Genomic DNA, 72089 nt, shown 5'->3' on the forward strand with positions numbered 1-72089 from the left:
GGCCATGCCACACATTGTGGTTGTTGGAGTTTCCACTTTTGAGTCTCTCTCTCTCTTGGCTCTTGCTCTCCATCCACCATAGCTCTCACCGCCAAGCTTCTTCCTCCTGGGTTCCACTTCCCTTTCAACTGGTATTAGAGCAAAGGCATTAGAGCTTGCCCGGCATTCTCTTCAGGCCGGATTTGAAGAGCTTCAACCCAAGCTTCAATGGCAGCCATGGCACCTTCATTTGCAGGTATGTTTTGATCTCCTGCCTCCTCCTCGAGCTTCCGGACCTTCATCGGCTTCTTCCTGGGCTGCATTGGAGCCCCCTTGACATTGTCAAGTGCCCTCGAGGGTTGTTGAAGACCCCCTTCAGCCCCCAGGAATAGCCAGCGTAACTTTTGGTGCATTTTTAGGGGGCTAGGCTGATCTGCTCCTCAGCATTTTCCTGCTCCTCCTCGGCTTCTCGACACTCTTGGCAACCTTCCCAAGCATTGCTTGACTCCCTGGCATTAGTGCTTGACTCCCGGTGATCGATTCGAGTGCTTCGTCTTTAGATGTATTTGAGCATTTTGGATCTACTGGGCATTACATTTGGTTGTCAGTTACATGCTCTTTGAATGCTTTCAAGCTTATGCTTTACAGGTCTGAGATAGCTTGGGATTTATGCTCCGGATATACCCTACTGAGATTTTGTATGTATGATGCTATGTATTTGATGTATTAGAGAGTTTCTTGCTCTCTTTGCATCTGACTTCACTTCCAGTGGGAGCCTCTTGGTATATTTGGATGTACACAGAGTCTTATTTACACTTGAGCTTGAGCTTGTGGGACAGTTACATGCATTTGCTCTCTTGAGAGCTTTATGTCTGCAGTTAGTCTGTAGTGGGCTGATTTGATATACCTATTGGGACAAGCACCTATCTCTGTCACACGTTTTTCAGTTTTGTATGCATCTTGGATGGTTATGTATTGAGCTTCTTGCTCTATCAGTTGTGCTTGTGCTTGGTCTCTTGCCCCGAGACCCATTACATGCATGACTTCTAGATCTATGAGATGTCTCTTGCCTGATAGGTGATTGGTTTGACAATTCTTGGTACCTTCTTGCCTCTAGACACTCAATGTTGGATGTATCTTGCTACCTGGCAGTTGCAGTGATATATGTATCAGTGATTGCTTCATTTTGGGACAGTTTTACATACTGTTATCATTTATTATAGCAAGTTGAAATCTATAGATTTTGAGTACTTCTATGAGGGTAATGGTTAGTATTTGATGTTATCTTGGTCATATTTGGTGGATGGGTGCTTATCTTTGTGATATCCACTCTTTCAACCAATTTTAGCAGTGGTTTTAGTGCATTTTTTGCTAATTATAGTAACCTACAATTTTTCCTTTTTGCTTTGATTTGGGACAGTATGGCTGGTCATCTGAAAGACACAGTTCTCTTTAACATTGCCAAGTTGGATGGTACCAACTATGGGTATTGGAAGTCCCAAATATGGCAGGTTTTGATGCAAAAGTTGCATATCAAACCCTTGCATTTTAAGGGTGTTAAACCTGAGGATATGGATGATGATGTTTGGATGGAAGTTGATGAGCTATGCAAGTGTACCATTATTTTGTCACTCTAAGAAGAGGTCCATCATAATGTTGTTGAGGATAAAAATCAGAGTGCATGGGATTTACGGGAGAAGATTTAAGAGCTCTATGCACAGCAAAGTCCTGCGTCACAGATGTATTGGCTGAAGCAGTTAATGGGCCTTCACATGAAGGAGGGGACCTTCCTTTCATCTCATTTTAGTCAATTTCATGCTATCATGAAGAGTCTGTTGTCATAGGGTATTGAGTTCAAATACAATTTTGCACTCGTTGTTTCTGCTTGGCACCTTGCCTGAATCATGGGATGTCTTCCGTACTACCATATGCACGAACAAGCTTGATGGGCTGAAAATCAAAGGTGTTGAGAGTGCTTTATTGACTGAGGAAATCAATAGGAGAAACAATGATGCTTCCTACTCTTCACATGCATTGACCATTAGAGGTGGCAGACATGGCAAGCATGATAATGATCATAAGGGCAGGGACTCTCAGAAGTCTAGGTCCAAGTCACATGGTCACAATAAGTCCCGTGGACGGAAGTCTGATCTTACATGTCATTATTGTGGGAAAGCAGGACATATTAGGCCACAGTGCCATAAAATGCGCAATGATAAGCGCAAGGAAAAGGGAAAAGAAAAAGTGCAGGAAAAGTCTTTTGAGCCTAGTATTATACTTGCAAAGTCCAGTGTGAAGATAGAAGAGGTTAATGTCATGCAAGCCACTAATTCAGATGACGAGTATATACTTACAGCTTCTTCATGCGATGCCTTACAGGATTTTGAGATACATTCTATGTATGTGTAGTGCTGGCTCTTGGATTCGGGTGCATCCTTTCATGTGAAACCCTGTAGAGATTGGTTTCATACCTATCGTACCATGTCTAGTTCTGTGCGTCTTGGTGATGACATGTCTCTTGACATTGTGGGCATTGGAGATGTTAGGCTGCAATTTCCTTCTGGCAGTTCTTTTATTTTGCATGATATCCGCCATGTACCTACGTTGACTCGCAGCCTTATGTCAGCTGGATAGCTTGATGATGCGGGATATTTTGTGTCTTTTGGAGACTCTGTATGGAAGATTACTCATGGCAAGCTTGTACTTGCAAGAGGTGCCAAGCCTGGCAGCCTCTATCCCTTACTTGTCTTTAGAGCGACATTGGATCATGTTTTGTATGTGGGTTCTATTTCCCATGTATCCCTTTGGTATGCTCATTTGGGGTATATGTCTCTTAAAGGAATGAAAATGCTCCGTACTTTGCAGTATCTTCCACCTTTTGACTCTTCACATTTTGATTCTTGTGATCATTGTTTATATGGCAGGCAGACTAGAAATACGCATAAAAAGTCTGGTAAGAAATGCATGGGTGAGCCCTTGGCTCTTGTGCACTCAGATGTATGTGGGCCCATGTCATGTCAATCACTTGGTGGGGCAAAGTACTTTGTTACTTTCATAGATGATTACTCACATAAAATTTGGGTTTATCCCATAAATAAAAAATTCAATGTCTTAGACACATTCAGCATTGGCTTGCATTGGTAGAGAACCAGTCTGGGAAAATGCTAAAATGCCTAAGGTTTGATAATGGGGGTGAGTATGTATCACATGCTTTTGAGCAGTTTTGTGATGAGCGAGGTATTAAGTGTTAGTTGACCATCCCTTACACCCCTCCCTAGAATGGTATGGCTGAATGCGTGAATAGGACCATTCATAAAAGGGTCCGTAGTATGCTTAGCCAGGCTGGCTTACCACAGCACTTTTGGGCTGAGGCAGTTACTACTGCAATGCATCTCATTAACAGGTTGCCTAGTAGTGGCATTGACTTTCAAGTTGCAGAGGAGGTATGGGCAAGCAAGCCCCCCTCTTATGATCATTTGCGTGTCTTTGGATGTGAGGCATTCTCCCATGTGTCTAAGGACAAACGCAATAAGCTGGATCCTAAAAGTGTCAAATGCATTTTCATTGGCTATGGAAATGCAGGAGGAATGGGTTACCGTCTATGGGATCCGCAGGTGTGGAAAGTGATCCACAGCCATGACGTCATCTTTCATGAGGACAAAATGCATATGCAGCCTGAGAAAGTGGTTGAGGTACGCAGAGTTATCTTTCAAGAGGAGCCACCTGCTCCCATTCAACCCGCTCCACGGCTAGCTAAAAAATGCATAGCATCACCTGATGCTCATGGCCCAAATGCTAGGCATGTCGATGCTAGATAGGATGTTGGTCAGGCAACAGAGCCTAGGTTGAGGCACTCTACTAGAGATAGATGACCTCCTGACTATTTTGCGCCCTCTATGGATTATGTACTGGTTACAGATGCAGGATAGCATCTCACTTATGATGAGGCTATGCACAGGGGTGATTGTCACTCTTGGGAGAGGGCTATGCAATTTGAGCTTGACTCATTACATAACAATCAGACTTGGGATTTGGTTTCCTTGCCTCAGGGTAAGAAGGCTTTGCCATGCAAGTGGGTGTACAAGCTGAAAAGTACCCCTGGATACCCCAAGCCGACATACAAGGCTCGATTGGTTGCTAAGAGTTTTAAGCAGGAGCATGGTGTTGACTTTGATGAAGTCTTTTCTCCTGTGGTCAAGATGATCACCCTACGCTTAGTCTTGGCCTTGGTTGCACAGCTTGACCTGGACTTGTACCAGATGGATGTCAAGACAGCTTTTTTACATGGGGACTTGCATGATGAGATTTACATGGAGTAGCCTAAGCGCTTTGCAGACCCTAGCAAGGAACATCTAGTGTGTAAGCTAAAGAAGAGTCTATATGGCTTGAAACAAGTACCTAGGAAATGGTACCATGAGTTTGATGCATTCATGCAGTCACAGGCCTACAACCACAGTGCTATAGTTCCGTGCTTGTATAGAAGAAAGCCGGTGATGGTTCTTTACTGATTTTGGTACTTTATGTCGATGACATGCTTTTAGCAGGGACAGCTCATGAGGAGCTAGATGCTCTTAAGGCTCAGTTGCTGAAGAAGAGCTTTGAGATGAAAGATCCGGGATAGGTCTCTCATATACTTGGTATGCACATTACGTGCGATCAATCTCAAGGACTACTCTATCTGTCATAGAGGGAGTACATTCATAAAGTCCTTAAGCTCTTCCCCATGAAGGATGTTAAGCCTATTGGCCGTCCATTACCTTCTCATGTGAAGGTTTCATAGGCCAATTGTCTGCAGACAGATGAGCAAAGGGCCGAGATGGCCAAGATTCCCTATGCATCAATCGTGGGCAGTCTTATGTATGCCATGATAGCCACCCATCCAAATATTGCATTTGCAATTGGGGTTGTGGCACATTATATAGCTACTCCTGGAAAGAAACATTGGGATGCCGTGAAGGGTATCATGAGGTACCTGAAGAGCACAATAGATATGTCTTTGTTATGGCAGCCAGGATACATGAGTCGTGGGGTACACTGACTCTGATTATGCAGGACATGTAGATAGTAGGAAGTCCACTTCTATCTATGTGTTCAATTATGCTGGAGGGGCTATCTCTTGGATGTCCAGGGCATAGAAATGTACGGTCCTTTCTACTACAGAGGCCGTGTATATTGCAGCCAAAGAGGCTTGCAAGGAGTCTATCTAGTTAGGCCGCTTGATTGCAGACCTTGGTATGACAGATGCTATGCCTACACTACATTCGGATTCTATGAGTGCCATTCAGTTGGCCAAGAATCCAGTCTTCATGCGAAGACGAAACATATTGAGATGAGGTATCACTTCTTTCGCGAGGTTGTTGAGGATAGGTCTGTTGACCTTGTCAAGATTCTGTCTGAGCAGAATCCTGTAGACTTGCTCACGAAAAGCCTCACTACCGAGTGCTTTGGCTTCCTCAGGAGATTGATGGGCATTGGATGAGATGACGTCTTTTTCCTCATCCTATTGTACATGTGTACGTGTTCTACTGTCTTTTTTTTTCTCTCTCACTGGAGTAGATTCACCTTTAAGTGGGAGGTTGTTGGGGGTAAAGGCACCTTCGCCTAGTTGCCCGTGTATTACTACACTGACAGTACTTGCCATTGCACACTGCAGGTGGCGGGCGCCCATCACAGTCACTTATTCTTTATTCTTTTGGTGACAGTTGGATAAAGGAAGGCCAGGCCACACATTGTGGTTGTTGGAGTTCCCACTTTTGAGTCTCTCTCTCTCTTGGCTCTTGCTCTCCATCCGCCATAGCTCTCACCGCCAAGCTTCTTCCTCCTGGGTTCCACTTCCCTTTCATTTTACATATTTGTATTTTTCACTTCAATGCACACACGGACCATACAAGCATGACAGAGTAATGTATCTTCAATTCACAATAATGTCACATAGTTTGTTTAAGTAAGAAGATTTTGAGTTTTGAGTTTTGCATTTTGCATTTTTTCATTTTTGTGTTATTTTTTGAGCTTGAGTTTTGTGTTTTCTAGTCTAACAAATCCAATCTTTTTAATCTTAGTCCAACAAGTTAGTCCCTCCCCTTTTTGGCCTTCCTAGACAAGCCATATGTGTTTTAGAGCATGTAAGTTGCAAGTGTGTACGATTGATACCCCCACATCAATCCAATCTAAAGTGGAAAATTCATATTCTGCTACATACTAGGAGTGTGAAAACCTCAGTGCTTGCATTCTCCTTTGTTTTGTTTGCAAAGCCAAAATTTTGGGCTCAAAGCACAATAGTTGTGCATGGACTTCCATTTTTTAGAAGATGCAAGTCGCTTTGGTGACAATATCTCACCTTGTTCCTGAAACTCCACTCTACCTAACCATGCATCATTCTCTCCAATACAAAAAAGCACAGGTATGCAAGGCTAGCTTTGACGTACAATGAACACATATATTTTATCTTCCCACATTATATTTCGAAAGCATGAAGGCTTGAAGGTGGTTTCACAACCCAAGGAACACAATCAAATGCCACTGCTCCTTCTCATCCATCAACAAGTAGGGTGAAGAGTCGAGAAGTTAATAGAGAAGAAGAAAAAAGGCAACAAGACAACATAGAGCTTAACCTTCCCTCAGTCCCTTACTCCACACATCACACACACAAACACACACACACACACACACACACACACACACTCTCTCTCTCTCTCTCTCTCTCTCCAACTAAAGTTAGATGATAGAATAGAAAGCTTCAATAGTTACACTAATTGAGCTTTCGCAACAGAAGGATAAATACAAATGAGACCTTCCATCCTTATATAGAACAAGATTAGGGTTAAGGTTAGGTCACTTCTCTATGGTGCCATCCCATTTGCATTCTAGGATATGCACCCCACTTTGCATTTTAGGGTTCCCACAAGTATATATTAGGGTTTGCACTCTTTTTTGGGCATCCTATCCATTTTGTGGACTTTAGGATGGTCAATCCTTGAAGCATGCTTGCACCTTAACATAATTAGACCTAGTCTACACTATTTTGATTACATTTCCATGCACACAACCCACATAATAGTTTGTGGGTTTGACAAATACAACTCTGAGTGGTGAACCCAACAATAATACATCCATGAATATGATGTGTATATGAAGTAAATAGACAATACAAGTGCCTAAAAATAATACATTAAAGTGCTCCAAAAATAATAATCTACCATAAAATAAACCTGGCACTTGCGCTTTGATATTGCCTTCCCAAAATACTATTAACATTGGTAAGCAGCTTGCCTCAAAATCAAATAAGAACCCTAGTGAGGATGGCCAAATAATTCTAAAGGAACTCCTCAAGGCACAAGAGGAAACCACTCATTAGGAATTCTCCTGGAACCCAAGGGAAGACCAAAGCTACTAGGAATGCTACAACAACTTCTCAAGTAATTAGAAAGAGAAATTCATCCAGAAGAAAGAGGAGACCCAAGGCATACTATTGAAAGCATCAATGGAGAGCTAGCATAAAGTTGCGATGGGTTCCCAAAGCATTGCTCCATGTTTAAGGGTTTCATATGAAAAATTATTGGATTTGGTTTGTGAACTAGTTACATAACCACTTCCACAGACCATAGACCACAGCCCAAGTCCCATCAAAATCCAAGGGAAAGAGAAAGAGACCTAAATATAGATATAGTGCAAGGACAAAGACCATTGAGGAGATAAAACCTGACACAATCAAGATTGAGAAGCTAGTTTGAGAGAAGTTAATTCTTGCCTTTTAAGCAAAGGCACTCGAGCCTAAAATCATTGAAGTATGATAACTTGATGTAGTTGCCACTTTGTCATAAACACCTACAGTAATCAATTAAGTCATCGAGTTAGAAGGAAGAAACAAACAAATCACTTCCTACTAATGTTGCTTGTATGCTAAAATCAAAATTCCAAAGGAGAAGAGGGAGGCCTCAAGTGTTGACAAGCAACAACCCTAGAAAATTATGAGTCCATACCCCCTGACTAGAGTCTCCCAAGCCAAAAGGACCATTGTCACCTAAGCCCAAAGAGAAAATCTAGCAACAATAGCCTTGTGCAACTACTCAATCAAAGAAAAAGGATCCACAAGAAACAATCAAGAAAGCATCAAATGATCATCAACCTCCTTCTAAGAGTGTTATCAAAAATAAATCTGAAAATTCCAAGACTAAGACTATTTCCAATTAGTCTAAGGATCCAAGTGTGCATTCATCTTTGACTATCAAGATTGACCACTCAATTGATTTTGAAGTTACTACTTTCAATTCTGATGTGGAATCCTCATCGGCATCACAACCTTCAGCTATGAATAAGACTATCACTTCAGCTAAGGCACAAGCCTCTAGTGCTTCTACCTTATAACAAAATACACACTCTAGCCCAAAGAGCATAATGTATCCATTGATTTATGAGTCGTGTTCTTCTCGATTCGAGCCCCTACATACTTGGCAACCGTGGGTAAGTTGATGCAGCAAGAAGACCAAGTGGAGGCTAAGCATTAGAAGGAACTAAAGAACATAATGTCATCACTTGCTCGTGCATATGTTCATGCCAATATTGGAGTTCAAAATATCAAGCATGATAATCTCTTAAAAATGCCTCTGACATGTTTAGAGCAAGTAGAAATTTGTTGGTGTTATCCAACAAATTGTGGGAGATGTCGTAAAGTAAATGACTAAGGCTAAGTGGGTGTTATCCAACAATTGTGGGAGAAGTCATAAAGCAAATGACTAAGGCTAAGTGGGAGAAGCATCACTTGATTCTCATGTTCCACACTAGGCATTGCAAGACAAGTAGGGAGAAATGTGTGATGTTAGGTGAAGAAAGCAAAAGGACAAAGTGAGTTTGAACGAAAATGGTATTCTATTGGGGTCTAGCTACAAGATATGGTAGCTGCTCAATGGTTATTATTGAGTGAAAGATTGCTTGCCTCTTTAGTCAATCCTACCCTTGGAGCCCTTTCAAAAATGGGGTCTTGACTTTATTGGTCTAATATCCCCAATAGCCACATACACTAAAAGCAAGCATATCTTGATAGCGTCTAACTACTATACCAAATGGATGGTAGCATGGGCTCTTTTGAACAACACTACCAAATCTGGGCCGAATGCTTTTGCCTACCACTGGGGATGAAGGGGACATTAGGGAATAAATATGTGGGTCTAATTCCACTATGCATGCTAGTGTTAAGGGAGGCAGTAGTTAGTAGTCTTTGAAGCAAGGCAGCCAATGGCACATTGATGAGTAGATAGGTGCAGCAATAGTTATGGTCATTGGTACAATATGAGGGCAAAGAGAATATTGCAGCTAGCAACAAGCTATAAAAAAAGAAGGCTTATCCAAGCAAGGGTTTGTGCCATTTTGGTTCATTTTTTTTGGTTCGTTTATTGAGTCACTCGACCCATTCATTAAGACTAGCATCCTATGTCCTACAATAGTGGTAGAGTTGATCCCTCTTTATGTCGAGGTATTACAAATGTTCATGGAGACTCACAATGATAATGTCTCACTTTTTCTTCTCAATGCTCCACTCTAACAAAACATCATCCTCCTCTCTATCTCAAGAACACAAGACTAGCTTTGAGGTGTAGTAAACTCACCTATCTTCTCTTCCCGTGTTGCAGCTCAAAAGCTTGAAGGCTCAAAGATGGTTCCACATTCCAAGCAACACAATGATATAGTCGCTCCTTTTACATCCACCACAAATCACACCAACAAGTTGACAAGCTAATAGAAAAGAAGATGAAAAGCAAGAAGATGATATAGAGCTTCACCTTCCCTTGATCCCTTGCTCAACACAACTCTCACTCACTCTCAACATTGGAGGTAAGATGATAGAATAAAAGAAGAGAATAGAAAGCTTCGATAGTTGCACTAATAGAGCTTCTACAACTTGGATACTCAAAAAGAGTAAATATAAATGAGACCTCCTATCATTATATAGACCAAGATTAGGGTTAGATTTAGGTCACTTCTCTAGATTGGCACCCCATTTGCATTTTAATGTTTGTACCCCTATTGTGTTGTATGGTTTGCAGCCTTGTGAATCAGGGTTTGCACAACTATGAGTTAGGGCTTGCACTCTCTTTTGGGCATTCTACCCACTTTATGGGATCTAGGCCAATCCAATAAGTAAGAAGCTATTGACTAAGTTGTCAAGGGTACTAAACAAAATTTGAATCATTTCAAGACCCATTCAAGGAGTGCATTGTGGGAAATTATTGGATTTGGTCACAAAACTACTGCACAACCCCCTCCACTGACCACAGCCCAAGTCGTATCAAAATCCAAGGAAAGGACAAAGAGACTCAGATGTAGATCTAGATCAAGAACAAAGATAATTAAGGAGACAAAATGAGACACAATCGAGACTAAGAAGCTAGTTTGAGAAAAGTCACTTTTTTGCCTATCAAGTGAAGACACTTGAGCCTATAATCATTAGAGTACAATAGCTTGATGTAGTTGCCACTCCATCACAAACACCTATGGTGTTTGAGAAGTCATCAAGTCAGAAGGACAAAACAAAGCAACAAAAAGTCAGTTGAGCACATCGACATACAATTAGTACACTTCACTTTGATACAACTTACTATGAGACCACATGGAGTGTGCGAGGAAACCCAAGCTGAAAGCTACACAATCGAATCTTTGGGGGTGAGATTGGTAAGGGAACACAAAAATCTCTTGGAACGTTTGAAATATAGAAGAGCGGAGTGTGTTTGTATGTGCTTTATGTTAGAATAGTGCATCTTGGGGCCAATCCCCGAGGTGTAGGAGAGCTGCAATGGGGCCACGGCATTCAGCCGGAGGGGTGCCTCCTTTTGTTTGTGATTCAAGGTATTTTATACCGATCTATGGGTAGGGACTCCCTCTGAGGAGTGTGGGGCTTAATCGTTGGACTACAACTTAAAGCAAACGCAATATCTACATTAGCAATTAGGGCAATGTATCCCTTAGATGCTCCTAGCCGCGAGGCTGAGGGGGTGTGGTTTCTTGAGAATAGAGAGGCTTGGATAATGCCTATAGCTACTGTCGGGCCCATTTTGGGTCCTGACAGCATTTCTCTCTCAGTCCTATGCCGCCTCACCCAAAGTTCACAGTTTGGTCCAACAAAGTATCCTTGACCTCCACAATAGTGGCATCTCCCGACTGGGTAATTGGTTGCTGTGCCTAAAAAATTCCTCAAGGCTATCTTGCCTACATTCTTTAAGGTCCCCTGAAGGGCCTCTAAGGTATGGTATCAAAAATAACCTGATTAATTGCAGTTGGTTGAATAGTTCTTAACCTAGGCTACATCACCAGCATATGATGTGCCATCCTAACATTAGGATTGTACCAACAAGTCCTAGTCTTATGGCCCTTTCTCTAACATATCTCACAATACTTTTCCTTCTTCATAGTATCAAAAAGACCCAAATCCTTCAACTTTTGTTTAACTCTCTTATCCAACTTGCTATCCTCCCCATTTTTCTTATCTTTATCCCTTGCCTTCCTCTTTTTAGTCCTGGCTGATCCTGATTTCTTCTTTTTCCTCCTATGCTTCTTGTTGTTGGATCATCATCATCAAAGCCACTAGAATCATCCTTTGAATATGAACTATAATCATTGTCCTCATCATCACTATTTGTAGTAGCTAAATCTGAACCTAAATCTACATCAAAATCTGAATTCGAAGAATCCTCGTCCTTATGGGTCTTTGATTTGGAGGTACCAAGTCTCCTCTTCACTCTCAAAGCAACCTTGATAAGTGTATCCAAAGTATCATTTTGATCCATCTCAACATTGGCATTGGGGTTCCTAATCTTACCCCTCAAGCCCTTCATAAAATAAGTGATCTGCATTTCCACTGAAGATGCATCATCAGCATCCAATGCTTAACAAATTCTTAAACTTATGGGCATAGTCTTCCACCAGCATAGTCTTTTGATGAATCTTTTTTATCTTCCTTGAAATATCTCCCGGAGTTTTGTCCTTACAAAACGTGCCTAAAAATGCTATTTTTAAAGCATCATACGTATTGAAAGCTACCATACCATAACTAGTAAACCAGTCCATTGCCTTTTCCTGCAAGATGCCAGCAAACTATTACTTCTTAACCTAATCCCCATACATTTGGTTGAATCCACTAGCTGTCCACCTCATCTCAAATTGTGCCACATAGCAATTGGGGTCTTCCTTTTTCTTGCCTAAAAATTTAGATGCTTGGACCTTCGGATTAACAACTTGATTTGGATTCATTAGGTGCTGCTTTGTTGGCTTCCTTTGAGGTGGTAAAGGATTGAAGTTCAAAAACCTCTGAGATGGGATCTTAGCACTCCGTAACAAAACCGTGCTCCCCATTACTAAATGTTGTAACCTCTTTGCCCAGGCCTTCTACTCCACTTCTATAATTTAGCCCTGCAACCCCTTGTTGCTGTCTCGCAAGGGCTTCTGTGAATTCTGGGGATTGGCTCCTGGTAAGGATAGGATTGGATAAATAAGGGTACTTGTCTGACATAAATCTTGCCCATAAAAGGCACTAGATCCGATCTCAATGCCGTCAACATTCCGGCCACCCAATCCAATAACTACTGATTCCAAGCCTACACCTTAATCAAGGAATGATTTCCAAGACACTAGCAGGATAGCCAAAGTGTTCTGGCTTTCTAGAACCAAAGCATAGAATATACAAACACATGATTGCACTAGAATATAGAACACAAACACAAACATGATTCATGCACAAACTCCAATAGCCATAACCGAAAACATTTATAATTTCATAACTCATAGGCAAAGACTCAAACACTCAAAGAATATGGCACAAATATTTATATCAATCAGTAGATAGCGACTGTCAAGACATGGCGTTGTCAATTCTCTGTATTCCAAATTCTTATGACTCATAATCTAGAGTACAACCGCCTGCATACTAGAATCAACGCCTAACATATAGGTAACATGTCTCATGACATTTATGGACACACTTACATAGGCTGATCTCCAATGACTATATTCATATATTAAAGTAAGAAACTAAGACAACTATTGGAATTCAAGTCTGGGGATTTGTGCCCCTAACAAGCATATCGCATCATTGATTGTTGTTACAAGGAACTAAGATTGGATACAAGCATAAGCAAAAGCTTCATAAATATCCAATAAAACACTTATTGCACATATGAAACTAAGGTTTGTAGTTGTCTTTGTGTACACATAGTGTGGATTTAAGTGCCACACTAGTATATATATATTTTGCCATGCAACTATGTGTAGGTTTTTGAAAGGAAAGACTTGAGCTCTCTTTTAAAATGTTAATTTTGCTTTCAGGAGCACCTCAGAATCATGCCAAGTTTTCCTTGGCTTTTTCAGAGCTAAGCACAATTTTTTCAAGCATCGTTAAGTAGAGTAAGAAATGAAGTGACACCATTTCATGGTTGCAAAGCATGAAATAGAGTTAGTTAAGATTGAATTTACATTCATATGACAATGAGCTTCTACATCTCATTAGTAGTTGGTTCACATGTGTATCAATGCGTGGCTGATTGTGACTTCCTATACATGGAATTACAATAAAGATATCCAAGAATGCTTGCCACATATTTTGCTCTATGATATATTGAATGATTAAATAACCTACCTAAATTTTGGCATTTCAATGGAATAACTATGTGTTTCTACCATTCCCATTCTTGTTACATGCCACAATCATGTGTGAGTTGTTTGTATTTTGGCCTTGCAAGGCTAGCCATTGCTTTTTAATTTCGTATTTGATGAGGTTTACCTTATGGAAATTGAATTAGTCAATTTCAATTGGAAGTTCATATTTCATTATCAAGATCCTTGACCTTTAGTTTTAGGCTACACCATTTTTAGATTTTGCTTTTATGACCCTTTATACTATGAACTTTGACCTTCCATTGTCCTTGAAAATTTTGACCTAGTAATTGCATTCATTTCTCATTTATCTTGATAGGAATTGGTATTTCTATTCACTCTCTACCAATCAAGGATAGTGGTATCATATGATAAGGCCAAAAACTTAGTTCCAACAGACTTATATAAGAAAGTAAAGCTAAATTCATCTAGGTAGTAGCAATATGAAAAGAGTGATAGAAATTCCATGCTTTGCAAATAATCTTGGAGGTTATTCATTTTGATTTTGCCAATCAAGAGCATTGTGGAGATGCAAAGAAGTTGCAAACTTCTTTTGATCCTTGTTTGGCCATGGTTGTATCAGACATACTTCATTTTAAAAATGCATTAAAGTGGCTTGTTGAAAGAAGAAGAAAATGAAGACAATGGACAAGCAATGAAAAAGATTGCATTTCAAAAGTCCTAGCAATCATATTTTAGGATTACATTGAAAATTATAATTTGTGATTTAATTAATTAATTAATTTTTGGAGGGGGTTTGGGGGGGGGGGGGGGACTACTCTATTGGCTTGGCCCTTAGGTAGTTTCATATTAGGCTAGGCTGTGTATGGTCCTTGTGATTACCTCACCTTATTTATCATAACTTTTGTCATGGTAAGTTAATCACCTTGTTTAGTAGGACTTTAATTATGGTAACCTTAATCAGTATGTTTTATCATGACTTCTCCTAAGGTAATCTTAATGACCTTTTTTATAATGGCTTCTATTGGTCACCTTGTTTGCCACGACTCCTATTATGTTGCCTCGTTTATCATATCATGGTACAAGAATGGGAGCTGTATTAAGGCGTGTGCTACTGAGCATCTTTGTGTGCTCCTTGCTGCCATTTCCTTGCAGTTGCCGATTCACTGATAGTCTGTACGTAATTCTCGTATTCAATCGAATGTTTCTCATTTGGCGTCTTCAGACCCTTCTCATACAATTTCAGGGAACCCTTTTTAGGCTGATCGAGCAGCCGCTTCCCAAACCCTCGTGCCGGAACACAGTGCAGGGGAGATCGTTGCTTGCAGATGAGCATGGTAATCACCACAAAACCCTATGTTAATCAACTTTCATAATTTAACGTCTTACACAAATTATTGGTCTGAATTTTTCATAATTAAATATATTAAACAAATAATCGATCTCAATTGACCCAAGAAAAGAAAAGTTGGGATCTTATTATAAAACTATATGTTAATCACCATCAATTAAACATCTTCGTCAAGCAAGTGGAGTCAAAATGTTGGATGAGAGAGGATTTTGTTGGATGTTGTGAATTCTGAAGGATATCTATGATGTGTGGTCCATCTGGGTCTTGTTGAGAACACTCATAATACTACTTACTATTACAATTGCATGTTTTTGTTGAAGAGACACTTTCCATCTGTTTTAAGCTGAAAAGCTGGCTCTAGGATGAAGTGAACCCATCTTTAGTATGAAGTTTATGCTTTTGAAGAAACACTCTCCATTTGTTTGAAACTGAAAAACTGGCTCTAGGATGAAGTGAACCCATCTTTTCCCGGACCTTGGTAGCATCTACTATGTCAATTGACCTGGTTGGAAAGCTGCTCACATGCATTGCATTCCACAATGCAGTCATTTGAGCCTGCCCTTGGTGCAGCTCAATATGGGGAAGATTACGAGAATCATGATAGTGGTGTTGATGGAGCAACCATACCTTTGTTCTGCGGGAGAGTTGCTTGTAGCCCCTCCACCTAGCGCCTGTCCACTGCTGTTGGCTGTAGTTTCCAGCTGCTGGTGACTACATTTACTGGCCCAGATCTGCTATGTTTGCTGTCCTAGCTGGCCGCCCTGCTGATCAACATCATCCTCTGCTTCAGCCAACTTGCGTTTATGACAATGCAGGCCCATACATCATTCGACTGACCCTTTTCAGTTGGTGCCCTATTGTTTACAGCTTTGGTGATCACTTTCCAGGCTTATTCGGGTGATGCAGTGCTATGTTCACCAGATTTCAACCTCCAGACTGCTGTGTTTTGGCGAGCAGCTTGTTGCCCTTCCACATTCGGGTGATGCAGTGCTATGTTCACCAGATTTCAACCTCCAGACTGCTGTGTTTTGGCGAGCAGCTTGTTGCCCTTCCACATTCAGCTCTCTCTCAACTCTGACGGATGGTTACAACACTCTGCATTGATTTATTCACTCTAGAGTTCTCTTTCTTCCTCTATTCGTGTTTGTGTTTTTGCATCTTATGTTTTGCGTTTAGACTTTTTGTGTTATTGTGTTTTAGTCGTGTTCGTACATTCTGTGGTTTCTTAGTGCAAACCCTAGCTTATCTTCACATGATATTAGAGCCAATGCTCTTCTAAAGAGCATCCTGTGACTACTGTAGAGAGCTTGGTTTTGTGCGAGATACATGAGGGACATGGTCCACGTGCCACGTGTTGCATGTGCATTCTTGTCACGTAGCATTTCTCTTGCATCTCATTTTGCAAAGCACCCTTGAGTAGATCCTGAGTTGTTTCCACTGGCAGTTCTTTCACCACCTTACCACCACACCTACTTTTTTCTTTTCCCTCGGTCATTGATACCTTCAAGTATTCAGGATAGCTTGTTTGTTTTGTGATGTATTGGATCTACCCATCCCTTCTCATTCTCCCCTTGGGGCACAGTTAATTGATAGGCCATAAACGATATCTTCTCCAAAAAAAAAGGAGGAAGGGTTCAATGTGGTTTCATCCGCCTTTGCAAGTCTTGGTAGGCCATTGGGTAGCCAACAAGCACACTTTGTTCGATGCCTTGGCCTCTTTGGGGTGATTACTTGGGCTCCCTTGGTAAGATAACCATCGCCTCTGTGGTCTTGGTAGGCCATTGGGTAGCCGACATGCACCCTTTGTCTAATGCCTTGACTATTTTGGGGTGGGGTGCCTTGGGGTAAAAATGGGCTTGAGCTTTTCTTCCAGTCCCTTTTGAGTTCCAGTTTTGGGACTAAGAGGGGGTGTTGAGCTAAAAATGTATTACAAATAGATTAGCCCTTTAAAACAGCCCCAAAACATGTAAATTACCAAAAGTTTCATTAAATAGTTCATGGTCCTAGAGTGTTTCTGTGTCCCATAAGCAAAACCCTAATTTAAGAGGATCCTTCTACATTTATAAATAGACAGGCTGCCCATTAGTCGCTTATCTTTGTTTTGTTGGCTATTAGTCCTCACCCTGTTTGCTATTGTTGATGCCTTGTTTCCAATGTGTAGCCCATCATCATGTGTTGCCTAGCCATCATTGACTGCAGCCCCTCCACCTGGCACTTGTCCAGACCATTAGTGTTGGCGATAGTTTCCAGCTTTTGGCGACTGCATTTACTGCCCCAGATCCGCTATGTTTGTTGTCCCAACTAGTCACCTGGCAGATAAGCATCATTCTCTGCTTCAGCCAGCTTGTGTTTATGACAATGCATGCCCATACATCCTTTGATTGACCTTTTTAGCTAGTGCCCCTGCTGTTTACAACCTTGGTGATGAGTTTTCAGCCTTGTTTGGGTGGTACACTATTGCAATTACTCGATTTCAGCCTCTAGACTACTGTGTTTTGGTGATTAGCTTGCTGACCTTTCACATTCAGCTCTCTCTTTGCTCCAATTGGTGGTTATAGCACTCAAGATCTGTCTTTGGTGGATAGTCATTGCTCTGCCTTTCCGTACTCTGTACGTTGTTTCCTTCATTTACAACTTTGATTCATTCACTTTAGAGTTCTCTTTCTTCCTATAATTGTGTTTGGGTTTTTTTGTTCTTGAGTTTTGCATTTTGTGTTATTTTGTGAGTTATTGTGTTTTAGTCATGTTTGTACATTCTATGTGTTCTCAGTGCAAACCCTAGCTAATCTTCACACCTAGTACTTGAAATTCAACAGCTGAAATTTGGGGATTTTAGAGGATTTTGAGAGGCCAACCAGCTAATATTAAGTTTGGGGCAGAATTTGTCTACCAAGATGCAAATTGAAGGCCAATCCCCAACCAAGGGAAAAATTGGTTTAAAGGCTTGTTGGTTGCTATGGATAACAAGATTTGTTGAAGATTGAAGGAGATCAAGCTAGATCTCAATGTACTTCAATCTATAGCAATACAAGTTAAAGAAATGTTGTAAGGGACACGTGTTTTTGGGGTCAACAAGATGTCCGTTGTCCAAGATTGATTGGTAACATTTGTATTTCAGTTTTATGTGAATTTATTTCTTGCTATAATTTCAATCAGGTTATTTGCCACCCTATCCGAGAAGGAAGGCTGGTCTCAAGGTTCCATTGCTATGATACCATTTTAACTCCTTAGAGTAGGTGAGCTTGAGACACTTGTGTGTAAGCCAGTGTGATTGCATTTTGCTGAATTTGTGATCAGCTGAGTGCAATAGCAAGCATGTCTTTAGATATTGATGTTGGTTTTAGCAGCTGCCAAATGAGCTCTAAGACGGGTAACAACTAATTGTGGAGCATGACAAGGTAGGGGTAGCAGGCTTTCATCTTTGTCTTAGTGAGAGGTGGCAATAGAAGAGGAGGGCTTTTCACTTGCACTATAGTTTTATCCCCATTAGAGCTACCGTTGCCTTTCATCTGATTTTCTCTCTCATTATTTGACACTCCCTCAGTAATTTTCAGCATATTCCAGCTTTTGGTGAATAGCAATTGTAGGAATTGTTGCTAAAACCCTAATTTGCAATAGGCATCACAACCACCTTGAGATCAAGAAATTTGTAGTTGATCCGAGAGGTAGCCCATTCTCAATTCATTGTGGCTTGCATGTGAGAGATCGAAGACCCAAATTGTGCCCAGATTTTAGGACAATCAAGGGGAAAATTGATTGTATGAAGTGCTAGTCACTTTTGACAGCCATCATATTGAAGATTGAAGGAGATCAACATGTGTCTCAATGTACTTCAACCTTCTAGTAATACAAGATAAAGAAATACTGCAAGGGGTGCCAGTTCTTGGGGCCAATTTAGTGTCGACTCTCTATGATTAAGTGGTAAAATGTGCATTTTTAGATTTGTGTATTTATTGCATGCTGTAATTTGTGGAAAATTAGGTCATGTACCATTGGCAAGGAGGAGGCCTGGTTTCAACAAGAAGTGGCCTGCTATTGCCATTTCTTCGTATGAGGTAGAGTACCATGTACTGTGCTCCATTCCTCAGGAGACAGTCTAGCTTTAGTCGATGCTAGCAAACATTGGATTTCCACAAGTGGGACCTACTCTTGTTCAGGTCGATAATTAGAGTGTCATGCCATTGCGAAGAACTCGGTTTTTCATGCCCGCACAAAATACATTGAGATTGAATATCATTATTTTTGAGAGTGCATCTTGGATGGTGAGAGTTAATGCTTGTCCTACAAAGGACAATGTTGCAGAGCCCTTCCATTGCCTTCTATTCTCATCATATGCATCTCCTTGGTCTTCCACTTTTCCCAAGATCTGAGAGGGGGTGTTAGTAGTATGTGTGTTATTTTGTCATCACTTGCTTTTGAATTTTGTTAGTTTGATGGAGATGGAGAACTTCCAACAAGCTTTTTGCGTGTCTATGCATTAGATTCTATCATTTATTGCATTTCTCAGCTTATTTGCATTGTTTCTAGCTTGATTTGGGGGACACATTCCATTTGTTTTGCCATGTGGCAATTTGGGTGGTGTCATGAGGACATGTATTTTTTGGAATCTCACTTAATATATGGATTCATTTTTAATCACATGGTTAAGTAAATGTTGCACATGTGAGGTGTAATTGGGGCTAGAGTAATTTTACGAGCCCGAGACTCGAGGAAATCACGGGATGTTAAAGGCGAAAGTTGCTATAAGTTATGTCACACAGGTACTTGGTGGTATTTGGTGCCAGTTGTTGGCCTAGGTCATTCATTTGGCCATAAGTGTCAGTTCATGACACTAGAGAAGTGACGTTTAATGATACTTAACGCCAATCTGATGGTCAAAGATGGCGCAAAGACACTAAAAAATGGAAGTTGCCTAGCCAATTTAATTATTGGTCAGTCAGATTTTTTTTCAGGACACTGAAATAATTATTAGATTAATTTTCAGTATTTAAAGATTGAAAATTAATATTTAATTATGGATAATGTTGGAAAAACCATTTGGGAAGGTTGCTACTTATAAAAAATGCCCATGCAAGACTAAAAAATATCTTTAGAGGTTGGGCTTTAAGCAAGAGAAGGGAATAAACTTTGATGAGATCTTATAAAAAAAATTCAAGATGACTATTTTTCATACAATGCTTTCATTAGTTGCCAAGGAGGATATGGAATAAAAATGGATATTAAGATGACTTTTTTGCATAGAGATTTATATAAGGATATCTATATGCAACAATTAGAGGGATTTGTTGTGTAACGTAACAATCAACGTTTTCAAGTGCTTTTATAAAATTCTCCTTTTCTACTTGGGTTGCATAGAGTCCATGCAAAGCAGCTTGCAAGAGAGAGGGAGGAGATGTTGCTGGTATGATTTGCAGCCATTGAAGAAACTTTTGAGGCAAGCAGGGGTAGGAGAAGACCAATCAACAGCTGGTGACAACATCTATAAGCCGTTGAGACAGGGCAGCAACAGTAAATGACTGATTTTCTTGAGTTCTTTGCATCTACAAGTTGTTGAGACAGGGCAATAGAAGTAAATGACAGATTTTCTTCAGTTCGTGGCGAAGAAAGTCTGAATTTTCTCTTTCCTCAGCATTCTCTCTCATCTCCTAGCCTTTCTATAGTGTTGCTCCAAAGATTACAGCATTGAGATCACCAGAGGCTGAGAAATTTCAGATTTCTTTGCTGTAAACCCTAGTCTGCAACAGAAATTAGGGTTTAGCAATAGCCTTGGGAAGCCTGTCAGAAATTGGAAGCTCCATGACTTGGATTCAATAGGGCTGAAGCTGTTTTCAGACAAATTGAGGGGGAGGGACCAGCAAATCAATGAATTTGGGGCATTTTCCATCTTCATTGAAGTAGGTGAAGGCCAATTGACTGCCCAAATGAAGAGGCAAATTAGATTCAAGACTTCCTGGTCATTTTCGACAGCAAGGGGAGTTGGAATACCGAAAGGGATTGGGAGAATCCCATTGTACATCAACTTCTTCTTCAATTAAGTTAAATAAATACCAAAAGGGGCACCAATTTTGGGGCCAACAAGGTATCCAATGTCCAAGATTATATGGTAAAGTGTGCATTTCAGTTTTGTGAATTTGTTGCTTAATCAGGTTATTTACCACCCTATCTGAGGAGGAAGGCTGGTTTCAAGTGGCATCATCATTATGTGGTGGCCAATTTCGTGTGCACGCTAGCCCTTCTTGTTGAGAAACCCATTCATTAAGTTCATTTATTTTCATTAATTCATCTTGGTTTCACACTTACAACCCCAAATAGGGCTGGGTGTGCACCTTTTGGGGCACCACCCAAGAGTACGAGTGCCTCTAAACAGGGCATAAATTCTCTTCATTATCCACATTCATTCATTGACTCTCCAACGTATTACTCTCTTCCATCAGTCTCCACTCTATTGCGCAGCCTCTCCACTGCTGTCTAGACCCCTAATCAGAGGACATCTCAGTTCTTGGATGATCTTGTGTAGCTGTTTGCTGCTTGGTGCCCTATTTCACCATTATCAGGCTGTGTTTACAGTGCAGATGCTGCCATCCAACTGTTCCATGTCTTTAGTCTGATTGGCATCATCAGACCTTTCCCACCAGCCAGGATTTGCATTTTGCTGTCCATAACCTTTTTGGCATCCGTGTGACTGTCTCTCGACAAGTAACTCTAGTGTGCTGCATTTTGCAGCTGTTGGATCCTCTATAGCTGCGTTTCAGCCAAAGGCAGGCCGCTTGCTGTTCTTTTCGCTTTGGAGCGTGGTGGTTGCTGGTTATCTTCTTCCTTCTCTCCGATGGCACTTGAGGAGTGCGTTCTACTCCCTCTATAGCTATCTTTCACGACTCAACATTTATCTCGATATCCTACTGCCTGGAGGTGTGTGTTTCGCTTCTTTCACTATGCAGATTGCCTACAGGTTTTGCCATCTGATTAGTTAGGATGGTGCAATCATCTCAAAGCTTTGCTCCATTGTATCAGTATGAGTTATTTAGCATGATTAAGTGTTCATCTGATCCATGTGTGCAAGGACTTTTGGTAGTCTCAACGACTGGAGTCTGGGGAACTGCCACTCTTGGGTTATAGCAGGGAACTGAAGCCTAGTGTCCTGAATAAGCATAAAAAATTTTGATCGACATTAAATTTTGTTAATTTAATATTTAATATCAATGCTGTCATTAATTTTAATGTTAGTGCAACATTAAATGCTATATTGCTTAACATTTAATGTTTATGCTAATGTTATTATTGATTCTAGTGTTAACATTATTTTCATTAATTTGGCAAGCATTATGATTAATTTTATTGTTGAAAAGGGAGAATGTTTATGAACATAATCGGGGAGAGAGAAATGCTATAATTGTGGTGGTTAAGTAATCTTGGAGAGAGAAAGAAGTGTATGATTTGTGTTTGTGAAGGATAGAGAGAAATTGAATTTCTGCCTATTGAGGATAGAGAAATTTTATTGATGGATAGAGTGGGGAGAAAGAGAAAGATTTTGATTGATTGGATGTCTGACGGGTGTTCCATCTCCTATCTTGCTGGCTTGTGGGGGAGTGACGGACGGTAGAAGCATGTCGTCTCGTTAATGGGAGAGGGAAAGTGGAAGACGGTCTTCACAGGAAACAACATTTCGACTCTCTAGGTCATCACGACCTAGGTTGGACTTGTCACACGGATGGCAGGAAATGCCTGATTGAAATGTTTTAAGACGGTGCTAGAGGGGGGTTTGACTTCCAATCGCCACGTCAATTCATTTTGAAGTTGATTCCCTTTTTTTGGGGGGGGGGGGGGTTAAAATATGGAGGATTTAGCTCATGCTTGTGAAGCGTAGAAATATCCTTTTTTATCCACGTTTTATTTTTCTTTTTCTGGAAAGAATGAGCTTTAGTTTATTTTATCTTTGTTTCTTTTCAAAAAACGTAGCTATAACCTACTGCTTGACAAAAAGTCTTTCCTTGTTGGATTGCCCACCCAAGAAGAAAAAACGGATGATTCAATGCTACATTTAAAGTAGACTGTCCTTGCTTCTCTTACTCCTCTCTCTTGCATTTCTTAAGCTTCAAAAAATCATCTCTCTATTGCCTTCTCATAGACTCTCTCTCTTTGATGCACCCATTCTTGCAGAATCTTACCACATGGAGGATATCCGTCCCGGCTTCTCTCGACCTCAAACACATGCATGTGTAGCATCCTAAAGCTTCTTCTTCCTTCAAGTCCGAAGGAGATTCGTCCATTGTAGTGCCAATTAGTTGAGCTTAGCACTCTCCATTTTCCGTTTGTGCTCGCAATCATGAGGACATTGTCTCTTCAATTCCAACTTGATCCCTTTAAAGGGGAAAGGAATGTGATGAGATTAACATCGACTCATGACTGGCTAAATGGATGGCATATTTTGATTTATATTAGTTGGATGATGCTCAAGGCATTGGGCAAATACAAATCACATTACAAGGGAAGGCGTATGCTTGGTGGGTGGGCTTACCTCTTAAGCTGGCAACTTGGACTAATTTTTAATCCGTTTTTCGGAAACGTTTTGTGACTAATGATTATAAATGGTTAGGTTGTTACAGTTTAGTTTTATAATGGTTCTATTCATAATTTTATTTCTTCTTGATTGATATATATTTTGCGACTCCACATGGTATCTGCTGCTGACGGAGTTTATCGTGTCTGGTGTGTGGAGGCCCCTATGGTGGATTGCTAGGATCGAGTGGCTGGATCTTTCGATTCAACATTACCATTAGATCATGGATTTCTAACTTATGAGCCTTGACCATATGGATGTCATTCTTAGCATGCCATTGTTCTTTGAAAAATATATCTCCTTGTATATTGATTATAAAAATCATGTACTTTTTTTTCAATTTAATGGTCGTTTCTATATGATTGAGGGTTGTTTACCCTTTGGAATCATAGAAAATAATGTATGTATATATGATTTTAACAATAGAGTTTTTTCAATGTTTTTCCAATCCAAGTGTTACTAATTACATTTGTTTTCTTAAAAAAGTTCAATCATTTGATAATCGATGTAATTTGGTTTTTTAAAATAATAATCTTAATATAAGTTCAAATGTACATAAGTATTTGGATCTGATACTACAAGAGTATGCTGATGTTTTTTTTCTGAGTTACTTGATGGACTTCTACCGTCTTGTGGAACCTTAGACGATGGTATTGAAACTTTACTTGGTAGCCATTTTGTCTCTCGGGAACCTTATAGGTTTAGCCCGAAAGAGGAGGACGAGATAGCTAGGTAACTTCAAGACTATTTGACTAAGGATTATAATGAGGTGAGCAAATCCCGATGGGGCACACCTGTCCTTCTCGCCAAAAAGAAGAATGGCACGATGCACTTTTGTGTCGATTACAAGGGTCTTAATAAAGTAATCATCAAGAATAAATATCTGATACTACATGAGTATGCTGATGTTTTTCTGTTTGAGTTACTTGATGGACTTTTACGGTCATGTGGAACCTTAGACCATGATATTGAAACTTTACTTGGTAGCCATCTTGTCTCTCGAGAACCTTATAGGTTTAGCCCAAAAGAGGAGGACAAGATAGCTAGGCAACTTCAGGACTATTTGACTAAGGGTTATAATGAGGTGAGTAAATTCCCATGGGACACACCTGTCCTTCTCGCCAAAAAAAGGAATGACACGATGCGCTTTTGTGTCGATTACAAGGATCTTAATAAAGTAACCATCAAGAATAAATATCCATTGCCAAGGATGGATGATCTTATAGACCAAGTTTGTGGTATATACTATTTCATCGAAATCGATTTAAGGTCCAGATACCATCAGATACGGACAACTTCGGAGGATGTCTCAAAAATTGGGCTTTGGACGCGGTATGGACACTCAGTTTTTGGTTCAATCGTTTGGATTAACCAATGCTCTTATAACTTTTCAACAGATGATGAATGATTTATTTTGTCTGTATCTAGGAAAGTAGATAGTCGTTTTCCTCAGCGACATCCTTATTTATACCAAGTGATTGGAGGAGTATATCAAATGCTTGGATATTGTCTCACGTCTTTTAAGACAAGAACAATTGTTTGCTAAACTATCCAAGTGCAATTTTTTTCACACGGAGTTGTTACATCTTAGCCACATCATCTCAATTGATGGCATTCGAATTGATCCCGACAAAGTACGAGGCTTGATTGGCCTATTCCTATAACCATTAGGCAAGTAAAATCTTTTTTAGGTTTTATAGAGTTTTTTAAAAAATTCATTAAGGACTATGCTTGTATTGCTGAATCCTTGATATGTTTGCTTAAGGGTATCCGAAGCAATAAGCAGCACGTTAGTCCACCTGTTATTTGGACTTGTGAGCTCGATCAATGTTTTCAAACATTAAACCGGCTTGTTACCATTGCACTGATGTTGTAGATTATCAATCCGAATAAACCTTTTGAGATTCATACGGATGTGAGTGATTATGCTCTTGGTGCTATCCTTTATCAAGATGGCCAACCTATTGCCGTTGAGAGCTGTAAGCTTGTTGATGCCCAAACACGCTATACCTATTACTACTGTCATAGGGACGTGAAATTTTGAGATGCTTTAATCTTACTAGTAACATTTAATTAAGTTACTCATCAAATGTGCAAGGTTGTTTAACACATGTGATGCACATGGCAATTATTTCATGGGAACGGGCCAAGGACGCCAAGGATGCAGTGGGTGTTAAAGGCAAAAATTGTGTTAAGTTATGCCAACTGGGTTTTGGTGGTCAGTTGGTGCCAGGTTGGACCCTAGGACAATTGTTTGGTCATTAAGTGTTAGTGGTGACACTAAGGACTAGCATTAATTAATTAATTAATGCTAGTCTAAGGGTCAACAGAGGTTGGGAACCACTCCAAGTTGCAAATGGCGTAGCGAATTTCATTCCAGATGGGCATGTTTAATTTTGGGTAGGGTCAAAAGGGCTGAAATTAATTTTCAGGATTAATTAATTCTGAAAATTAATTTAATGACTGAAAATGCATTAGGAAGGTTGCCACTTGGCAAAACTTTCCTATGTAACTAGGGAGAAGGCTGTTGGAGGGTGGTGGAAGTTGAATGGCAGCCATTCGGAGCTTGGTGGAGGGAGAGGAGATGATAGACTTAACTCTGAGAGGCGATGACGACTAATCGCGCCCCACGACAGGACAGGGGGCAGCAGGTTTTCTCTTCCACCTCAAGAGAGGTGGCGGTAGGAAAGGAGGGCTCGCCAGCTGAGCCGTTGAGCTGGTGTTTTACTCCCCTTTTGAAGCTGTTGGTGCCATCAAATTTGTCATCAGAGCTACGAATCAGAAGATACATTTCAGCTGATTACATGCACAAAATGAGGCTAAAAACAAATTTGCCCGAATGCTTTGCTGATTATTGGAACAACAAGGGGCTTTTGCATCAGCCAAGGAGATTGTGAAATCTCGGCTTGTAATTTATCCATCAACAATTGAAATTAAAGAAATACCGAAAGGGGCGTTAGTTTTGGGGCCAATAGGGTGTCCGCTGTCCAAGTTTATGAAGGTAAAGTGAGCATTTCAGTTTATGTTCATTTGCTAATTGCTGTAATTAAGTGCTTAATTAGGTTAAACCACCCTATCCGAGAAGGAAGGCTGGTTTCAACCACCCAAGAGAAGGAATTGTTGACGGTCATCCACGTGCATAAAGTATGGTATCATTATTTGTATGTCGCCCGGTTTATTATTTGGATTGACCACCACTCATTGAAATACCTTTTTGATCGGCCTGATCTCCATGGCCATATGGGGAGACGGGCAGAGCTTTTGCAAGAAGATAAGTAGCATATCCTATGAGTTAGATCTACCATTAGAAATTTAGGTTCATCCTGTATTCCACGAGTTGTTTGAAAGAATGATTGGGACAAGGTGAGCAGGTTGTTCCGATTTAGGAAGTTTTGCAGCTTGAGAATACAGCTTGTTACATTCTACTCCAACTTGAATCAATTCTTGACCTTAGGACTAAACAATCTCATCAGACCGTTTATCATGAGTATTTGGCCAAGTGGAAAAACCGCCTGGAGGCGGAGGCTACTTGGGAGTTGGTAGATTCATTGAAGAGTCATTTTCCTCACTTTATTCTTGAGGATATTGCCGAGGATAGTAATCATTCATAAGGGGGGAAGTGTTACGTACCTGGACATCCGGATGGGCACTAGTAGTGCTGGTCACAATGGACTTGAGGTGACGTAGTGCAAATGTACTAAGGGCACCTTGGGGTTAGGGCAGTGGAGTTCTATAAATAGGACTCAAGGCTCTATTGAGCACATTCATTGTGTGATCAGCACTCTTGGACTCTTGGCCCATTGGCTGATACATCCGTTCACCTAGAGGGTGTGGGCTGGTGGTATGGGATGCCAACCCTTGGGATGTAGTCGTGGCTCGGAGTGCTGCTGGCTCCAAGCCTTGGGGGTGACCCCGTTTGGCTCTGTGGTTGGGAGGTGAGTCTGATATCAAGTACCTTTTATGGCGAGTTTGGCTTGTGTTGTGCCGCATGTGCAGGTTGGATCCTAGGGGGTTGTTTCAAATCCCATTCCTTCAACTTTAGAGGGGGTCCCTACTCATTGTGTGTTTCTTAACACATTGTGTTGACAACTCTTTACCTTTTCGGGGTGGTTGACATCTCCATGCCATGTGACCTATTGATACCTAGGATTTACATTTTCTTCCTAGTTTGGGGCCTTGGATGTTTCAACCATGACTTGGTGGTTAGGCCCTCCTATTCCTTCCAGCATGGAGTCACATGTGATGGCAGAAGTAGACCAAACTTTTTGAGATTTGGGTTCATACCCTCTCTCCTTCTAGGCTCTCCTTGCAGAGCAATTTCTATGGAGTTTGCGGATTGATCTCCTTGCTGTGACATAGGCATCCACTTGTATATACATTCACCATTCGCATCACATTTGCATCCCATCCATTGTACATCTTCCTCCCATCTCTGTCTTGATCCTCTCTTCCTCTTTTCTGCTGTGTACATGCCTTCTCCTATGAACCATTGCATCTGCATGACAGATTGTCTCTTTATTCATGGTCCATCATCATTATTGAATTGTTTGATGGTTTTGATAAACTTACATTTTCATAGAGATCCAATATGTGAATGGTCATTATGATCAACTTATTGGGCAGTTTTCCAATACTTAAGCCGATTCCTTGCCGTTCCAGAATAATGCTATTACTAATAGACGTGCTACCTTGCACGTATGCAGGTTACATTTGCAGTGTGAGGAATGTTGATTATTCAAGTGGATGCTGTCCCAGGATAGGAGAGCAGTTTCAGTGCTAGTATGTTTTCTCTTTAAAGTTTAGAGCCCTGCTGGACAGTTTTTTATGTAGTTGTATAGATGGAAAGAAATATACATTCTGGACTTCTGCTTTTACTGACACAGATGCACAGATATGTTGCAGAGACTGCTTAGAGCAAACCTCAATTCAGTGGTATTGTACTTATTACTAATTTTGGTATTCTGTTGCTACAATGTTTCTGAATTGCAGTGGATGTAACACAACTTCCAAATGTTGCAACTCTTATGAATATTGTGTTTCTTGCTGTTTAAGCCCAAAGCAGGTATATGGCTTTTCAAGCAGTTCTCTTTACTTTAGAAATCTGGTATCTTTTAAAATTTTAAGCCATTGATATCCAGACTTCCAATGATTTTGCGAGCAAGGTGAAGGTGGCACATCATCCTAGTGCAGGTAATTTTTCAGTTCACTGCTTGTAGTAGGATGATTGAGGATGCTGTGGTGGTTTTGTTGATATCTTTTGAAGGGCTTTTACCTTCAAATCAAATATGGCTGATATGGTGCAGGTTTTTACAAGGATTCATTTGATTTCTGTTTGGGAAGGTGCCGTCATGATTCAAGGAGTGTGGTATGAATCTCTAACAAATTTTTTGTGGTATAGGTTGAAAACAGATGAAGTATTGCATTCAAATATTAACAGATTCAGGAAAGCATGTTTGTTAGAGTTAACACAACATTAAAGGCAACTTTTCTTTGTTACCTTAGTCCCTGTCCGTTGATTGTTCTTGTGAGTCATTTCACAATACATTGATGAACTGAACAATCAAACTGGACCAAGTGCCCCCCGTACTTATCACATACAAAAGACATTTAACATTGTTGCATCTAGCTTATTGCCAATATTCAGACTATCTGGAGGATTGCTATTTGAGCAAGAGTTTCCCGTTGTTGCAAAACATGGGTTCAGTGTCTTTAGGGCTCCACCAACACCAGCGGTGACTCCACCAATGGTACCATCTCCAGCCAGCAGAGGACTATCTGGGGTGACCATGGACAGAGCTCCAAAGGTATCCTGAGCAAGGTGCCTTGCTTGTGGCAGCGATGTACATTAGACTGTGGGGGGATCCAGGTTCTTATCTCTCTGCATGATTTGACAATTCAAAGGACACTCACCTCAGGACAATTCAGGTTATTATCTCTCTGCATGATTGGACAATTCAAAGGACACTCACGTCAGGACATACTGTTACAGAGGTGTTGAGATCCTCCCAACCCTAGGCTGGAAATAATTATGGTGCATAGAGATGACATAATCTTACTGCACACTATCTATGTTGCTTTTCAGATCTTTGTCTGTCCAGAAACAAAAGCAAGATGCACCTGTATTGTACAGTGCTCATTACAGCCTTGGCAGGAGTGTGGGAAGTCTTTGTTCTCTTCTCATCATCCTGTTTGTTGGTGGGCCTATTGTTGATCATATGTCTGGTCTCATGGCACATACAAAGCTTTGGGGTCCCTGCCCAACTAGGGGACTTCCCCTCCTACTCTTTGAGACTCTGCTGCTGTCCCTTAAGAGTTTCCTTTGTGGGCATCCTTCTTTTGTGCCTCTGCCTCTCAAGGAAGTCTTGAGCTTGATAACCAGCTCCATAGTGAAACCTGGTAGAGATTTGTGTGACAGATCTTTATCGCTTTTAACAACACTTTTGTCAAAAACTGGTTAGACAGAACTGAATTACAAGTGTTGGACAGTAGATACACAAGAACAAGCTACTCACTGTTGGAAATATACATATACATATACATATACATATACATATACATATACATATACATATATATATATATATATATATATATAGAGAGAGAGAGAGAGAGAGAGAGAGAGAGAGAGAGAGAGAGAGATGTTAAACGATGTGGATCTAGGACATGACACAAGCTATGGTGGATCAAAGATGTAAACCAAGTTCATAATGACATGGACAAGTAGAGATAAACTATTACACAAGTGAATTAGGTTCCAAGATAGATTAGCTTGGACTCATAAACACAATCTCGTGTAGAATTGACAATGACAGACACTTAACTGAAAGTACAAAGCATCATGATATTGTGTTCATTTCATAGTCAAGTACAATGCTTTATAGGCTTTGAGTTGTTCCACTCATCTCACTGTGCATATGGGATTCAGGACAGCTCCTCTTGGAGCATACATCATTTGTCTATTTCTCAACACCCCCCCTCAAATGATGAGTCCCTACACTTGCTGGCTTTTGCCCCCCCTACATGATAACATGGCCTGGAAGACTAGCTCATAGGCAGCCTAGTCAAGTTAAAGCTTGAGACTTTACATCTTGGCAAGGGTTTTACAAATCAAATCCACTAAGGAAAAGAAAGATCCACTATGGGAAAAACATATGAAAGATACAATGAAAGTTCTTCAAAACAATCTGTCAGAGTTGTTGATGGTAGCGGAAGCATATTCTTCTTCTTCTTCTTCCATGAATTGGTTCTGGTGATGATTACTTGGTAATTGTTGGGCTTTTTCTTGTGGAAACATTCACTGGCTACATGGCCAGTCTTACCGCAATAGTGATACGTAATCCGATCCTTGTTGTTGTTGTTGATGAATCCTCAACCTCTTCCTTTAGGTCCAGCAGCTCCTTTGGTGTATAAAAGATTGTCCCTTGATGATGAGACATTGTCTTTTGCATTCTTGTTTTTTACTTTGCCTTCTTCATCGAGTAGCGAGTGCTCAATATCTTTAAGTGTGAGGCTTGGAACATTACTCAAAGTGGACACAAGATTTTCATATGAATCCTTGTTTACACTTGCAAGCAGTACGGCTATTGCTTCATCTTCCTCAATATTCTTTTTAAGAGATGCAAGCTGAGTTTTTAAACTCTTAAACTTATTAATGTGTATGGTCATAGAAGCACTGTCTTTGATATCCAGTTTATAAAACTGCATGAGAAGTTTTACCTTTGAATTCTTTGCTTGAGTACCAAACATTTTATCAAGTTCCTCCCAGGCGGTTCTAGCATTTCTAATGCCAGATATACGATGTAACACATCATCACTTAATCCCCAGGCAATGATGCCTAGTGCCTTATTATTCATCTTCTTGCATTCTTTGGATTTGAACTGGTCTTCTTTAACAAACCCGTCTTCATCATCTTTCTTGTTATCTGCATCATCTTTAAACAGGTCCCATAAGTCCTTTCGCATCAGGTGATACATGGTCTTTTCCTTCCAGGCATGAAATCCTTCACCGTTGAATTTAGCTGTTTGCTCAATCTCTCCCATGTTGCTAAACTTCAGTTAACCAGCAAAAGATTGTGTTTTAATGTGTCAAGAGACACAAGAGAATCAGTGTCAAATTGACACTAGTTGAGTGTTAATGGATACTAGTCGGTACTTGATCTGCTTTCTCTCAAGAACTTCGTGGATGGCTTCTGAGCTTCCTTGGACACATCCAGACTAGTAATGATCTTCAGAGAGTATTCCTCAGTGATTAAAATCACTGTTGATGATGGTAATGAGAAAAGGAACAAGGTTGCCAAGCTTTTCAAATTTCTGGATATGGCTTCCTCTAGGGTTTCAGACAGCCGACTGTTCTTTCAGTTCATGCAGCTCAATGAGTTGACCATTGCCCAAGATATTGTATGGGGAGTAGGCTTGCATAGTGAGCTTCAAAAGCCCTATGCTCACAGGGTCGATTGCGGACTGTACGATTGGCGTCAGCAGTATGACCGTGGACAGGCGCAGACAGGACAGCGCGTTTCGATTTGTGTAATGCTGGAGCTAGGAAGCAGTAATGTCGTCGATTGAAGTGCTAGGATGAAGCGTCTTGAGCAAGGGAAGATATCTCCAGAAGGAATCACTTGAAGATATGGCCCGTAGAGAGAGATCCAAGGGCTCCAAGGTGGGTAGGTGTAGTCTGGCTATGGCTGCCACAAGGTCCAACTGAGATTTGGAGTTGAAACTGAAGATATGAGCTGAATGTGGGCTGGTTAGAGATCACCAGAGGTGAAGGGAGACTAGAGATTTAGAGTATGAGCTGTGCCATGCCCAACTGGGCTCTGATACCATGTTAAACGATGTGGATCTAGGACATGACACAAGCTATTGTGGATCAAAGATGTAAACCAAGTTCATAATGACATGGACAAGTAGAGGTAAACTATTACATAAGTGAATTAGGTTCCAAGATAGATTAGCTTGGACTCATAAACACAATCTTGTGTAGAATTGACAATGATAGACACTTAAATGAAAGTACAAAGCATCATGATATTGTGTTCATTTCATAGTCAAGTACAATGCTTTATAGGCTTTGAGTTGTTCCACTCATCTCACTGTGCATATGGGATTTAGGACAGCTCCTCTTGGAGCATACATCATTTGTCTATTTCTCAACGAGAGAGAGAGAGAGAGAGAGAGAGAGAGAGAGAGAGAGAGAGAGAGAGTGTGTGTGTGTGTGAAGACCAGACAATGAGCAAGAGTGGGCAGTAGTTCCACACTCAAAAGATGCAAGTGCTAGAATGATAGAATGAAAGTATAGTAGGTCTTAAGTAAGTTAGACCTATCCCTAACTCAACTAGAGTTAATTTACCTCTAGAACTAACTCTAGAAGTGGTGACACAACTTATTAATGTAGTTGTGTTCACACTACAAACCAACTAACTAAAACATTGGGAGTTGCCCATAGAATTGGCAAATTCTAAGACCTCCCTGTAGTGCCAATGTGGTCAAAGTACAAGAAGATCAATTACCAAAGGGTAACAAGTTCAAGGACCTTCGAAAAGCCTCAAACTTCTCATGAGGAAGTACTTTGGTGAAAATGTCTGCAACATTCTCGTGTGCAAGGACATACATCAAAATGATCTCTCCTGTGTAGCATCTCTCTCTGACATAATGTTAATGTATGTCAATGTGTTTCATGCGAGTAGGAAACACAAGATTCTGTGCCACTGTAATAGCACTTTGATTGTCTCAGAAAGAATGGATATAGAACCCTCCAAAGAAATTTGTAGATCAGCCAACAATCTGCACAACCATACACATTCCACTATTGCCGTGAAGGTTGTAGTGTACTCAACCTCACAAGACGAGGTAGCCACTGTAGGCTATTTCTTGCTTAGCCATGAAATGCATGAACGGCCTAGAAAGAAACAATATCCACTAGTAGATTGCTTAGTGTTTGTATCACCAACCCAATCTGAATCACTCCAAGCCTGTAAGTGCAAGTCTTCCCCCTTGGGAATAATAATGTATTGGATTGAGTAGCTTACAAATATCTGAAGATCCACTTACCAGCTTGCTAATGTATGGTTTGTGGGTTGTGTATATATTTGCTCACCCGAGATACTACGTATTGAATGTCAAGATGTGTGTAAAGGTAAATATGTCAACCAATTGCTATAAATTGCAACATCATGCATCTCTTCACCATCATGCATAGACAACTTTAAGCCTAACTCCATAGGAGTGCACATAGGTTTTCAATCTTGCATATTAAACCTATGTAATAGCTTATCCATATACTATGACAGTGACATGATGATACCATGCTGATTTTGGGTGAATTGAGTCCCCAAAGAATAGTGTAGCTTGGCTATGACCCTTTGCTGACCAAATATGCATCAATTTTTGAGTACCATGCATGAGGAATCTGTCTAAGATCATAAAGAGCTTTATGCAACTTGCATACCATGTGCTCTTTCCATTTAATCACAAACCTTGTTTAAGACCATAAAAAGCTTTATGCTGCTTGCATACCATGTGCTTCAAGCTTTTCCACGAGATTTTTAAAATGCATGAACATATTAGATTTTGCCTTTAGCCCATACAACCATGTATACTGAGAGTAGTCATTAGTAAATGTAACAAAGTAAAGATGATCCCCAAGTGCACATGTTCTCATCATGGGACCACAAATATTAGAGTGGATAAGCTACATTTTTCGGATAGCACACACTACACCATCCTTTTTGAAGGCAAACCTTTGCATTTTGCCTAAAATACATCCCTTGCATGTATGAGGAAGTGGGTTTTCCACTCGAGGCAATGCATCTACCATATGACATCTCTGAAGGGTCATCAAAGTCCCAAAATTTATATGTCTATAGCAGTCATGCCAAAGCTTTGCATTGTGCATAGTGGCCAAAAGACTAGTGATTGCTAGAGCATCATGAGATTGTTTGTCATATGCATTTAACAAGAATAAACCCTTATACAGGGTGCCGGATAGCCTGAGTACATATTCCATCTCTCTATCTTTGACAATGCATTTGTTCTTTGTGTGAAGAAATGATCTAAACACAGAAAACACAAAACCAATCGTACAATAGAGCACAAATTGCTAAACACAGAATAAAGTTAGGGTTAGGATAACTCAAAGATAGTGAACATAATGAATAATGAATTGAATGATTAGTGAATATGCAATGCCATGCAGCAAACACACTATGCAGTGAATATTGAGCGTGAAACTCTCGTATCTTTGGGATCAAGGCAAAGATTATGAGTTGGAGAGAGTGTCGTACTTCGAAATGTCTCCTGAAATGCAGCAAGGCAGCCTCCATGTATCGAATACCAGTAAACCTAGCTAGAGAGACTGGATTTGATGGAGAGAGAGAGAGAGAGAGAACATAGGTACTTGAGAAGAGAGAAAAACTGAGCGATAGCTAGAAACAATAGATGAATGTGTAAGAAATGTAGGCGATAGTTGGAGAAGAGAGAAACTTAGCAAATGCAAGGTTCTTTTTTTTTTGCAAATAAAGTGTGGCTAATTATATTACTTTAGAAAAAAACCCTGAATACAAAGAAGTGCTCATGCTCAACAGACCAAGCTGGAGCTGGTGAAAGTCACAGATACATCATATATACAAGCCTCTCAAGGCGGTCTGTGGGGGATAGGGGCAAGAAGCCATGGAGGGGGGGTGTATCGCCATCTGGGACTGCCCGCCTGCATCACAAAGAACAGGTCTTGGCCACCCCAAGTGCGCATGAAATGACCTCGGAGCTCTTGACAAGCCCTGGACTCTCCTTGCACCTGATCCCATCGGCCTCGAAGGGAGTGGATGATGGAGATCCGGAGCTCTGCTAAGGTTGCCTGTTTTGAAAGTCTCTCTCCGCCGAAAGCCACCTGATACCGCGCCTTTCAGATATGCCAACCAGTAAGACTCCCTATGATTTTCCATACCTCAGATTGGTCTGCTGTGGGCTCCAGTACCTGGTGGATGGGTAGAGCCTCTAAACCCACCACTGTGCATGACCCTGCCTCGATAATGAATATCGTATCTATATCTTAGCCTCATATAGAAGGTGACGGCTTTGGTTGACCGCTTGCTAGCAAAAAGCACCCCAAGAGATACATCCGAGTCTGGGTGCTATGCGGCGCAGGATGTGGCATACTCCTCTTCACACGAGCTGTGCCGCCTCACAGGACCAAAGGCAGTGCTTTGGGGTTTCCATAGACTGCTGTGTGCAGCACTTACAAACTCCCTCCTTCTACATCTGGGCAAGCTAGCTTCCCATTGCCAAGCCTCCATGTGCCACCAGCCATAAAATATACGATACTCTCCTTGGCCTCTAACTGTCCCATAGGCGGTGCCAGAAGGTCCGTCGGAACGGCTCCGTGATGCTGTGCTCCGCCCAGTGCCTACTACGTGAAGGCGCCCAATCCATGTCCTCTTACATCAATACGTGTCTGCCAATCCTGGCGGTGCATTTCAAGAACCTCAGTGGCTACTTGGCGACCGCAGTGGGCTGGCCAAAGCCACTCTCTCAGATCCCACTCTAGCTCATCAAGTGGCCTTCCTTCCCAGATCCAGAGGCTCCACTCCCTGAGCTCCTGCCAAAAGACCAAAGGTCCAACTGCCATGTCTTCCCCTGAAGGCCAACCACCCGGATCCTCTTCCATGAAAGGACAGCTATCCCCTCGTCTTGCTGCCCTCTGTTAAGAGCTAGACGCTCCCCCTCCTGCACTGTGAAAAAGGTCCTAGGTGGAGCGCCACCCACTCTTCCCGCCACCTGTAGGGGGATGCTTGCTGGTGAAAACCTAGCGGCCCATACCTCCCCGAGCTCTATTGGCTCTCGAATCGGGGGAGCAAGCCACTCCTGAGGTATCGTTGCGTCTATCTCCCTTCTCCTCAGCTCCACTCCTCTCGCTGGCAGCCTGATACTTGCCTCAGCACCTCCTCGTCCGCCATCATGTACACCTCCTGCCATGTCCTGATGGTACAAGCCGGGCCAGCCTCCCAACCAGCCTACTGGATGTGGGGGTGCTCGCCAATCTGTGCCCCTTCCCGGTCCTTGACCTGGGGGTTCCAAATCACCGACTGACGGTCTATCTCCTCTTGGCAGCTTGGGGGGCTCTGGATTAGGGCCTTACGGAGGCCTTGCCACACGCAGAGCAAGCTACGTAGGAAGGGTGATCTGAGCTGATGTGAAGATCCATCTCAAGGACGGCCTTCACTCACCGCCAAGCCTTGGTCTACAGTCCTGAAGATCCTCTTGCAATACGACCTTCCAAGTTTGCCCTCCCGGTGTGAGGCTGTGGACAACTAGCTTGCCCAGGAGGGCCATACTCTGATACTTTGGGTCTATGATCCCAAGCCGTCCTCTGACCGATATCGTATAATGGTCGCCCACGCCACCTTGGCCCTGGAATCCCTGGAGCGTCTGACCCGGACCAAGGGAAATTCCACACTAGGTGTCGAAGCTGCATTATGCAGGAGAAGGAGAAGCACCAACATGAGGTGATGTACCAGGCTGTCGCTAGGAGGACTTGGTTAACTACCAGGGCTCGGCCGGCTAGTGAGAGGTGAGCCGTGCTCCAGTAGGTTAGCTTCCTCCGAATAGAATCAAGGACTGGAAGAAACTGTTGGGCGGGAGTGATGTCGAGTCCTACCTGGAACCCTAGGTACCGGACGGTTTGTCCTCTGCTCACCCATCTAAATCCTAGGTGGACGCTCCGCTCCGTGCTAGAGTCCGGGTCTATTAGGAAACCAACCGACTTTTGCTAGTTGATTTTTGCTTCCGCTGCAGAACAGAACACCTCAAGAGCCAACCTCACTCTCTCTAGCATCAACTCGTCATCCTCTGTAGAGCGTTGTATCATTTGCATACTCTGAGTCTAACAACTCGGTCTCCTCTCTTACTGGAATTCGGAGGCCACGTAAACCGCTCACACGTGACCTGAGGAAGTGAGACATCGCCTCTGCAAAGAGAAGGAACAGGTACGGGGCCAGGGGGCAGCCCTGTCGGATTGATCTCTCTAGCCGAAACTCCTCCCCTCGCCTCCCTCCTATAAGAACCCTGTTGGTGGCCGATCTGTAAAGTGCGAAGACCTTGAAAATCCAAGCCCTGGGGGAAACCCAACCTCACCATGGTGCCCTCTAGAAAATCCCAGTCCACCCTGTCATAGGCTTTCTCAAAATCCAAGAGTAGTACGACTAGTCTCTGCCCACTGTACTGGGCCCACTCTGTCGCCTCAAAGAAGGTGAATACATTGTCCAGGATGCTCCTATCCTGGACAAAGCCTGTCTGTGTGTCATGGATGATGTTTGGAAGCAAGGGGTGTAGTTGCCTACCAATCATCTTTGCCAGTGCCTTATAGGCCACTGACACAATAAGGTGATCGTCTTCCACCGGGAAAGCTCCAACCGGTCTCCCCCTTTGGGGAGAAGACTGATAAGGCCTGCCAATAGACTCCCTGGCATCTGTCCTGAAGTGAAAATCTCCTAAAAGGCCATCAGTAGGGGGTCCTTCACTACTTCCTAGAAGGTAGTGAAGAAAGCCTTAGAGAGGCCATTCTCTCCCGGGCATTTCTGCCCCGTCCTGTGTATGGAAAGCCTCCTCTAGTTCCTTCTCTGTGAAGGAGGCTAGGAGGGAGTGTCCCATCTCCTCTGTGATGAGGGACGGGATGTTATTCCAGACCTGCTGTTTACATCGCTGTCCTCTAGCTGAGACTGTCTCCTAAGAGGCGACTGCAAATGCAAGGTTCTAGATGATGCCGAAAGTGTTTGACAAATGGCAATAGCTCCAGATGATGACATTAGCAATAAACACAGGTTTTGACAGTAGGTGACAGATCCAGGGTACGAGGTGATAGCTCCTAGATGTAGGCGACAACTCCAAGATGCAAGCGACAGCTCAGGTGGAGATGAAGGCTGGAATCAGAAGCTAGATGATAGTATATAGCAAGGGGAAGGTTTGACCATGATGTTATTCACGAAAAAGGTGTGGGTAGTAGAGATACGGCTCCTAAACCTGTAAAAAGGAGATTAGGAGAGAGTGGTGGGTTGTATGTCTATTTATATAATGATTGGGACACTCAAATTAGGGTTTGGTACGTGGGACACAATAACTCTCTAGGATCGTGTTTATTTTTAAAATAATAAGGTTTCTTCATTAATTAAGTGTGTTTTGGGATTGTTTAAGTTAAGCTAATGCATTTTTTGCTCAACACCCTCTCTTAGGTCCAAAACAGAGCCATGAGAAATAAGCCCTTGTGTTTAGTTTCTTTTACCCTAAGACGTCCCATCCTGAAGTAGCGAGGGTATCTAGCAAAGGGTGCGTGTTGGTTGCTCAGTGACCTACCGAGAGTAGAGAGACGATAGTTATCTTACCAAGGGAGCCCAAGTGATTACCCCAATGAGGCCAGACATCGGATCAAGGGTGCTCATCGGTTGCCAAGGGGCCTACCAAGTCCTGCAAAGGCGGATGGAATCAACAATGGACTTTAAAAAAAAAAAAGTTTTTGGTTGGTTTATTATTATTATTATTTTTGAGAACTTTGTTTCAGTTTGTCACAAGATTTAGCATTAAGGGTTTCAAATTAGTGTTCATCCCATTGAGTCACTATGCCTTGAAGTATGGGAAATAAGGATGAATAGTTTCATAACCTTCATAAAACAAGTAGAATAATCCTACATGCAGTAGGATAAGTGTCTAGGGGTTACCTAAAGGTGTGTGTGTGCGCAAATCATATGGAGAATATGTGGAGAGACAAGCAATACAATATGTGAGCAAGCAAGACAAGCAAAGCGAACATGCAACCATAGAAAAAAACTACCTTTGGAGATTGCCATGTGTAATGCCATGAGTATGGTGGATCTGGGGTTGACCACTCCAAGGGTGACCGAAAAGGGATAAATGCATATAGATGCATGTTCACATGCATAGAATGCCAATGCATGGGGTAATGCAAGGGAAGATGCAAGTTTCCATGCTCATGTAGAATGCGATGCAATGGTGCCACTTGGACAGTGTCCTCGCAAGGGAATTTTTCACTTATCCAAGCGTTCTTTTACAATCATGTCATCCTGACAATGTGGATGAAGTTACAAATGTCCATAATGTACAATACAAAGCAAATAAATGTCTGAGAGTGAAAAATTGTAAATATTATCATTGTCATTGTCAAGAGATCCTCTCAAACTGGAAGAAGTAAGAGGGAAGCACCCTCTCCTGTCAATCTAAAGAAGCACAGGAGAGTGTATCCAAGCCGATCCGATGTAGAAGATACTTTAGAATTGGCCGATTGACTGCCTTGGTTAAAATATCTGCAAAATTGTCATTGGACAATACAAAATCTAGGCGAATATTGCCTAGCTCAACTTGCTCTTTGGTGAAGTAAAAATCAACTGCTATGTGCCATGAAGTGCGGCCAACAAGTTCATTAGATAGATGGCCTCAATGGTACCATCAAAAAGACCCTGATACTCTGCCTCGACCGTGAAAGCTGTTAGTATCACCTGCTTATTTCTAGCCCAAGAGATAGGTGTTGTGCCCAAGGTATAGAGGTAGCTACATGGGAACGCTAGAGGTTAAGATCTCCTGCCCAATTAGAATCAATATACTCTTGTAAGCATAAACCGTGACCATAAGTTAGTCCATAATTATAGGTACACCTTAAATATCTTAACACACAGGCAAGCAATCCAATGAAACATTCTAGGTGTATTAAAATATTGTCGAAGCAAACTAATTGAGTATGCAAGATCTGGCCTAGTATGAGTCAACCAAAGTAGTTTCCTTATGATAGAACAATAGGTATGAGTATCAAAAGGTTGACATGAGAAATCCTTATGCAAATGGACAGTGGAATCAAGAGGTACGGCCATTGGTTGTGTTTGATCAGTGTAATACTGTTCCACTAGTTGTAGGGCGTACTTTTGCTGTCACGGAAAGATACTTCCCTTGGATCAAACAATCTCCATCCCCAAGAAATAAGACAACAAACGGTCTTCTTGAATGTAGCACAAAGTTGTGTCTTGATTTTTGCTATGGCTGGAGAATTTGAGCTAGTGAGGAGTATATCATCAATGTACAGCAGGGTATAGCTGACCCTCGCGCTAGTGATACGCACATATAGATTTGGATCATAGGGGGTAGAATGGTATCCATTAGTCCATAAGAACTCGTCTATCCTGTGGTACTAAGACCTCAACGCTTGCTTCATTCCAGAAAGAGCTTTTTGCAAGCGAAATACGTTGTTATTTTGGTCAATAGAAGAAAAGTTGTGAGGCTACTCCACATAGACTTTTTTCTCCAAATAACCGTTTAGAAAGGCACTTTTGACATCCATTTGATACATTGAACCAATTATGGTAAGTGGTGAGCACAATCAATAGACGAAATGATGTCAATCAAGCGGTAGGTACGAAGGTTTCTTCATAGTGAATGCCATTCATTTGCTTAAAACCTTGCACTACAAGGTGAGCCTTGTATTCATCTTGGTCCTAAAAATGCACTTTGTTGTGATGACCGGCTTGTGATGAGAACGATCCACCATGGTCCAAGTCACATTTCGGTTGATATTATCTAGTTTCTTCTTCATGGCCTCATGCCATAGAGGGTCCTAGAGAGCCTCCTATGCCAACTATCCGGCGCAAAATGTGCAATGTAATCAGCTATAAACAATGATGCATAGGAAGTTTGAGAGTTGAGCCAAGCAAACCTTTTAGGGCCCTTTAGAGTGAAATACGATGGAAGGATCCCTGAATCCTACATGGTTTGCTGGTAACAGGTCTCCCGGAGGGTGCTTGGAAGCTGAAGTGTCTATAGGAAGGAAGGTCAAGAGCAGGCAGTAGACCCGGCTTAGAAGGCACAATCTCATATTATGTGAGTGGAGTTAAGGACTCAAAGTCCGGTACAAAAGACTGCAGGATGTCTTACTCATCAAAGACGACATCCCTTCTAACAATCACCTTGTTCGTTTGAGGATTGAACAAAGGGTAGGCTTTTGCTTTGGAAGAATAGCCCACAAACATCAAGAGATCAGCTTGAGGGGTGAGCTTTCCTATCTTTTCATCTAGAGTATGCATATAAGCACGACTACCGAAGACTCTGAAGGGAGAAATAACAAGCCGAGAGCCAAAAATTACCTTGGATGGAGTTTTTTTAAGGGACTGCCGCAATCGGACATCAGCTAAGGATGTACACCAAAGTGTTAACAGCCTCAACCCAAAGGCACTTAGGGAGCTCTATTGCGAATAGCATAGAGCTGTAATGTGTCCACTTGTTTTCTTTCAGGACATGTCTTAGCAGCCTATTGGAAAGAGGGTTTAGAAAGCTCCGCCCGGCACTTCCATGGAATGTTACGGGGTTTGTGATCTAGGTCTTTCCGAGTTTGCCACGTAGCGGAAGTATTCCGGCCGTTCCCACTTAGGACCGACCTGAATCAGGGTTTTCCTAGTGGTCAAACTCCTAGAACAGCAGCTAGCGTCGAACCCCAGGCGAACTACTTTACGCAGAAACGTCAGGTCGAAGCGGATTCATGTTGCACTTGGTTCAAGGAGAATGGGAAACGAGAGGGATGCAAAGCTCGACCTCTCTGCCCATAAGGCATAGTCCCATTCCGTTCCCCTAAAACAACATAAATCGGGATTTGAGGAAACTTGAACTCTAGGTCAGCGCCCTTGCTGTTCATTTCCTTCGAGAAGAGCTCATTGCTGTCCATTTCGTTTGAGAAAAGTTGCCGGCCAACCGGGACCACCCATCCGTAGGACGGACCCATGGCCACATCCACCGCACTTTTCTCTGGTTGATTTAGTTGTCTAATTACCTACCACATTTAGTTGGACATGCATCAAGCAGCTTTCTTAATTAGCCAGTTAAACACCGGTTCCTTCACGTAATCTTAGCACTTGACATAGAAAAACAATGTCAAACAAGTTCCTTTTCAACAGGTTATCTTATTTATCTTTGGAATACATTCATATAATCCACCCCGTAGGCTAATTCATAATCCGCCCGAAGGCAATCCATAATCTGTCCGAAGGCAATCCATAATTCGCTCGAAGGCTATCCAGCAGTCCACAGGGATTACTAATTCAAGATTCCGCCCGTAGACTAGTATGCGGGTCTCGAGATCCAATCTCGAGTCACGTTGGTCTCTTGTGCAGGGCCCGGAAGGCAAGGGATTTATGGCGAGAGCCCCCCCTGGCATCCAAGCGTCCTTCTGCTTCAAGTAGCACTCAACGGAGAGACCTCTCGCGGCGGGTTCGGTTCACGTTCCCGGTGCAGCTAACAACCTCCTTGGTTAGGGTCAGATAAACAATCGGGGGTAATTGATGCTGCCTCTCCCTTCAGGCCTTCAACCTGATGCATTAATTAACTTTCCATCTTTTAGTTCCTTGAGCAAACAATGCAAACAGTGCTCCTAAACTATTACAAGCACAATCAATCGAGTGGTCGTTTATTTGGCAAATTGCTAAGGAGTGAATCCTTCTCTCCAAATGCATTCAGCATTCGATCTGGGATTAATTGCGACTTGGCAAGATTCCCCAAGGGTTTGTTTGTTTACCCTTTTGTCCTTGGGTTAGGGTCATACCCTGTCAACCCAACTTAACCAATACCTTAGGTTTCATAAATTAACAGTAAATCCTGGCAACCATGTCACTCTGACTTGATTGATCCTTTGCTTCCAAGCAAATACATAACTTCCCTTAACTTGGCAAATCAGCCCAAGAAAGATGATGAAGCACGATGACTACTCATCCTCTTGCAAGTTAGACTTGCGCTAGAACCTGCCAACCTTAATCCAAGGAATGGCAAATCTATCTTGTGATTAAACCACAAGGCCGCGCGCTGTTGCAACTTATTGCACAGGTGTCGCTCTTAACTCATGGGATCATTTCACCCATTGAATGGCGTTTCTTGGTCAAGGAATTTATGTTTAGACAAGACGCAGGGTTTGGGGTGTCTTCTTAACAACCCAACCCTAATTGTAATAGGCCGACAACGTCCGGTCCTAGGGTTTCCAAACTCAATCCGAGTTTTAACATTAGGTCGAACGATCCTTAGGGTAGAAACCCTAGATCGTTGTTTGCATGAGCATCCAATTGACCCAACATTCCGTGAATGTGGGTAGGACCTTTGGGTTTGAGGGCTTCGACTTGGCGTCCAAGTACGATACTATGCCGCATTTCTGACGTGCCAAACCCTAGGTAGTACTTGAGGTTTTTATCGTATCGACTAGTTATGCCTATACGAATCCCTTGCGGGTTAGGTGTTTTAGCTAAATTGGACTACTTGTCTTGCGACAAGGACGATTCTTTCCTAGAGAAGCTAAACTAGTTTGCAAGACGTCACAATACATGTAAACATGCGAATCATTGCTTCTACGTATCGCAAGGTTCGTAATAACCCTATCTTTCCTTGGCAAGGTCAAAACGCATGATAATTTGAAGAAATACTTTCATAGGACCTACTAGGACTTACATCAAAGAATCATGCCTACAACCTTTTGTCTAGGCAATTGAATTTCATGCTTTGATAAGCCATGCAATCTTTTCTAAATGCAACTTGATGAAATGAAATTTACGAATATGTAACATGCAACCCTTTTCTAAATACAACATTGTTAATGAAGTTCATGTGACATGCAACCTTTGATCCGTTCGTCAAACATCTTTGCATGCAACGTGCAATGTCTATTGTTTCGTTTTCATGCCGTGCAACGGACGTTAACAATTCTTTCCATGCGAGTCATAACAAGAAGTTATTGACTAAATGCAAGATACTCTTTTCCTTCACGGCCAATACACTTAACCATTTCCTCTTTAACCCTAGGCAATATGCGTTTTAGACTTCCACTTTGAAAATGCACGACAAAGCAATTTGTGACTAAGTTCATAGGGCGAGTAAGATTTACATTCTTAACTTTGGAGATGCAAACGATTCAATTGCATGGTATGCACCAATCCTTATGTATCGTTCAAAGAGATAATTTATCAAATGTACTTTTATCACTACCACATGAAGTAATGATAAGCGTAAAATGCATTCTCCCTATGGAATTAAGCATGTTCAAAGTGTTTCTTATACATGGGATTAAATTCGAAAAACCTGGGCTTGTGGATCCGCGGTGATGTCCACGTGTATGTTTAGGGAGGAACCTCCCGTGGGTGCGCCTTGCATCTTCTTGGGAGCCATCGTTGATGACTTGAACTCCTCGGATTCCTTCTAGCCTCTACTCTCGCTCTCCGAGACTGCCTGTAGGTCAATACCTTCTCCTCGTGTAGGAATAGGAGCTTTACGAACCCGGTTTTAAAACCGCGGAAGTACAGTAGAAACAAGGCGTATGTCCCTTATCCTTAGAAGCTTCTAAGAAGCTTCTGACTGAACAGAATCAACGTGGAAGGGCCCTAATGATTGGGGAGAGAGAAAGATTGTTGACGGGGGGCTGATTAGGATGATGGCAGGGAGGGCGATTATGGCGGCATGTGCAAGAGCTGCAGGTGGCGGCGTCCCTCAGCCTGTTGGCGTTTGATTCCATGGCGGCGGCAACAACGTCTTCTTCCTCTCCCTTCGATCCTCCAGCACGGCGGCTTCCTTTCTTTTTTTACTCTCTCCCCCCAATGCCTAAGTGGGAGGTTATATAGGCCAAGGGTGGGGAGGTGGTAGCCACCGCGTGGCTGGTGCATGGCCATTCCCTCCTCATGCTCCCTACAGCACACCTACTTAGGCCATTTCTCCCCACACTCCCTCTCCTCCAGCCATGCATCAGCTGGGGGAAGGGATAATTATAAAAAAATTTGACTTAAATTTCATCATTTATCCCAATTGCCCCTTCAAAAAGGGTGTTTTTCTGCGGGTTTTTACGGTCTTCAACCCCAACCTCGATTTCACAATGCGGAGGCCTCATTTTTGCGCGTATGGGGTATGGATTAATCTACCGATAATTACGATGTGGGAGATAACCTTGCACAGGTTTTACGCGGCATGCGGGGAGTCAAGTTCAACAATATTTTTGAGCGGAAATATTACAAGAGCATGCCATATTCATGACTGTCCGATTCCTACGCTCTACGACTCCATTCTATGCAGGAGAGTTGGTGGAGGTAAGCTGGCATGCAATGCCCTAAAACTTAGAGAACTCCTGCGAGGTAAACTTGCCATCAAAGTCATTCCTCATAGTACCCACATGACGACGAGTCTAGTTATGAACCAACAATACCCAAGCACTGAAATAAGTGAAGGCATCGGACTTGTGCTTGAGAAAGTACACCCACATGTACCTAGAGAAATCATCCACTATTAAAAAGAAGTACAATGAGCTATTCAAGGCGGCCATGGATGTGGGACCACAAAGATCTACATGAGCCAGCTTAAGGGGCTCCTCAGCATGTGTGGTAGATTGCTGAGAGAGGTGTGTACGATGTTGCTTCACTAGTTAACGTGTTTTATAGACCTCTCAATATAGTTTTAGGTGTGGATGGCCCGCAACCATCTCCTGATGCAACAACTCATAAAGACAGTTGTAGGTAAGATGTCCTAAGTGAAAATGTCAAAGATGCTAAGAGTTCGTGGGCTCTCGTGTGGTGGCCAATGCTTGGAAGCGATGAAACTATGAATCATCAGTAGTCAACTCAGTAAGAAAATGGGTCATGTGGTAAGGGCCATTAGGTTGTGTCTGGCCATGAGTAATCACTAAACCAGTCTGAGAGTCTAGGACCTCAACTATGTTTATTGTGAAGAAAACTGCTCGCCGCAACTAGCAAAGTTGTTGAACGGACAACAAGTTCATCCCAAGTTGGGAGACATGATAGACATCATCTTGTGAAGCTAGATTCGGACCCTGGTCAATGGAAAAATAGACACAACCCTGGGCCTAAATCTTGGCCGAGGAGTTATCTCCTATGTGAACTCTCTCGGATGTAGGGGCTTAGGAAATGAAAATGTCCTCTATAGAAGTCATGTGATGGGTAGCTCCACTGTCCATAAGCCAAATAGGTGGTGATGTGCTCGGCTTTGACAAGTGGGTCTCTACAAAATCATCTCATCAAGAGGCAATTCGCAGATGTGAGTGAGACTCGCATTTGATGTCTCTAAGGAGATGATGTGGGCATATGCAACTAGTTAGACAAACCATCTGGAGTTGAGTAGTTCACCAAATGTGATGGCTGACCGGTGGCAGTGTGGGCTTGGCCTTGCTGCTTCCCCTGCTAAGGGTTACCAATACCTTGCTTTCCTTGCTGGGTTTTACTTGATTGGGGTGTTGGGGTCTGATTCTTGGACTTTGACTATGCGCCTCTTGCCTTAGATTGACATTTATCGTCATAATGGCCAGTCTTTTGACAATGTTGACAATACCAATTCTTCTTAGGTACATACTATCATCCAAGTTTAAGATGGATTGTGTGGTTCCTTGGGATTCAGTAGCCTTGTTTTGATTTTGATTTGCTCTGGCCTTGTCATCCCTTTTGAGAAGATGCAATGAGAGCCCCCTCTATCGAGGACATGTTATGAAATTGATTGAACAACCATGCGTAACGCAACGATTGACACTCAAACTCATAAAATGTGGGCATCTAAGGCTGTGAAATCACATGTTGCACAAAATGGAAATATTTTCTTAGCGGCTTGTTAAGGAACAGGGTAATTTGATCATTAGAGGACTTTGGAGCCCCGATGGTTGAGAATTGAGCGAGGAGATGCCAGTACTTAACCAACTTGACTATCAAGTCATCCTTGTCTATGATTTTAAAGTTTTGGAGCTCATGATCTAAATTGATACAATGGGTCCTATCTTGAGCTGCATGACAGTCAGTCAAGTGTGCCCAACGCTCGAATGCTAAGTCAAAATGCTAAAGTCGAGAGTGAAACTCAAGCAATAAGCCCTGTATAAGCTCGACAATAGTAGACATTATGAGCCTTCCATGAGCGGACGACCTTGTATGGACCAAGTACATGATTAGGTCAAGGTTTCAACCCATGTACTATATCCCATAGGCTCGGAGAGTCTAAGACATGCCTCATTAGATTTGACCAAGTGGTGCAGTTTGACCGGTTGAAACAAGTCTTGTCATTAAAAGTATGCTTGGTGGATAAGGAGCTAGAATCATGAGGTGTTTGGGAAGATGGATAGGAGGGGTAGGGTGGAGGATAAGATGGTGGTGGTGGATGAGGAGGAGGGGTAGGTAGATAGGCAGAATAGGTTGCCAATGTCCAATGAGGGCCGATTGATATGCAGGTATTGAAACTATTATAGTTCCATATTGTACCGTAGGTGGAGGTGAAGGCATTAGGACACGATAGCCTTGTCCAAATGTCAGTTGGGGCATAACATAACAATCGGATGGTCTACTAGGGAATGCCAGAGGGAAACCGTAGTACCAAATGATCCACACTTGAGTATGTTTGGAGTGCACTCCCAGAGAGAGAACCCAAACGTGTGTGTGTGGGAGAAGAGTCTCCGCCACAGGTCTACTATGTGGAAACGGGTATGTAGGGGTCCTAAAGGTTGTGCCTAAGCGTACAGAACCCCCCGATGTGGTGAGTGATGGTAAATGTGGTGCACTAGGTGCAATGGAAGACGAGGGAGGGATGGGTGGAAGCCCAAATGGATTGGTGATAGATGTTGTGGAAAACATGGTTGATTCCTTTTGTCCATTAAATGCATTAGATGAAGATGCACCTACTCCAAATTGACCATGAGAAATAAAATCATTTGAAGTGAAAGGAAGGGATAGAATACTTATAAGTTTTTCTTTCAGCTTCTTACCTAGTTTTGAGTTCATAAGAAATTCATGCTTTCCTCATTACTCAGAAACCAAAGGTTATTTTGAAGAGTCCCTTCTTGATGAGCATCCCCTGATCTAATAGAAAATATAGAATCAGTTGGCATAGAATATGCCATGATAGGGTTCATACTTGGCATTAGAGAAAAGAAGTACTGTGGAAGTGGAGTGTAATCCAAGCCATGTTGCACTTACGGATAGCTAGTCTGTAGTGGAGATTCCAAAGGTCTTGCAAGATCATTAGTTTTGTGCACCAAATCTAAAGGACATAACTCATGCCTATCGTCAATCTACTACTAAGCTCTATACATAAGGATGAGATCATACTCGGCGGTAAAAATCCGATATGGTCTGTGGACTCCATGGTAGTTCGATGGTTTTCCGCTTATGTTAGATTGGGCAATGCAAGCTAGGAGGCCCACTCTTGATCGTTTCTGTCCATGTTAGGTTGTAGAGACTGAAGTGGTGGTCTGAATGTGTTCAAAGTCATTTGACCCTTCTGTTATTCCTATTTCGGCGGATGAGCTTTTTGATAAAAGACCAAGGTTTCTTAGAGAGTATCTAGCTCTGATACCATGTGAAGAAATGCTCTAAATATAGAAAACACAAAACCAATTGTACGACAGAGCACAAACTAATAAATACAAAACACAATTAAGGTTAGGGTAACTGAGAGACAATGAACACAATGAATAATGAAGTGAATGACTATTGAATATACACTAATCATGCAACAAACACACTGTAGTGAATATTGAACCTCAAACTCTTGTATTTGTGGATCAAGGCAAAGGTTTTAAATTAGAGAGTGTGTCATACTTTGAAATGGATCTTGAAATGCAGCAAGGCAGCCTATGTGTGTCAAACACCGGCAAATGCAACCAGAGAAGCCGGATCTAATGTAGACAAGTAGTGAGGAGAGAGAAAGACCAAAAACGTAGGTACCTCACGGGAGAGAAAAATTGTGCGACAATTGGAAACAACAGGTGACTAAGCAGGAAGTATAGGCAACAACCTGAGAGAGAAACTTAGGAAATGCAAGGTTTTTTATGATGGCAACACTGTTTGACTGATGGCAACAGCTCCAGATGATGACATCAGCAACAAACACAAGATATTGACAATAAGTGACAGCTCTAGGGTATCACATGACAACTCCTAGATGTAGGCAACAACTCTAGGATGCAGGTGATAGCTCATGGGTGGAGAGAGGTTGGAATCAGGTGCCAGATCATAGTATACAGTAAGGGGAAGGTTTAACTGTGATGTCCTCCACGAACGGGGTGTGGGCAGCAAAGATACGGCTTTTGAAACTTGCATAAACAAGATCAAGGGAGCGTGGTGGGCTGCATGCCTATTTATAGAAAGTTTGGGACACCCAAATTAGGGTTTGGCTGTGGGACACATCTCTCTAGGATCGTGTTTCTTTTTAAAATAGTAAGGTTTTTTCATTAATTAAGCATGTTTTGGGGCTGTTTAAGTCAGGCTTATGCATTTTTAACTCAACACTTTGTAATGCTAGGCACAAATAAGACATTTAGAAGTATGAAATCAGAACCATTTGCAATAGTAATAGTGACAGTCCCAATGCCATGTACGCCATAATTGCTGTTGTTTGCACATATAACACAGTTCCTAGTAGGGGCTGAATGCAAAGAGGTAAACAAATACTTCTTGGAAGTGATATGCTTTGATGCTTCACTGTCAAAATACCATGTTTGTCGTGTTTCAGCAACATTAAATATTGAATCAGCCATCGGAGAGTCATAAATGCATGTGAGAAATGCATAGTCCTCCACAAAGTTAGCTGAAGTATCACCATCTGTAGATTTGCTGGCTGATATCTCTTAGACAGCCACAAACTAGAGTCCTCTTTGGTCAATCTCTTTTCGGATTCATCAATATAGTGATGGAGCTTCTTGCAATAATGGCATTGCCCCTTCTTTTTAGACTTTTCTGAGTCTTGGACAACTTTGTTTGATGGTTGTGCAATATTACTCTTTTGCTGATTTTTTGCATTTCTCTTAGCTATACCCTTGCCTTTAAACTTGGAAAGCATAGCCACGTCACTTGACCGCAATGCAACATTCTTCTAAGTCTATTCCTCTTGCAACAAGAGGCCTTCCAACTCCACAAATGCAAGGGGCTGCTGCACACACCCTCCCCGCTCCCCACCCCCCCTCCCCGTGCTCCTAATGATAGCATCAAGGAGGTGTGGAAATCAAGATATGACTTCGAAAGAGAGTTCAGTGTGTTGTTCACCAATTTAGTATCTTGACTTTGGAAGAGAGTTCAGTGTGTTGTTCACCAATTCAGTATCCTGAATAATCTCATCAATATTGAGCAGTTGCTCACACAAATCCTGTACATGTGAGTGAGGTGATCTGTCATGCTATCACCTTCATCCATGTTTACATAGGCGAACTCTCTATGGAGATAGGAGATCCTGGCCTCATTGTGGGCTGCAAACATATGCTCAAGTATATTCTATGTTGATTTTGAGGTCTTACAAGATGGAATGTGCGGAATAATGGCCCTTTTTACTAACAATGCAATCAAAGAAAGTGCTTGTGCATCCTTCAATCTCATTTCCTCTGATCTCCGTAGGAGGGGGGGAAGGGGCAGCAATACCACCACCACTAGCAACCTGTACTCGAGCGTGACAGTGAGGTATCTGAGATGCGGGACCTCCCGGTTGCTGCAAGTAACCTATAACAAAGTCCCACAAGTCCTCCGCAACAAGAAGATTTTGGACCATAGAACTCCACAACGAGTAGTTTGAACCATCAAGTTTGTCCTCCCAAGTGAGGACTCCAAGAATGTTGCTTTGATCATTATTTCCCTGATATGTCATGGTGTCAGTCATAAACAAAATTTGCAGCCAAATATTCGATGCAAGTATAGAGTGTGTACTTCTCAAAGTACCAAAAATCCCTACGGGATCATGAAACAAATACCAAAGTGTCACACAAATGCAAAAGTGTGCACAATGTTATCCGAATCAGCACTCAGCCAAGAAATAATAGCAATGCACTGCTCTATACTGTTGTACCACACCTGCCTCATAATGCATGCCCATAGAAGTAGAATTATAGCAACTTAATGTCGATTCTCACCAAAATTTTTGAATTTTCCTTAAGTTTTATGCTCAATTTGACTATAGCAACAATTAAATGCTGCTGTACCACATATTTCTTGCCTTGGAATGCATACAAGGCAAAGGCCCCAAATTTCTTCTTGAAATTTCAAAGAAATTTATACATTGCAACTCAAATTTCTGCAGAATGGTCACCTCGGGACACATGCCAATAGTAACCAGTAGCTAGAATCTGCCTTGTGATGCATGCCGAAGCCAAAAAACTAAAAAGCCCCAAATTTTTGGTGCTAATGTTGAAGAAATTGTGCAATGTTGGCAATTTTAGTGGAGATTTACGCAGAGGAACTCGAATCGGGCAAAAGGCCCAATTTTCCTCGAAGAAATTTTGAGAAATTTTAGAAATTTGAAAAGTTTGTCGAAAATCCCCAAATTTCTTGGTATGAAGTGTGAGAAATTGAAAATTCCGTCGAAATTAGGCATGAGACAAGCAAGATGGATGGGAAATAGCAAAAATTTTCGAAAATCCCTTAGTTATGAAAATTAGAGTTTTTGCAAATTTTCTTAGATATGTAGAAAATGGTTGGGCAGAACTGAGAAAATGGTGAGCAAAGCCAAGAAAATGGTAGAGAAGGCTAAGAATATTACAAACATGGTTGAGAGAGGCTATGTGGAGAGTTGCGTGCAGGACTGCGTATGGGACTGTGTGCAAGCTGAAAACAGCAGCAACACCTTGTCCAAAATAGCAAATTCTCTTCCAAAATAGTAGCTCCTCCCTCCAAAATGGTATCTTCCTTTGTCAATTGAGTGGACTCTGCGTGGGTAGCACTAGTTGAGCGGTGGAAAGATAGAACCCACGTGTCTAGCTTTGATACCAAATGTTGGAAATGGAGGAAAAGAGAGAGTGAACACAAGACAATGAGCAAGGGTGGGCAGCAGTTCCACACTCTAAAAGTTGCAAGTGCGAGAATGATAGAATGAAAGTACAATAGGTCTTAAGTAAGATAGACCTATCCCTAACTCAACTAGAGTTAATTTAACTCTAGAACTAACTCTAGAAGTGGTGACACAACTTATTAATGTAGTTGTGTTCACACTACAAACTAACTAACTAAAACATTGGGCACTGCCCATAGAATTGGCAAATTCTAACACCCAGGTGGGGACACCTACCCCCCTCATAGGTCCTATCTTACCTTGGTCTCTCAACCAATATGCTGGGCATTACCCTTCTAAAAGTTTCAGCAAACACAAACAGTGGAAAATTGCAAATTTGAGGAGTACGCTTCTTTGGTCAGCTCCCCTAAAGAAAGCCAATATCCCACTTAGAATACACCTCTGATTCCTGTATCCCTAAAGTGAATCAGTCTAATACAAATGTAGATGGCTACAAATGAGAATTTGGTCTAAGAGCCAAAGCAAAAAGCTGACTGAGAAGGCTCGAATCTGTTTTTGTTTTGGACTGAAGTCTGGAAATATGAATCTCAAGTTACTAATGAAGAAGGGTACTGAAAAGGATATTGGCTGAAACTGTTGACTGTGCTTCCAAATCTACTTGGTAATTCACTTGGATCGAGAGCTGACTATATCTTAAACATGTAAGAGTGCCAAAGTCTTACAGGTCTAGGCAGACCAGACGCAATTAGGGCACAAATGATGAGCTTTTGCTGAGCTACTTGTTGCTTTGGACTGTATACAGATGATCCATTGTAATGGCCACCCTGGCTGGCCATTTTTTCTTTCCCACTACTTGTGTATACAGATGTTCCAGGGCACAAATGATGAGCTTTTGCCAAGCTACTTGTTGCTTTGGACTGTATACAGACGATCCATTGTAATGGCCACCCTGGTTGGCCATTTTTTCTTTCCCACCACTTGTGTAGTATTACTTGTATAAGCTTTAGTCTCTTCTAGCCAGTTTCATTTTAACTTAGTGATAGAAGGATCTTTCTTTGGGATAAAAGGAAATTGCTAGAGCCTTTTAAGGCCAGAAAATGCAATTTTGCTGTGACCACAATAGTCAAAAACCTGTTGAAAAATTTTCAAGTCATCAGTCTGCTGCACATGCAGTTTTGTTGGAGTTTGTTTTATGGCATCTGATTGAAGAGGATTCACCTGATATTTGACTACATTGTATGGTGATATTTTGACTACACTTACGTTAATGCTTTGACTACATTATATTCTGGTAATCCTTGTTAAATAGGTCGAGGATAACATTCTTGACAAATTAACAAGTAGAGGAACATGATCAGACATCTTCTGACATAGTCGGACATCTTAATATTGTATAAATCTTTTATATTTTCAGGTTCATGAAAATGCTTATGCTACGGAAGAACATCATTGTTTTTCATTACCTACAACAAATTCTTCTTGTAGGTCAACTGTCAGATCTATTTACTCTGTATCTGTATCTGCTGTGTCAAGTTTTCTAGTGCTGAATGATGACTGCGAATTTGCAGCCCCTCCAGAAAAACCTATTGAAGAGAATAGTCTGGCAAGGCTCTCAATAGTAATCAGCAGGTACCAAGCTTTTTCATCGGCAGTCTCTTTTTTTGTTTTCTAGTTTGGCAAGAGATAAAGATTTTTATTTGCAGGCAAGGTCAATCATGCGAGTCAGCTTGTAAACTGAATAAACTGACCTGCCAGACAAGTCACTTGCGAAGTCTCAATAAGTGTTCAGTGTATGTACATGCTGCCCTCACATTCTTTTAAAATTAGTTATTGCTGCTTTAACTGTAATCTACGAAGGAAGTTCTGCTGAGGATACAAAAGCTGCACGTTGTATTATGCAAAGGGTGTTAAATGCATTTTCGAAAGTGTTTGTTTTAATACATCCACTCGTACTTGGAGGACATGAGAATTTGGATGGCATCTATGAGACAAGTCTAAATAAGACTATCAATTTCAAGTTTTTTTGAAGGAACTTGTTTGATGTAATATTGCTGAAAGAAAATATCATGGCACATTTGGACCAGTCACCATTATTAAGACATGCTTGTTACCCAGCATATAGAGTCTAATAAAGATGCCTCTTAGTTATAATGATGGTTTTAAACCTTCATCATTCAAAAATTCCCCTCCCTTCATTTTTGACAGGCTCCGAAAGTATTTCAATTGTAGGGGTTCTTGTGTGGCAAGTATTGATCAACCAGCAGAAGTTTTACTATCAGCACCAAAGCATCTGGTATGTGTGGTCATCCTAATGTGTAAGGTGGCTTGAAAGTTACTGCTTTGTACTGTTGTCAAAGTTGCACCAGAGCTTCATGAATTATTACTAACAATTCTATGTTGGTGTCAAGAACAGCATCCAGGAGCCTGTATTTTCAGTACGCAAGAAAGTAACCTTTCGTGCCAAGGTTTCAATTTACATGCACGCAGATTGTGTCCTTGTGGCTAGAAATGTGCCAGAAATAGTTCCATATAGCTACGAGTCCATACATGGGCATAAAATCAGGATCCATTTGAAGTATGTTCATAGGGGACCCTAGCTAAAAGGAGCACCCATAGTGCATGAGATTAGTTTGCTTGCTTACTCTCCAGGTTTTCATAGGGCATCGCTCTCTTCATACAGATTTGGGGGTGCTGTCATTCTTGTGCTACTTGTTGACTATGAAGCTGAGCTGTTAGAAATTCAAAGTCAGTTTCAGATTTTTATATGATTTTTCTATTAAAACAACATTTCATTTCTTTGTTCAAGGGTGTTTGTTGCTGTTCTATGCTCTCCTTAATTGGGGCTTCCAAAAGCTACCAGTGAATCTGAACATTAGCTTTGAAAGCACTGCAATTCTGATTATTAAAGGTGCTGCTGAAGAGTAAACATGGTATTGTGCCCATGCATTAACAACTTGGCATTAGCATCCAGTGGTGTACTCATTGGCATACATGCTCTCATACCTTCGCCAACATATCCAAGGCATACTAGCGCTGCAACATCTATGTATCTTCACTATTGGAGTGCCCGAACATCCTTCATCTCAAACTCATTATGTAACTGAGACTTGAGCTATGGGCTTCTTATCACTGCTTGTAACTATATGATCATGCATATACGCAAATGATAAGCACTTCATCACTCCCCTTGACTAGTGCAGATAGAACGAGTCTGATGGGCATGCACTGAATCCAAAACTGCTGCAAATAACTAATAATGCAACCATGTGAAGCATGCTTCAGCCCATAAATAGCCTTGTGCATGTGCACACCCAGTGTGGATCTCTAATTCTCATATCACGGTGGCTGCTACATATATTTTCTTGTCAATTCACCATTTAAGAACACATTCTTGACATGCATTTGATGCTCTTCCACTTATTTGCCATAGCTAAGCCAACCATTGTAAAGATAGTAGCCATCTTAGTGGTTGGGCTGAATGGCTCATCATAGTTGCTACCATATTGCTATGTGTGCCCTTTTGCTACGAGCTGATCTTAGTACCTGCTTATGCTTCCATTAGAATTATGTGTGATTTTATATTGAAACACATTCTCACCCCGCCACAAATTTACAAGTGACCAAGTAGCTTGTTGCTTCAAAGCATTGATATTCTTACATCCAATGCATTCACTATGGGCTTTCTGTTGCATCTTCAAACTTTTGACTCCTTATGTCTTAAAACACTTGGTATATATGCATTGTGCACTGTTGCAAGTATGTCATAAGTGAGTCTTTGGATTGGGTACCTTGTGTGGGTAGAACTATGAGGTAGGCCATGTTTGTGTGAACCTTTAGCATGAGATTGTGTGCCAAAATGTTACTCAGAAAGAATAGTCCATGTCACATTTTGGGTTACAAATTTCATTACCATGAGGTTGCATATTAGTGGTTTCTTGAGCATTGAAATTTGGCCTATTTGATGTTGCATTATAACTTGTTAACTCATGATTGGGGCTGATTTGCTATTGTAACATCAACCATACTTGTAGATGGTTGACATGCCCAATGCATTTGATTGATATCATCCGATACAACTACAATACTAATTGGGCTAATACATCTTATACGTATGTCAGATGCAAAAAAATTGTACATATAATTTTAAGGCTTGTACTTAATGTTAGCACTTAAACAATACTATTCAAATGTTTAGTGCCTTTACACTAGCAGTTTACATATGAAGAGCTTGAGGGTGAGAGGGAGTAGTCTTGGTCATGAAGTGAGGTTCAAGAAGACAGGTGCAGAAATTATTGATAGTGCTGGCACAATTGTTGGCAAAGGAGAAAGAAGGAACAACCTGTATGAGCTAAGTGCTCTTACAGCCACCGCTGGAGTGGGCACAAGTAAGCTTTGGCATGAAAGGTTTGGACACATCGGATTTGCAGTATTGAAGGAGATGCAAAAGCAAGGTATGGTTGCTCACCTACCTACAATAACTGAATTGAAGGAACCATGTGAAGCTTGTATGATGGGCAAGCAACAGAGAAAGACATTTCCACAAGAAAGCAAGAATAGAGCATAGGCTCCTGTAGAGTTGGTGCATGCTGACTTGTGTGGTAAGATGCCTACACAGGCCTTGGGGGGATCTTCTTATTTTATGTTGATTGTCGACGACTACAGTAGGAAGATGTGGGTGTACTTCCTTCGTGATAAGGTTCAAGCTTTTGGTAAGTTTAAAGAATGTCTAATACTTGTTGAGAATGAAATAGGGAAAAGTGTGAAGAAATTTAGAACAGATGGTGGTGGTGAGTTCAACTCAAAGGAGTTTGAAGGCTTTTGCAAGAGCAAAGGGATCAAGCGTCAATTGACGACGCCTCACACACCTCAGCAGAACGGTGTTGTGGAACGTAGGATTTGCACCATTGTGGAGATGGCAAGATGCATGCTCTCTCAAGGGAAAAACACCTCATGAGGCTTATATTGGTAAGAAACCATCTGTCTCACATTTCAAAATTTTTGGATGTGAATGTTATGCACATGTTCCAGATGAGAAGAAAAACAAGTTACAACCAAAAAGTAGAAAATGTATCTTCTTGGGTTATAGTGATGAGCAGAAGGCTTATAAGTTATATGACCTAGAGGCAAAGAAGATCATCACGAGTCGTGATGTGGTGTTCAAGGAGGAGCCGCATACATTGGAGGAGGAGAATGCAAGTTCTTCCACTTTATCATCAAGCGAAGAAGTAGTCCACTATGAACCTATCCCGAGAGCTGTCCCTATCCTTAAGGAGGAGGAAGCATCATCTTCAGATGATGAGGAAAAAGTTCACAAACCTGACATCACCCCACCGGAAAAGCCATTGCCACGCTGGGTGAAGCAGCTCTATGACCACAATAATCCTATGCTTGCATCTGTTGAGGAGAAGAGGAGGTCTCAAAGAATAGAGGAGCAAAGGAGGGCTTCTGCTCACATAGTCAATATGGCCTTGATAGTTGAGATTACGAGAGAAGTAAAGGAGCCAACTAACTTAGAAGAAGCACTTGCAGATCCATCATGGAAGGCTGCTATGCAGGCAGAGTATGACAGCATAATGAAGAATGACACTTGGGAGCTAGTGGATCGACTAGCAAAGCGGAAGGTTATTGGCACCAAGTGGATCTGGAAGGTAAAGTACAAGGCTGATGGCACCTTAGAAAAGTACAAAGCTAGACTCGTTGCCCAAGGATTTTCACAAGTTGAAGGGTTTGATTTTCAAGAGTCATTTGCCCCAACTACTAGAATGACCACTATTCGCACGGTACTTGCAGTGGCTGCCCACAAGAAGTGGCCAGTGTACCAAATGGATGTTAAGTCAGCGTTCTTAAATGGTGACCTCAAGGAGGAGGTGTACGTGGCTCAGCTACCAGGGTTTGAGGCCCCCCATTCTAAGAACAAAGTGTGTAAGTTGAAGAAGGCATTATATGGGCTGAAACAAGCCCCCAGAGCATGGTACGGATAGATAAGCTCTTTTTAAACCTAAACTTCAAAGATGTGCCTCAGATACTAACTTGTATGTTTACAGGGATGGTAAAAAGTTTGTAGTGATTGTCCTATATGTGGACGACCTTCTTATTACAGGTGACTATGAAGATATGATCAACCAAACTTGAAAGGCTTTGAGTTCTGAGTTTGAAATGATAGACTTAGGCTTGCTGCACTATTGTTTGGGGATTGCCAGGAAAGATCTTCATCTCTCAGAAGAAGTATGCATGGGAGATCTTGAAGGCATTTGGCATGACCGAGTGCAAGGAGATAGCTACACCTATGGAGGTGAATGCAAAGTTATCCGTTGAGGATACATCAGCACTAGCAGACATTGGGAGGTATAGGAGGTTGGTCGGCAGTCTGATCTACTTGTGTAACACCAGACCAGATATCAGTTTTGCTGTTGGTGTTTTGAGCAGGTTCTCAAACAAACCTCATGAGAGTCATAGGAAGGCTGGGATGTGGGTGCTCAGATACTTGAAGAAAACTCTTGACTATGGTATCACATACAGTTTCGGAACTTCTCTTGTGGGGAACTATGACTCAGATTGGGCAGGAGACATTGATTCCAAAAAGTCAGTTTCTGGTTATTGTTTCTCTTTGGGTTTAGGAATTTTCTCTTGGATTAGTAAGAAGCAACCAACAGTGGCATTGTCTTCTACCGAAGCAGAGTACAAGGCAGCTTGTTTTGCTGCATGTGAAGCCGTATGGTTGAGAAGGATTCTATGGCATATGGGAGTGCAGGATGAAGAACCAATTGTGCTGAGATGTGACAATCAGAGTTGCATCTCCATTGCCAAAAATCCAGTGTTTCATGCACGTACCAAACATATAGAGATCCAGTATTACTATGTGCGTGATTTGATGGAGGATGGAATAGTGGAATTGGTCTACTGTCCAACAGAGGAGAATGGAGTAGATATCTTTACCAAAGCACTTACGAAGGATCCGCTTCAAGTTCATCTTCAGAGACTCGGCATTGGGCCGAGGAGATAGTTCACCTATGGGTGGACATTGAGGGGGGGTGTTAGATATGATCAATGCCCCACCCTCATTAGGTGCTACCAATGATCCATGGTGCTCAAAGTTGTAAGGCCCCCATTATGAGGAGAAGCCAAATGTGAGCCCGGACATTGGTTGAGTCCTGACTTGTATATCAGATGAGGTCTATATGACTGGATGGCAAAAAGGTGACTGTTGTGGGTTTAATCTTTGGGTTAGACGGAGTGGTTAAGCTGGTAGCAACTCGAGGCGCATTGCATCGAGTTGCGGTGTAAGGGAGTTAAAAGGGGCCCCTATTGTGGCGAGGGTCCAGGGCCAGCGCCCACGGCCCGATGGTAAAGGGAATATTCCTTGGAATATTCCCTGGCCGACTAGTGGAGGTTCATATGGTAGGTCCGATCAACAGGCCAACCTAACGACCTTCGCAGGCTATAAAAGCTAAACCCCTTCGCAACCATCTCTCACTCATCTTTCACCTAGTCAGAGTTGTTGTTCAAGCTAGCCTTAAGCTCTTCACCTATCTTCTGTCTAGATCGCCATCTAAGCTTCACACAGTGGAAGCGCACGGATGGACAGAGCCATCTTTGTATCAGTTGTTTGAAGTTAAAGAATTTACTGATTCTCCTCTTATTTGTTATGTACTCTCTATCTCTTTCTCAGATTCTGTTCGTTGCGCCGTGTAATATTTTACAGCACGTACTAAGTATGTGAGAGGTATGCCCCATATCTATCATCTCAAAGCTCTTCTTGAGTTGAGACTTCAAAGCATCCAACTCATCATGAGCACTCCTAGTAACAAGCAGTGTGCCATCAACATATAGTACCAAAATGATAGGGCTACCATCATAGGCCTCCTTCTTGTAAAGACATGGATCCATATTACTAAGGAAATATGACCGTGAATGCATGAAAGTATCAAGCTTCCAATACCATTTACTAGGTATATGCTTAAGTCTATAAAGACTCTTTCTCAACTTGCAAGCTCTTAGCTACTACATATAGATGTTCTCATGCAGGTCCCCATGTAAGAAAGTCAATTTTACATCCATCTTGTATAAGTCCATGGATTTGTGCAACTAAGGGAAAAACCAAGTCAAGGGTAGCCATCTTGACCACATGATAGAATATTTGACACTAAAAAAACTCCATTTTCCTATTTAAGATCCTTAGTAACCAAATGGGCCTTATACGTTGGCTTAGGGTGAGCATGGGTGCTCTTCAACTTATATACCTAGTTGCATGGTAATGCATGTTTTTTTAACTAGGCAATGGAACCAAACCCCACATATGATTTGTCTACAATGAGTCAAGCTCAGATTGCATGGCACTCTTCCAAGAGTGGCTATCACCTCTACATATAGCCTCCTCATAAGGGGATCACTAGAATCTATCACCATAACATAATGCATAGAGGGCTCATAATGATTAGGACATGAGGCTCTAGTAGGGCATCTCAAGACTAGTTGGGGAGCTTGCACATCATGTCTTCTCTAACCAACCTTATAATCGTGCACAACTTGTGGCTCTTGGGCCACTACATCATCAATAGTTGCAGGTTGTCTAACTAGGACTAGCTGTATAGTAACAAAAGGCTCCTCCTAAAAGATTACCCTATGTCACTAGCTCTAGTTGCTTATGCATATTTCCCTCATGAAACCCTCATGAAAGATAACATCATGGTTATGGATAACCTTCTAAGCCTAAGATCCCAAAGGTGATAGTCCATCTCACCTGCATCACCATATATTAGAAAGTTGCATTCGATGGACTTCAGATTTAGCTTACTACATTTGTCTTGGAGAATATAGTAGAATGTCTCATATCAAAAGACTCACAATTGGGTATATGAGCAAGGTTTACCAAACCATGCAATGTCTATAACTCTACCACCAAGGGCAGTACACAAGGATCTATTAATTAGGTAAATTATATTAGTAGTTGCCTTGACCTATTCATGAGCTTTGCAACACCATTCTAGGGTGGGGTGTAAGGGACAGTCAACTAGTGCTTAATACCCCTCTCATCATAATACTACTCAAAAGTACATGAGACATATTCACCCCCATTTTCAAATCTAAGGCATTTTAGCTTAGGCCCAAACTAGTTCTCAATCATAGCAAGAAAGTGCTACAAAGTAGGTTAAACTTTTGACTTTTGCTTTATGGGATAGACCTAAACTTTATGGAAATAATAATTAATGATAGTAATAAAATACTCGATACCACCTAAGAACTGACAGGGCATGAAGGCACAAACATTTGAATAAACAAGAGCCAAAGGTCTAGACTAGTTCTCAATCATAACAATAAAGTGCTACAAAGTAGATAAAACTTTTGACTTTGCTTTATGGGATAGAACCAAAGTTTATGGAAATAATCATCAATGACTATAATAAAATACTTAGTACCACCTAAGGACTGATAGGGTGGCATGAAACCACAAACATCTGAAAGAACAACGGCTAGAGGCTCACTCGTGCAAGTAGAGCCATACTTTTTATGTATATTACGAATCTGCGTGCCATATAAACAATGATTACATGAATCAAAACATGAAAAGTCCAAGGGGGCGAGTAATACTACAAATGAATCAATAATTTTAGTTCTTCGAGGGACATATGCCCAAGTTGACAATGCCAAAGAGATGCATGCGGAACATCAGTCATAACTAAAACATGATCAATAGTGCAAGACACAAGTAAGAGATAAAGATTATCAGTCTTGGCACCTTTAGCCAAAATCAAATTTCCACAAGTGATTTTACATGCATAATTACCAAAAGAAACATGATACCCCACCCAATATTATCCAACTATCCTGCAAAGATACGGCTTTTGGTCAAAGCCAGTACATGGTGTACATCACACAACACAAATGAAGTACTAGTAGCATATTGCAAATGAACATTAACAATGCCAACAATATCACAAACATGATCATCTCTAAGTCTCGTAGAACTTGTTATAGGAGTATAGAACCAAGCACAATGCGGGGTCACATGAAAGGAAGCCTTTGAATCAAACAACCAACACTGAGAGAAAGATGAGTGAGTATCAATCAACTAGACATCATGTGAAGAAGTAGCCAGAATGTACTCATCAAAATTGTACTCCAATGCATTTATCTCCTCAATCTTGACATTAGACTTTATGATGCTATGATCATCTGGATTGCCTTTATATCACTATCTTGGTGCATTTTATGGTAGTGTGGCCGAATATGACCTTGCTTCCTGCAATAATGATATGTATGAGATCATTTGGGGCAATGGGATTTATTGTGACCCTATCCATGAGACCTAGACTTTGACATGCCTTACTGTGCATCAATACCACATCGGTCATTACCATATTTGCCATCATCATGGCCCCTAATAGTGAGTGCATGAGAGGCATGGGCTTGCGTCAATATTCCTTCTAACTACTTTCTCCTTAAGCAAGGCACCCTCTACATCTTTAAGTTTAAAACCATTTGCTTGAGCATTAATACTTATGGTAGTGCGAAAAGTATCCCAAGACTCAAAGAGAGTGATAAGCAAGAATATAGCCTTAACATTTTTCTTAAAGGTAATCCCCTGTGAAGTAAGCTAGCTAGAAATGGAATGAAACTCACTCAAATGAGAAGACATAGCAGTGCATTCCTTTATACAAAGATCCATGATTTTCTTAAGCTAATATAATTGCATAGCAGGGTTTCACTTATCATAAAGATTACATATTTTCTCCCATAACTCCCAAGTACCACCCTTAGTCTCAATGGCATTAAAGTAAACCTTCGGGCTTTATGACTTTAGTCTTCAAGGGTCTAATTTTCTACTTTGAACTTAAACTTGCCATATTTGGATATTCCAATAGTTGAAGTTACTGCCATCCAACTTGTCTATATTAAAATTACACTATCCCCATAAGCAAGAAAATGTCATTATGACTACAAAGAAAAGAGTGAATGGGCTGCTGTAATGACAATACATTAGCCCCAAAATCAACCCAATACTGAATGCAAAAGGTGGGGTTATTTTCTTTTTGGATAGGTGGTTCCTTCTTCTTTGCACGCGTGATGGCACCAACTTCCAATTCCACTAAATTGGAGGTAGGCTCTTGGGCCTTGGCCGGATTATCAATAGCACTGTTTTTTACTAGGGCTAGGCTTGGACAGTCTTTTGCAGTGTGGCGTTCTCCTTTGCATCGACTGCATAAGGGCTTGTAATCCACTGACCTTTTGGGATTTGGACAATTCGGTGAAATGTGTCCCCTTTCTCCGCATCTGTAACACTCCACTTCTGATCTCTAACCACCGCCAGACTCTCTTCCTTTGTAACTTTGAGAGGGAAACCTCCTTGGACCGAAATTAGGACCAAACTCTCTAGGCTTGGGTCCAATATCCTGTGTTGTCATTTTGGATTTCAGCAAGTTGAATCTTGCGTCTTCTTCCTTCCTTCTCCTATCATGCATCTCCTTCAGAGAGCAAATATCCTCGGTATGGTTCTTCCGCAAACAGTAGGAACAGAAAGCTCCAGGAATGGTTGGTTTTCGTGTACATTCAGTGGCTAAATGGCCTGCTTGATGACACTTACCACACCAAGTACTTGACCGCATCACATCTCTTCCTGCTCCTGCAACGTTGGATATGCTAGCGCTATTCACTTTTAGTGTCTGTAGTAGCTGAGGTACTGGCAGTAGAGTTTTGAGGAGTCTCTGTAATCACTGCATAAACAGGTTGGGCTAGTGTAGAGGGGTCTCTGTTCTGATTCGGATTCAGAGCTCCTGTTTGAACTGGTGGCTGTTGGCTTCAGTTGGTAGGGTTCCACTGTTGCTGATTTGGCATTAGGGAAATTGGTTGGGACCATTGTTGTTGTGGTTGAACCATCATTTGAGACATTGATTGTGACCACTGTGGATTTGGTGCACTGTACTGTGATACTGGGGGCATCTATTGGTAGGGGTAGGGGACTGTCCCTGGGATTGCATTTGGTGGGTACATCAGTCCTGGCATCAGAGGAGGTAGGACTCCTCTTCCTGGATTCATAGCCAATCTAGCTTCCACTTCATCGTACAGTCTTGCACCTTCTGTTGCAGCTTGCAGTGTGGCTGGTCTTTGTAGCTCCACAAACTTACGGACTTCTAGTTGTAATCCTCTAAGAAACACTCCCTTCTAAATGCCATCATCTAGATTATGGTTAGTCCATCTCTTCAGGATGGATTCCATTTGTGAGACATAAGCTTCTACTCTTTCTCCAGAGGATTGACTTAAATTCATAAATTCCTCTCGCATCCGCTTTTCAAAACCTTCACGCCTGAATTTAGTGAGGAAGGCCAACTTCAGGTCGTCCCATGTGCCAAAAGTTCCTGTTGCTTGTCTCTCATACCACTAAAATGCCGCGCCCTTGAAAGTGGCGGGGAATATTGCTAACCAATGCTCAGGGGTTCTGGCATTATTAGCCACACATGCTACCATAAACTCTGCTACATGAAGATCGGGGTCTTCATTGTACTCTCCCTTAAAAACTGGCAATGGAACTACATTCACTGGCCTGTCATCAATATTTCCAGGATGAATCTGGCTTGGAAGTGGACCTCCAGTAGGAGGAGGAAGGGCTTGATGTGCGATTGGGACTTCTGTAAAGAGTTCCGCAAGGGCGTCAAAGGCAGCTTCTCCTGCGAGCTCGTTCTCAGCTTTGATTTTTTCCTTCTCTCTTCTCACGTACCTCTGGACTCGTTCTAACGCTTGCCTCTTTATTGCGTCATTCATCATGGGGTTGGCTCCACTATGTTGTTAGTGCTCCATAGAGGGATAACAGAAGGCTTCAGTCTCTGGAGGACTCTCTCGCCAACATTTCTTCTACTTCTTCCTTTTCAATGTCTCTAAATTCTGCTTTCATGCCATTGCACAGAGGAAGATATTCGGTTCTGAAGGTGTCAAAATGCATACGTCTAAGCATTGTGGTGGTGCCATCATCATAGTAATGCCAGCTTCTGATGGTTTCAACAGTGTATGTTGTGAAAAACACTCTGTCTACCAACTTCCAGTGGGTTGCCAATTGAACAAACAGAAGATTATCAGTGCACCAAGCATCCCATGTATCTTGCTGTTGAGCATCCACGAACAAATTCCAACTCTTTTCCTTCTTATTTTTGTGAACCTCCATAGACTAAGACTCCTGAAGCTTCTTCGCAATCTCCCACTTGATGATGTCTGGAAACTTCTCAATGAATGCCAAATCTTCCATGGATGGTCATTCTCTCTGTTTATGCTCTTTAGTTTGTTCCCAAACAGTTTGCCACCAAGATGCAAGTTTCTGCTGCTTCAACAGGAAGAGGAAACTGTCCACCACATAGAGCATGCATCATGATGGTGATATGTTTCCACCATTGTGGGATGAACTTCTTGTGGAAAGTTGCTTTGATTATAAGAAATTCCAACTCTTCAGTGGAAGAAGGAACTTTACAAACATCCATTGAATTCTTCTCTTCTTGGCAATGCCATTTCCTTTATTTTCAGCCTCTTCTGGTGCTTGTTGACGGCAAGTTTCCCCGGCTGCGTACCAAAAAAATGGAGCCCCAAGAGGAACACCAAGGAAAAGGGAATTATCTTACAAGAAAATCTATCTTGTAACATCAACAAGCTTTTTATTAGGGTCTATATGATCACAATGAAGAAAAGAACACCAGGCACAACAAATCTTCATGCAGCATCATGTAGATCTCCCACGAATTTGATAGAATCAACCATATTCTTCAATATCTTCATAAAATCCATCAATAGAACAAAGAAAGCAAAGGAATACACCATCTTTGAATGTAAATACATCACATAGTATTCATCTTCAATGTCTTCATAGTTCTCTCTCTCAATCTCTCATATACAATTGCACTGTTTTGATAGAATTGACTATCTCTGACTCTCTCTCTCTCTCTCTCTCTCTCTCTCCATCAATAGTACATCATATCCTCACTACAATCACTCAATAATAACCCTCAATAATCCTTCTTAGATCGTGGATGCACCTCTCAAGAGGTATGTCTGATATGAAGAGGCACCAGAGCCACTACAGTGTCTTTTCATAGCTCACCACTTTCACTTCACTCTAGTCTTTACTTGAGTCTTCAGCAGCTACTTCTTTGACTTCTTTTAGCTCTTTTGCACTTATATTCACCTCTTTCCAAGGCTAGAAAACTTTCCCAAGCTACACTCTCATCCAACAGAACACATACAGAAACATACAGAAGGTCTACAGAGGCTCACAGAAGCTCAACAGAGAGTTACAGAAGGTCAACAGAAAGCATCAGAACCACATAACTCATACCAAAACCATTCCAAACCATCAAAAATCACTCGATAAGCTTTTAAAAAATCCCAAACCCTATCAATCAATACTCCATCCTTCCATACAGAGAGAAAACAGAACAAAACAGAAGCTCAATAGAAGCTATCAGAACCAATCAGAACATATCAGAACATCATCAGAACTTCACATCTCTACTAATAAACATCATGAGCTTAATAAAACAATTCCAACCTATCCAAAACACTCTCAAACCACTTCCAAACCAATCAATCATCTCATAAAATCAACCATTCAGCTCTCAAAAACAACAAAAATTAGCCAAAAAATAGGTCATTTCAACACTCAACACTGAGAACTCGAGTCTTATTATCTTCAAGGGTCAATCTTTTAGCACTTCAAATGGCCTAATCTTCATTCCATTAGCCAACGTGACATTAAACCTTGTGATCTCCATAGGTGGGTTACCCCAAGCTTGCATGACTACATGGCTGAGCACACTGACTTCAGCTCCCATATCTACAATTCCCTTTCTTGTAGCATCTCCTAATGCATTGATAGGCAAGACTGCGTGCATCTATATGCCTTCCCAAAAGGCATTTATGTACAAAGACTTTGGTACTGAGTTCAAGGTTAAGCTTGGTATGTTGTTACTGCATTGTAGTCAGGCAAGTCAGTCACTTCAAGCTTGTCATGTCATTCTATCCACTGTTTCAACCCTTGCCATAGCTTCGGGTTCTACCTAAGCAGCTCTCCCAAAGGTAGGGTCACAGGGGCCAATATTAGCGTTGTGAGAAAAATATCAATTGTCTGATTTTTGTTAGGCTCTACACTCTTTTGCCAATTATCTTGGGTAGTTTGTCTACCTGTGGTATCTAGGCTTTGTTTATGTGGTGTTACATGGGATGTGGATATGTTTCTTGATTCAAATTGAGTAGGTGAGATCGGTGTGCTCACACTAGAGAGCTCATCGATCTCGTCTTTGATATTGGGTTCTGCATCCTTTAGGTGCACTTGGACTTCTCTCACCCACTCCTTGACCTTATCCACTACTTCCAATTGGTGCCCCAGATTGGGATATTCTGCAATCTTGGCACTTTTCTTTTCTTCTCTCTTAGGAGCAAATGTCTCTACTTTTGCATCCATGACTTGCTTCCCCTTTGGTAACGTGGTGACACTATCTGTCCTAAGTGTAATCTTCATCTCAACCTTATTTTTTCTTCTTCTAGAGATTTTCTTCCCTAATTAAGCTATGTCAAGGTTACTAAGTCTAGGTAATAAAATACCAACCTGCTTTGCTTGTGCTCAAGGCATGACATTTGGCAAAATTGGCCTGCCTTCACCATCAAGTGAACAATCCCAATGGTACGGATAGCACAATAGCTAAACTAGTGGAAGGTTTCCACCTAGGATACTTGATGTACAAGTGTATGATCCCACACTTAGGGCATCTCAGGCTAGCCTTCTCTTGATTGACTTGCTCCCTTTGAGACATGGAGATGAGATGTGTCTTGGGTGACCACAATTCTAGCATATGATGGGTTCCTGGTTCTGTCTTCCTAGGCCTCTGCCTCTTCCTCTACCCAACACCATCACCAGTACTAGTTTAAAATCCATCAAGATAGGGTTATCCTCTTCATCATATGAGATGTAAGCATGCTTCATCCTCGTTCAGCTTCTCTACATAATGTCTTAGAGTGTCGCTCGCAATGGATGGGTCACAATGGGTGCAAGTGGTCTAGGTATCCCTATGGGATTGATGTCCATCTTAGGGATGGCTAGCTTTGAATCATTGGGCTGGGAGAGCTAGTGGAGCCCCTCTCTTGAAAGGTTATGGTCTATTCCCTAGGTAATAAGACTGATTGCATGGTTGTGAGTATGGCAATCACCTCGTAGTCATGGCAATGTAGTTCATAATGGGCAAACCTACCGCAATTGGCATAGGGTCTGGATCTAGAATCCATGCACTTAGTGGGAAGGTGGTTTCCTCCACAATGCACACGCAGTACGTGTGAGGTCATGCAAGCCTTCTCATCATCTCTTGAAGCCTATCTAGCTCTAGCTTCACGGCTGCCAACTCCTGTGGCTCTAGTCAAAAGCTCTAGTCAACACTCTTTCCCTTGTCTTGGGTGCTCTAGTTAGATCTTTCACCAATGGTCATAGCCCTTTTTGAGGTTTTAGAGATAGTGTTGTGTCTCAGATTGTGGGTCTCAAGCTCCTCTCCTTGAGTAGGTCATCCACTCATGTGGCTTCTTTGAAGACCCTAGCTAGCATGTCTCTTTGTAGGGTTGAGTTGCTCACCAAGGCCTTGTAAAGCTGTTTGCTTCAGATTTCTCTTATTAACACAATGGAGACCGCTCGTTTGCTAGGTCCTTTTGCATGGCTAGGATTCTCTTAAAGAGACTCCTATGTGGGTGACATAGTCTCAAATATCCTCTTTGTCCTTTTGGACTGATGTTCATCAACCTAACAATGAGATTATTAGAGCCCACCTTAGAGAATCTCTTAATGAAGAGACTCTTGAGGTTATCAAAGTTATTGCATCCGGCATTGTCTAGACTAGTGTACCATGTCTATTCTTTGTCTCCTAGGCAAATTCCAAAAGCTTGTGTGCATTGAGCAAGGTCTGTGTGAGGCTACTAGCCTTGCATACTTGCTTAAACTGCTCCACAAAGCTATATGGGTCGTTATCGGGCCGATACTCATCGAGTTGCTATACAACCACATGTATCTTGGTCTGGCTCCTAGAATTCACGGTGATTTCTAGTCCTGTTAGCAATGAAGTTGCTAAGGTTGCTCCACTATGTTCTATAGGTGTGTTGTCTAAGAGCCGCTTAGTGAGAAGCTTGCTTAGTGTAAGATTAGCTTCTAGCGCTCTCTCCCTCTCAGCATTTGGTACTGTACTATTTCGATTGGTGAGCGCTAAAATGTGTCGGACTTCATGCATTTCCATGTCTTGCCTCAAGTTTTGAGCTCATTTCTCTTGGTGATAGGTGGTTAGGTGAGAGATAGCCATAGGTGCTCACTTGAAACACTTGAAGGAATAAGCAGTCCATGGGTCTTAGTGGTTGAGCGTGTGCTCCCATTACATTTTGGTTCCATTTCTGAGACAACTGATTCAAGCTTGAGTGCTTTCTCACCTCAAATCAAGCATTGAAGTAAGGGTTTTTAATCCGTGCTACAAGTAAGTATTTTTCGATTTTTGATGATTAGTTGAGTGGGAGAAATCATTTCAGTACTTTTGATTTGTGTTGCATTTAGAGTAGGTAGGATCGAGAAATTGGAGTGGAAAGCTTAGAATTTGCTATTGTAAAATAGGTCCAAACAAGGCATAAAAAGGGGAAAAATGGAAAAAATACGGCCCCGAGAAGCAAGGGAAAGCCTCATTTGCAATCATAGCTTTGAGAGAGAGAGAGAGAGAGAGAGAGAGAGAGAGAGAGAGAGAGAGAGAGAGAGAGAGAGAGAGAGAGAGAGAGAGAGAGAGAGAGCTTGGAGGCCACAAGCTTACCTTGGATCAATCAGAGCGTGCCAGATTTTTTTGCAAGATTCGCGTATATAAGGCAATTGCCCTTCCGATTTTGAAAATCGGACTACTAAAATCGGACCTTGCCACATCACCACTCAGACCACATTGTCCTGTCCGATTTCGAGAATCGGATGGGTGAGAATTGGACCCGTTTCCTATCTAATCGAACACTCGACTCGTTTGATTTTGATAATCGGACACACCCTGCCCGATTTTGACAATTCGATATACCTGAATCGAACATACCTAAATCAGACCAGACCAAATTAGACCACTGGTAAATCAAACATCTGATTTTCAGAATCGAACCCTACACAATCAGACACACATTGGCAGACAATTTTGGAAATCTCACACATCTCGGATGACGTAGAGTGCAACTTGCACAAGGAGAATTCATCGAACACCTTATAGGCAGTTCTAGACCTAGAAATCGTAGCCGAAAGGCCAAGAACAGTGCTGATGCACTTAGCAGCAACATGCTTAGAGCCATAGGCTGACTAGCAAACCCCAAATTGAACCTGAACAAACTAAATGACACAACAGAGACCCTGGCAAGAAGTAAGAAAGGCTAGGACCCAAGCTTAGAGCCCCATCAGGCCACGAAAACAAGCGAGAGTGCAGAAGCTGAATAGTCATCTTGTCTTCACACTCATACTGTTTTCCAACACTTAACTACACTTAATAAAAGCTGAAAGCTTGATTGCTCACAGTGCATGGAAAAGTGTACACACAAATACACACACGAGTGACTATAAATTTAGAATTTCTTGTAATTAACAAGGAACTCACTCAAACATAATATCCTGAAGGAACCCACCAGTAGGAGAAGACCCTGAGGCATAATTGGGTGATTGAAACCCCAAGCACAGGACCAAGTTGAAAATGCAACAGAGAAGCCAAGCACAGTAGGGACAGTCTCCATCAAAGAAGTAGATCTACCCAACCTAATCAATATCATTGACAACCTAATGGAGCACGAGACCACAGATATGGCATAGACCAACTTAGATGGAAAATGCAATGAGGAGCTTAATCTGGGAGGTTTTTCGAAGAAGATCCAACAAATGGTGAATGAATATGACACTCAAACTTGGCTAGACCAGCATGGTAGACCTGTGGAGGCTGTCATTGCAGATCTCGAAGAGGAAAGAAAGCTAGCATGCATAAGGCTTTTGCAGGGCATAGTGGCTTATAACCAGGATCAACATACTAGGAGCTTACATCAGAACATGGAAATGTGAGAGATCCAATGAGTGTTAGCCCTAACAAGCAGAAATTAGAAAAAGTAGCGGTCATTAATTGCTCTTACTATCATGTCTACCCCTAACAATGAATGCATGAGAAGTACGAGAGGCATCCATATTCTTTCTATTTATTTTCTCTGTGATAAAGCACCCTCAACATCCTAGAGTTTCAAGCCATCTTCAGGAGTATTACCAGACATGGCCATATAGAAAGTACCCCCATGACTCAAGAAGTGTAACAAGCAAGAACAAGGGAGGTAGGTTATATTTGAACTCGATGCCATGTGAACTCAACTAGCTAAGAATCAAATAAAACTCATCTAAATGAGCAAACACTGAAGTCCTTCATGAGAAGATCCATAAGTTGTTTCAACCAATACATTTGTGACACTGGACTTTGCTTGTCATAAAGATTTCATATCTTTTCCTATAACTGGCAGACATCACCTTCAAGTACCACAATATTAAAATAAACATATTTAGACAATGACAATATAAGGGTGGATTTACATAGCTCATCCTACTCATCCGAATCGTCCTAATATATGTCTTCGGGCTTGACACTCTTGGTTTTTAATGGTGTAATCTAATGCTTCTGTACTGATACTTGCCATATTTGCATCTTCCAATAAGAAAAATTTGTGCCATCAAGTTTTTTAATGTTGAAGATAATACTATCATTCTAAGAACTAGCCATAATGACATTATATCACTACAAAATCCAAGAGAATGGGCTACTATAAATGACTAGAAAATCAACCCCAAAACTTAGCCAAAAT

The 72089-nt window shown here is 41.7% G+C and overlaps 1 protein-coding gene across 1 annotated transcript; it reads left to right on the top strand.

The window, feature by feature from the left end:
• The first annotated feature begins 14598 nt into the window (after nt 1–14598).
• On the top strand, nt 14599–55052 carry LOC148020910 (glycosyltransferase family protein). Its single transcript, XM_087698719.1, has 11 exons — nt 14599–14754; nt 14839–14915; nt 28190–28265; nt 28476–28548; nt 28625–28676; nt 28790–28851; nt 53662–53728; nt 53816–53876; nt 53951–54037; nt 54453–54540; nt 54661–55052. Exons 1-11 carry the CDS (start codon nt 14633–14635, stop codon nt 54751–54753), a joined length of 858 nt encoding a protein of 285 aa, XP_087554845.1. The 5' UTR covers nt 14599–14632; the 3' UTR covers nt 54754–55052.
• The last annotated feature ends 17037 nt before the right edge of the window (nt 55053–72089 follow it).

This window comes from Lygodium microphyllum, chromosome 18, assembly GCF_053477565.2.
Source record: "Lygodium microphyllum isolate KBCC chromosome 18, Lygodium_microphyllum_v1.1.10, whole genome shotgun sequence".
NCBI lineage: Eukaryota > Viridiplantae > Streptophyta > Polypodiopsida > Schizaeales > Lygodiaceae > Lygodium > Lygodium microphyllum.

Excerpts from the sequence above, each read along its gene's own strand:
- LOC148020910 (XM_087698719.1), top strand. The coding sequence starts at position 14,633 with ATGTTGCCTCGTTTATCATATCATGGTACAAGAATGGGAGCTGTATTA. Across the intron at positions 28,266-28,475 it reads GGAGAGCAGTTTCAGTGCTA|TGGATGTAACACAACTTCCA; the intron begins GTATGTTTTCTC and ends TCTGAATTGCAG. Across the intron at positions 53,729-53,815 it reads ACCTACAACAAATTCTTCTT|CCCCTCCAGAAAAACCTATT; the intron begins GTAGGTCAACTG and ends GCGAATTTGCAG.